Raw genomic sequence first — 65,265 nt, 5'->3', positions numbered from 1 at the left:
ATTAGCTAATCTGAAATCTTAGCACTGAGAGCAGCACATACATAATACACTGTCCTAGTGTTTTACCTTCCCCCCCATAACTCTTACTCAGCAATGTTGTACACTATGCTGTATCATGGTAAGATGAAATCTCTACCATTCCAGCAATAAAGTCATTAAAACAGCTTACTTACAGCGTACTTGTCCACTGTGAACCACCGCAAATAACAAAATAAACCTATAAACTGATGAAATGCTTAAAAAAAAGATTACAAGTGCAAGCAAGACAAATGATTCTTTGCTCAGGTTTACTTCTACATCCTATTCTTTGAAGATTTTCTCTAATCAATACTGCAAAGACGCTGCCCATTTATCCAGAATATTAATTGAAATGTTTCCCTAATTCTGCATATAACAGCAGCTTGATAATATTTCACAGAATGGAAAGCTCCAACCCACTGAACTAATACTAGAAAAAAGCTTTACATTTGAAAAGCCAATTTTAAGCGGTTACCTTATAAAAATAAAGCCATTCACAGGCAGATGTTGGATTTTTGTAAATAAGCAAAGTATACTTTTGTCACTGATCTTTACACAAAGTTTTACCAAAAATCTGATAAATACAGCCAATTAAGTGTTTTCTAAGAGATTTATATAATCAAAGGAAAGAAAAAATGTATCCAGTTTTTTAAAATTAAGATAAATACTATGACAACAGTTCTGGTGTAAGTTATTTAGCTAAGCTAGCATGCTCAATGACAGCAAGGAGGCAGAAGAAGAACAGAGGCAAAAAAAGAAGGAATGGATGAGAGCTTGTATGTGAAAAGAGATCCAAATATAGGCCTGAGGTGACAAGGATATGGGCCTGACGTGACAAGGATATGGGAAAGGAAGAAAAAAAGCCAACATTAACAGAGAAAAGAAAGGGCAAAGCAAAAAGGTAATACAAGAAACAAAATAAATGGAACCAATACTAATGCTTCTGGTACGGCGGCTATGAGTTAGGTACGTGATTAAGCAGCACAGCATTTTGCAATGGAGAAAAATATTTTCCTAGTGTTTTTACAGACAGAGCCATTATTAAAACACATTTCCAAAACTGGTGGTGTATTTTTTAAGCCAAGAACATATACTTCGTTGAACAGCCTTTTAAAGCCATACCCATTTATGGGCCCCAATTAAACAACAGCGATGAAAAAGAACACCACAATGTCCCTAATGGTTTAACAAACAGGTTTAACAGTGGTTTTAAGCAGCAAGGTATTTTAGGGCCAGCTATTAGTGGCCCTCACATAGTGGGCACTTAGACTGGCCCTGCTGACTTCAGATCTACACCGACTTTTAGACTTCTCTTTTTTGGAACATAGGATTGTAGGTAAAGACCCCGTATTTTGCCTGTAATCTAATTCTACAAGCATCCCAAACTCTCCTCCTCCTTGCTACAGGTCTGAAGTTCCTGACACGAAATTCTATTTCTTGGCAAAATTCTTACTGTCTTTATTCAATTTGTTACACAATGCTGATGTATGCATTGCATGATTTTTAAGAAATCTTGAGTGCCTTCTGCCCTCTCCACATTCTTGATTGTATCCCTTCCATGAAGAAACCTGACCTTTGATGTTCATTCGTTACAGCCCTTTATTACAGAAGAATGTTTTACCTCTGCTGTGCTTCCAAGCATTACATCCTGTTCTTCTTTCTTAAAGTGCCTGAACATTATAGTCTTAGATGTAACGGTCTAACACTTCAGAATTGTTAAGGGGGTCACAGTGAAATGGCAGTCAAACTGAAAGCCTATTAATTCTGTTAGATATCAGGAAACCTGCATTCAGCCAGCCTACAGCTGCACTCTGCATTTAGACTTTTCTTTTTAATTAATATTTTGAATAAAATTAACTATCTTTAAACTTGTCCCTATTCAATTTTTCCTGGTAAACTGCAGTGCACAATTATAGCCCCACTTTTGTTTTGTTAGTCAGTGTTCCTAGAATGCAAACACCACTATTAACTTGAAAGAGTCAGTGTCTCCTCTTTGGTGAAAGGGTAGGTTATTTATTGTATACTGAACTAATGTTTAAGCTTAGCAACTTTGTCTTAGCTCACTTTTTTTTTAAAAACATTACAGTAATTATTGCCTCTTTACATGTCCAGATATTGTTTTGGAAATTATCAGTTTAATAACTAAAGACTAAAATCGGGACAAATTTATGTTATGGCAAATGAGTCATGCTGTCCCCTCAAATTCAGTATATGGGCAGACAACAGAGATCCAGTCTATGGAAAAGGAATATGCAGCATCATTCTTCTATGACCCTTACTGTAAGGTCATAACAAAACCAGATAGAACACAGTAGAAACAAAGGTCAACACACTATAAAGTTTCAGCTGTCAGCATTTACTTCAGTTTCCCCCTTCTGTGAAAATCCTGAAGGAGAAGCAGATGACAACATGATCTCATTGGTGCTAGTTTTACATTGGATAACCAAACCACTTAGAATATTCTATTTCTAACAAGATTTTTTAGTACAGAGACACAGTAAATATTCAGGAGCATATTATGTACTCCAGCATGGATGACTATCTTTAACATGGTGCATAGCTATCCAGTGTCAACAGATACAGGGAGCTACATTTCCTATAAGTTCTACTGAAAAGTTCATCTTCACTTACACTCTAGTTCAAGGAATTGTATTTTAAACTGGACTGCTTTCAAAGATGCAACACTACTATAACTGTTCAATCTGTTAGTAACTAGTCTAATCTTTTACTTGCAGTAAATTTATGCAATTAATTGCACAAAGTTACTTGAAATACCTGTTTAAGTTTTCATTTTATATTTAGTCCAAAATATTTCCTATTACTTCACAAATACTACTCCAAATCAGAAAAAGTACTTGCAAAAGATACTTATCTATCAGTTATTTTCAACATCTCTAGCTTAGAAGGAAACACCTAATCAGATGTTTGACTATTGTGTAATTTAAAACACATTACTACGAAAAACAACCCCAAAACATCAGTGCATTTACTTGAAATAATTAACATGTATTGAGCAAATGAGTTTACTCCCCATATTCATGGTGTTTATTTAGAAAGGAGACTAAAAGTGGTAAGAAATTTTTCCTAAGAAATGGCTAATTTTCTTTTTCAAACTCAAAGTGCTATGTCTCAGCTTTTGTAGGAACGCTTGTTTTTTCTAGATGTCACCTGACAAGCTGGTGGCAGTCCTGTATTCCTCAAGCATTCTATCAGAGCTGTATCGTAAGAGCAGTGATAATTCTGAAGTAACTACATTCATGTCCACTGAAAGGTAACATTCCTACCATCAGTTCTTTAAGCCATGGTTTGCATGTCATAAAAGGCTTCCCTCACTGTTATGATTTATTCATTAAGGTAGAGTGTAAGTATGTAGCAGGATACCTTCAGTAACATGTAACCTCACATTTTAGCACCAAAAGAGATATCCATCCTACAGAATGCGAGCTTTGAATTTATAATCAGTATGTACGAGGCATAATGAAGTGTTACAAGTATCAAAAGTATAATATGAACTTGAATTTTACATTTAAAAGCTTGGGTTTTAGGCAGAAAAATATGATCTTCCATGTCATTTACCACAACTGTGTTATTTTTATAAATCATAATTATTTTCAAATTAACATCAAATTCACTGTTCAAAACAGCCAGAATTAGCATAAAAGAGGCTGACATACATATGTCTCAGGGGAAGTTGTAAAAGCATCACTAAAAAACCTATCTTCTAAGATTGTGATCTACTAAAGAGATCTTTTAACTTCCCCCCATGCACACATATATAAAAACACACACACAGAATTAAATACATATACACAGGAATTCCTATCAATTCCTGTTCCAAAGTCATAAGATATTCACTAGCTTTCTCCTTATTTACTCACGTTCTTACTATCAGACTAAAAAAAAAAAAATAAAAAAAAATCCAGTTTCAATCACTTCTCAAACAAGATTTTGAGAACATGAAGGAGGCAACTGTACATTTCATAAAAGTTTTTAAGAATTGGTCCCTGTAAACTGGAGGTAGTTTTGAAAAATGTTAGCTTGAATTAATTTACGAAACCAGAAGTAACATTAATATACAAAAAGATTTTAAAAAATGAAATACTCTCCTGTTAGGAAGATTGTTTCTGTATCATTTAATACATTCTTTTGAAGAAAACGTAGCTTTTTGTTTCTGGTTGTTACCACTCAGCTTTCCAGAGCAGGCCAAGACACATGCACTTGTTGATCTTCGTCACTGAAAGCGTGCTGATGCTTCCTGAAGTTGTAACATGGACTGAATGTGGCTTCCCAGCCATTTCCAAGGTCTTTTTCTACTAAAAATGGTTTTTAGAACTTCCTGTAAAGCGTATTAATGCTAAAATAGTGCTTCTGAAATTGCATTGTACAGAAACTGTCCCTCAATTTATCCAAAGAGAATTACACTTTACTCCTGAAAACCCAGGTGATAATCTAGATAAGAGAAAACATTAGCATGAGCTTTTCCACTTTCGGTTTTATCAGTATAAAATTTATAACTGGGTAACTTTTATACTGCATCACAGTCACATGGTCTCATACGTGCCAGAAAATACTTCTTTTGTAGATTTGAAGTGTAACAAAGAAAACTGTTGAACCTTAGTAATTTGTTTAAAATACAAAGATTAAAAAAAGCCCAAAGAAAAATCCCTCTCAATGAAGTTGCTGTTAAACTGACATTATTAAAAATACTAAACCCACTTTTTTTTCCTGCCCTATCCTAAGAGTAATTCATCAATTTATTCTTGCAAACAAGCATTCCACAGCAACGGGGGGGGGAGGGGGGGGAATTAAAAATCTCTCAGTATTTATAGCTATTATAAATGAAATTAAATTATGTATTATGTAACCCTGTAGCTACTTTTAGCAAACTTCCCACTGTTATTTTAAATTGTGTGCAACAGGAAAAAAGAGAAAAGAGATTTCTCATCTGCTTTTCTTGTTTTCCCTTCACAAAAAGGGTAACATTCTGATATGTATATAATGTGCCATATTCTAATAAAGTATATTTGGCTGGGAGTTCCCAGGGTGAAGTCTGTTGCCAGCAATGGACCCACTGGGAAGAGCAGACGCCTAGAAAATTAAATCAAATCCAAAGTGAAGTTTCGAATAACATCCAAAGCTCCTGTATCAAAGCCACATATATCCAACATGCCTCTGTCATCTGGATCTGCGATGGTAAAACCATTTGAGGTCATTCCACAAACAATCAGTTTAGCAGGAATACCCATTTTCTAGAGGAAGGACAAAAAGAAAAAAAAAAATCAGAACACACATATACAGTAACTGAAACATGCCAGAGGGCCAAATCTTACCATAACCAGAATTGCAGACTGCCTGTTAACACTGTACTTAACCTGCAGTAGATACATTTAAATAAATGGAAATAATTACAATGAGGTATATCAGCGCAACTTTCCTGCAATACTAAGATTCATAGATTATTTCAAATGCAAACATTGCATTTGCTATTCTGCAGTTCATTCTAAGAGAAAACTTTCAATGATAATTATCAAATCGTCTAATAGGAGTCAGAGTGTGTTTTTGTCTAAGGCAAGGATTTCCAAATGTTGGTTGAACAAATACAACAACTGTGGCCTGGACAATTCTGCTAAATGAGCTGAATTTGCAGGTTAGTAACCTGTAAGGTAAAGCAAAGCAAGTGGCATGAAGGCCAGAGTACAGGAACTCTTTGTTTAAAGAACAAATTTAGGAATAGGAGCTAATCTCAACTAAGAAAACTAAACACGGTGGGCAAGTTAAAGAATTTTGGTATTAATTTCAACTTGGTGGACATGATAGGAAGATTAATGTCCATACATACATGCTTGCCAAAAAGTACTTTTTGTAGTTTAAAAAATAGTTCCTTTAAAGCATAAAAGATTGTCTGCTGATTAAATAAGAGTTTTTAATAGCAATGTGCTTGGAGAAGGTATTTTTCTTAGTTCTATTTTAAAATTATGAAGCTGCAGAGCTTAGAGTAGCCCCTCTAAAACATAATGAGCTTTCTTCAAAAGATACTATCACCTCATCCTACTGACACCTCCCTTACAGGCTTATCTTCATTACTTCATTTAAACTTTGCGATATCTACTGCAGAGATCAAAGTTATATTTAATTCTGTGAGCCAGATTTCATTCTGTAAGAACTATAAAAAACTTATTCAATCAATTATAAATAGAATGCAGAAATGCATATATTCCCTGAATACCAAAAAAATTTTCATTGATATTGCAGTACACCAAGCAGGGCAGGATAATTACAAATCCCTTTAGCAATTCAGTGGTTTAAAGTATGCGTAATTAGTGCAATATGTGCACTAACTCTGCCTAACTGCAGAATACATCAGTTTTTAACAATATATAATTATTTACTGAAAAAAGCCACAATTAGTTCAGTCTCTAAAACATTTTTAGAAATGGTATTTATTTTGTACTGTATTCATCAATTATAAACAGTCAGAAGCATATTTACCTCTCTGTACTCTCTAAGAGCTGTTGCAGGATGAGTATTTCCAGCAAAGGTCTCGTTATCCGTAAATACAATGAAGACATCAGCAGCTGTCTGAGTTTTTTGAGCCCATATCATTGGAAGGGAACAATCAGTGGTACCCATTGGAATCTTAAACGGAAAAAAAATATATACATGGAACACATTAATACAGAAATTAATAAACGACAGAAAAATTACTTTTTATGTAAGCTTCATGTTTTATCACACACAGAGGCTTCTTTGTTAAACAATTCAGTTATTCATTTCATTTTAGTTTTGTCCAGAGGTTTTTTTAAATATTCTTTTCAAACTAACTCATTGTGACCTAACACTGCCATTCTAAATTGCAATGTTTAATATCCTGCAGTTGAAATAATGACATTTGCTGGACTTTCTCTAAATAAAAGGAGAAAAAAAATCCAGTGTTTTACTATACAGATACGGACTAAACACAGTACTAGAACTGATTACAAAGAAAATATAATGTAACTGCTGAGACTTCTAAACTCTGATGTTAGCAACAACTATTTCCTAAATTTTTTTTTTTTTTTTTTTTTTTTACATACTTCATACATTTTCACTAATACTTGAGGTAACGTCATATCAGCTGTCACTGGGCAAGGGACCATTTCATGTGAAAAGGCAACAATATGGGAATCCTTCTCAGTACGTGCTACAACCTGAGAAAGAGGAAGACAAAAATAATTTAGTTATATTACGCAGAATTTTTAAGGTCTGGATCAAGGCATTTCCTACTAAACACACAACATGACATATCCTTTTGTATTTAAGTCACCATGGCTCCTCATATGCACTAATGCTTTACTCTACGCTTTAAATATTCTGTAATATTACTACAAATAAACATAGCAAAAATCAGAGCTAAAGAACTGCTCTAATTACTGTAACTAAAGATACTTCCATATTTCTTCTCCCCCCTCTGACATAAAACACTGAACATTTTTAAACACCAACAGAAGTTAGACTCCTCTATAATATAAATACACAAGAAACTTTAGAATGCCAAACTGAGGGGAGAGTGATTGTGATACAAAGGCCATATTGGTAACTCAAATGCACACAAGAATTATCCCAAAATTTCTTAATCCAATCTGTATTATTCTATGAATGCTCCTGAAAAAAATTAAAATGTATTTTCAGCTAAGATAAGTGAAAAAGCAGCCTTGACCACTTTGATTTATACTGGAAACCAACTTCTTCAAATTGATCTTTCTGAATTTGGTTGCCAGTAGCTTTAAGCATCTGGTCTATCAGTGAGGCACAAGGTCACATCTTCTGTACCCAAAAAATATCATATGTTTCTGATTTCTAACCAGCTTTAGAGTGCCTTTGTATCAAAAGAGCAGTTCAAGCTGCAAATAGTTATAAATAAAAGAAGTTTAATGCCTCACCATACACATTGCTGCTGCAACTGTGCTAGCATTGAGCACGCTGCCCAAAACTTTTTGTGTCATTGATGCACTGACATCAACTGCAAGTAAGAAGCGTTTTCCTGTTGGTTCAACTGTCTAAAAGGAAAAAAGAAAAAAAACAAAATAGGTACACATAATTAAGATATTAATTTCTTCTTCCTTCTTCTGCTTTCAAGCCTAGAAGTGGGGCTTTTTTTTTTTACTCTTTCTGGGGTAACATTAGGACAATAATGTTGCCAAAAGCTGAATGTATCATGAAGTTTTAATTCTTTGTTTAATACAATCCCAATTCCTAAGATGTTTGTTATAAAGTTTCAAAATTGTTATCCACCCAAACTTTTCTTGGTCATTTTATAAGCTTTCGAAAACAGAAAATTATTAAAAAGCTTAATTGAAGAACTATATTACCTTGAAAGTTTTGTAAAACGAGGCATCTAAAGCTTCTAAAATATCTTCATCAGGACGCCACCAAAGCTTCCCTCTGCTTCCATGTCCAGCTTTATAGGTTTCTAATGCAACCAAAATATGGAATGGATGTATTTTACCCTACAGGCAAAAGAAATCAACAGTAAGTTTTTGAAAATCTGAACTCCAAAAAAAAAAAAAAAAAAAAAAAAGTAAGAAACTAAAACTAAAAATAAGATCCTACTACAAAAATCTGTTTTAGTATATTGTTACTTTAAATTTGTTAAATTTGAAGAGTTCATGCAGTCTTTACACAGCTGTTGTATGAAATGATACTTGTCGGTTACTGGTAATGGACCTCATTCCCTTTCCAGAACCCTCCAATGAATTCCAAATGTTATCTTATACCATCACCAGAATTTTGGTGAAATTTCACCGCTCTATCTGTGATTGTCCAGTGCTATTTTCTATCACAGGCTTACAGTAAGAGAAAGTCCCTCTCCTGCTGAGGGGAAAGGAGCTGAGCTAGGAAAAGAACAAACTTAAAACTAGTTTTGTATCAGATACAGTACAACTGGACAAAGAAACTATTTTCAGAATACAGTATTCATTTTCCTCTTACTATAAGAAGACAGTCCAAACTTCTTCTTCTTTTTTTGCTTTCCCTACATAAACCAAATCAGTGGCTGCTGCATGCTAAGTATCCTAAACCACATCTTTGCTTTACTGATTTATCAACATTTTGTTATCTTTTTCCTCAAAGGGAGTTTCAGTCATTAATCACTACCAGCAGCAAACCTCAGCACATCTGAATGCCTGTCCACTGTCCTTCTTCCATCAATGTATTGTACCACCATCTTTGCTCTTGCTTCTCCAGTGCCTCAGTAACTATGTATGATTAAAGAAGAAACCAGAGAAAGGGAAGAGCAGTGGGATGGGGAAAAAAAGGACCTACTGTTGTTGTTCTCAATTGGTCTTGAAGAAGTTAAGTGTCCTGATTTTAATCTCCCCAACTCACAAAACTAATAGAAAAAAACACTTGTCTTCTCTGTCTCCCATTAAATCCCTGAAAATTTTGTTCTCCCTTTGGGGAACCCTCTTTTCCTTCTTATTTTCTTACCTCTCTGATGGATAGTAAAGCAATCTGAAAGGAGAAAGTCTCCTTGTTCCATCTTCTTTTTCCTCTCAGCTGCTATGCTAGTTTCTTCATTCACTTCCTAGGACCCTACACAAGTGACTTCCACTCGCTTTTTAAGCTTGTATTGCTGATTCTCAATTACAAGACTCAGAAGCAATGGATGAACCCAACAGGCAAAGCTTGCCACAGCCCTAATTTAAGAAAAGATCCTAGCTGTCAAGATACTTAATTTGTAGAAAAGTTTCAGAAATGGGGGGGGGGGGGGGGGGGGGGGGGGGGGGGGGGGGGGGGGGGGGGGGGGGGGGAATCAAACGAGAAATGATAAATACAAGTTTTAAAATCAAGGTGCAGGTATTCCACTGCAGTTTTTTTAAAGAATAAACTACACATTTCCTCCAAAGAACATCCCTTTTATTTTGTAAAGAGGTTGCCTGAAGAAATGCAGTTTAGGAAGAGATTAAAAACCACAACGGCTGGCACTGATTATGAAAAAGTTCTTACCTTTTTTAGCAGTTTCTCATTTCTCAGTCTTTCACATACTATTGCCACTTCTGAACCTCGTGGTTCAAGCACTGAATTTGCTGTCAGCTTTCCTAAATTTCTCAACAATACAGAAATAGACATCTCCTTCAGCAATGCCTTCCAAACCTACAATCAAAGAAAGAAAAGGGAAAAAAAAGACGAGACTCCCAAACTACAAGAACTGACATCTGTACATTAAATAAGTGTATTTTAAAGTAAATGTACAAGTTATATGAAGATCTTAATTATTTTAAATTAACTACTCAGGTAAATAACTTGAAAAACAGCATAAGGGCTAATTTTTATGGAAATCTAGACTTAAGACTCTAAAAAGTGTTACCCTAAAGAGAATACAAAGCTAATGAAGTTTACCTACCTCTTTAGATTTCAGATGGTTTGTCAGGAGATGCTCTCTAACTAGACCATATTCCTCTATTAAATGAGTAACTTCCAATTCATCTTTTGTGCGTTTTACTTTCTCCACAGCCTCCAGATACTTCAAGAGTTTTTCAGTCTCAGCAGAAACTGCTTTGTCTTTATAAGCCTCTTGGACATCTTTCCACCCTTTGGTAATATATTTAGTGACTACAGCAATTCCTATTGAAAAGAAAAATATTTTCCAAGCAGGATTACCGTCTTTATACTGGCATTTATCATTCTAGCAAGCAAATGAGTTAGCAAGTTTCCTTCTCAGACCTGCCAACCAGCTATAAAAAAGGTCAGCCACACACAACTTAGAGCAGTCGTTTTAATTACTGTTGTCTTCTAAGGAGCCTAACATATCTGAAACCAACAGATCTTCCCAAATAACGAAAAAGTGTTATTTCATCATTTGTAAGCAAATAGGAACAAATTGATGGAATTGTATTATCTTATCTTCTCTTGACATAAGGAAGAAATAGAAGGAACAAACTCTGTTTACCTTGAAGATAAACAGGTCAATTTCTGATAAGACCACTCAGGTTTTTAAGGTGCAATTTACAGGATACCATTAGTAACAAATCCTCAGTCTACAATAGTACTTGGGTTTCCAAAATAGTTCCGCAGTAAATATAAAAGGTTTAAAACACAGTATTTTCAGGTAAATAAAAAATTATTACCTTCACTGGCAGGTTTGAGGTGGGACAACCTCAGAAGATCTTTATGAGACCAACCACTTCTTTGTTTATATTTTGTAACTGCTAAAGCAACAGCCATGCCATTCTTTCCATTGTACCAATCTGCAACAGCTTTCCTCAGCGCACGGCCCCACATGCCACATTTCATGCCCTCCTTCAGATCTTTTTTAAATTGGATGAAAGTAAAGAGATGGGTTGGTATGCAACACACCTCAGGAACAGCTTTAAATGCCGCTTGTTTCGTTTTTGCATCAGAACACTGTGAGCAAATTGCAAGAGCAAAAAGCAGGGGCTCCTGTTTTGCTGCTCTGCCTTCTTGACTAAATGTCTTTATTTCTTGAACAACTTCACAACCTCTACCCTCTTCAATCAGTCTTATTAAAGCTTCTGCATTTGCAAAGCCCAGCTTCTGCTCCTTGATGTAATAAGTACCACCTTCTGAACCAAAACACAAGAAACGTTGCAGTCGATTCATATCGGTGACATGCCACACATAACCACTTTCAGAGTTCGGCACCTGCTTTTCATTCAGGAGTTGCACTTGGTTTTCTTCGTCCTCCATTGTTTACACTTCCAAGAGGTCTGTTGAAAGAATAATAAAGTTTATGAAGAACTATTGTGAAAACTTGATGACTCTACTCTTTTATCACTTCTTAGCAAAGTAAATATATCTATACACTTGTAATTTTTCCTTCATAAATTTAATAAGAGTATACTCTAAGCGTGCAATAATACATATCAGTTAGGGGAAAAGAAACAAATAAAGTCTCTGAGTTCCAATGGTGACGAATTTATTTCCTTAAAACCAACTTAGAAACTACTTAACCCCAATAAGTGGCACACAGAAAACATGGCTGGTGTTATACCCTTTTGCCACTAATATATTAAATCACTTTCTTAGGTAGATTTTTGGATTGCATACTAAATTTCTCAAAACTCAGATCTTGCCCTACTCTATTTTGCTGAAGAACTGGTAATACTGACCAACTGAAGAAACATGATGCTGAAATAAAGAACTAAAATACTGAAAAACTGTTTACTCAGAAGACTTTGTGAGAGTTTAAATATGGTGGGTTTCAGTGAGGTTTAGACAACAGCTTTTTAACAACTGACAGTAGCTCAAGAAAAAATTATCTTTATTACAGGCTCAAATAGTCTGCTGTTTCAAGTGAGATCCAAGAAAACACACAGACATAACAACAAATTCTGTACTGCTTTACATTTGAGGTTAAGAAGCAAAAAACAGCACAAAAATTCACAATCTTTCAGGCCTTTATATTTACACACTCTTGAGTTGCAAGAGTGTTCAGGTGTAGTATTTGCAGGCAACAACACTGCTCTTACTTGGAGAATATCTAGCATGGTAAAATTCAAACCATAACATTTAAACTGAAATAAATGCAGGTGAAATGAAATCAGCAGGGTAAGGGGAAGAAAATTCATCATAATCACTATCTCCAGAACATTAATATGACAACAATAAATTCAGTTTTCTCAGTTCTCACCAAACAATAAAAAGACACTAAATAGCACCAAGAGGTCCTATTTAAAAAAAAAAAAAGCACCAATAATCCACTCCATCAAACTGCATATAGATCTTAAAATATGCACACGCTAAAGTCTGAGCACACACAAATGACATTTCAAAGAAATCCACTTAACAATTTTTAAGTATTGCAGATATCTACTTTTGACACGCTTGTTTGGATACTGAAGATAAAAGCCATTTTGCTTCATTTACCAGGATAAGCTAGCACAAATAAATGTCACTAATGTGGACAGTGATTTTTTTTCCCCAGTTTAGGTAAGCAACACACTGATTTACAAACAACTTCCCTACTTTCTCTTTGACACAGAATTTTCCTTTCTCTGCAAGCGACTAGAACTGTACCCTTCCTCCATTCTTGCCTATCTGCAGTGATGTGCTGTCTGCATCCAGAATTAAATAATAAATAATCATCAGTGTTCCTATGATTTCTATATGCTGCTAAAATCATAAAAATAGAAGCCATATGCTGACACCTGGTTTAAAAATGCAGGTTTCAGTTAAAAAATAACTAAGAAATATCTTTCATTGTATTATTCAGAGCACCAGTGCTCAGCTATTTTTCTTAGTGCTTAAATATTCTAACCATGTTTCCTGCCAAACCAATTTAAATACACATCATGGTTAAGCTGACTTTTTCACTGACATCTGAAGCATGCAAATACACTGAAAATAACAAGGGTGGATGAATACCATATTAGTACATTTTAATGTCTAAATACATTTTATTTCAATACATTTCAAATAGCTGGTTTCATTAAACAGAAGGTAATGTTTCACAATAAACATACAAAACCCAAACAAAAAATCCTGAAATCACAGTCAGCATCCTTTAGTTTATTTATAAGAAAAAAATGGTACGCTCTGTAAGAAACATTATCTTGAAGCAAAAATAAGAATGGGAAGCATAAAGAATTATGCATGAGTAATGAGATCTCCATATATATGAAATCTTGAGAATCTTGTTGCATCTTTCATACCCCTGCTATTACGAATATTACTACATTAAAATAAGACTAATGGGAAAACTCTTTTCAGTCACCTATGGATTACCAAGACTTAAAACTGAACTCGAAGGACGACGCCTCTGGTTAAACAAAACATCTATGATCTCACTTTGCTCTTTGTCTTAAGAAATACCAGCACTACTTTGAATATTTTAGAGTTTTTTTCCTACATTTTTCCATTTGCACAGGTTCCATCTGATATGTCCATTTTATTTCAATTCTCACTTGGAGAGTCTCACTTGTCCTCACACACTTAGTTTTATAGTCACCAATACAAATTAGCTACCATTGTCATCACCACCCTGAGAATGGGAACAAAACCTAAATGAAATAATTATAAGATTTCTAAAATTACAAATAATATTTATCTGGTTTGAAATCTAGATTTATTTATAAAATACTGTAACACAAGATCAGTATTTCCATCAAAGGTATCAGCCTGAAAGGCAAACAGTTCACTACTTCATTGTTACATGTGAATATGCAGTGTGATGTTAATTGTATTGTATTAAAGAAGTTTAGAGCTAATCATCAGAGAAAAAAGTTCTCCTGCTGCACTTCTCTATCACACTGTATAACAAACCTAACTTAGGCACGTTGATAATGGATAATTTTTATGTTTACTTTGGTATGGACTAGGTTTTTGTATGGACCCATAGCACTGAAAAGAGGTACGTGCAAGCATCCATAGTCTTCTGACACAAACCCATATTTTAAAAGATAGTTGCAAATGTACACTTCTAGTTTTTCTGAAGCTTAGCTCTTTAATTTGCCTTCTTAGGAATATACTATGAGCAACAAAACCAGATGCTGTTACAATTTCCACCTTTTGTAAAGCTTCATTTTCACTCAGCCCTCAAAGTCGTCTTCTCAGACAGAACACAGTATATTCACAATGGAATGAATTAACTGCGGTACTCATCCCATTAAAAATGCCTACGACAAGTCTTTTGAAACCTTTAATAAAGTTATTAATGCCTTCTGATAAGCAATCTAGGATACAAAACAGACTTATCTCAAATGCCTTATTGCTGCCTCAGGGATTTAAAAAAAACTTCAAACCAAGATAATCTTTTGGATCCTAATAAGAATTGTAAATTCTTTAAAATAAATTTATATTTAAAAAATTACCCTTGAAATCTGCAATAGCTGACGCAAACCATTAATTTCACTACTAAACAGCCACACTAGAAGTATCAAATTTAAACTTCACCAGGATCTACTGGAAAAGCACTTATTCAGTATTGAACTATTTAAATCATGTTGGCCATTTCTAACTGCTGTTTTATATTTCAACCTCACAAGCTCCCAAAGCTATTCCCTCCCTCTAACCTGACCTCAAGTCCCTCTCCTCTGCCCAGACCTCAAGCTTATTTTCTGCTTTAACACCTGTACAACACAGACAACTTTCACCCTCGCAGATGGATAAATGCAAATACACACTTAACATATGCTACACCATAACCCTACTCTTCATCTGCTGAGCTGCAGCAGTGAACTTGAACTTCAAACACTCATGGAGGATTTATCAATGATATTCTGGCTCCATAAGCATTTCCAATTTCTGAGCTACTTGAATGCAAACAGCAACGTGAAAAGCCTCGAAAGTCACAGACTAGATACTTTACAACAAAAATTGCTGAACTAAAATTCATGGTTGCTCACTATTATTAATGAAAGAGAAAAAAACACTAAGGGAATTTGTTTTATATTCGAAACACCATATAAATTAATCTATAAGTGAAATACGGCTTTGACTGGTCTGAAACAGCCTATACAGCACTTACATCTTGATTGTAAGTCAATATCTTTATGCTGCTGTACCATAACATGACGGAGTTTTGTAAGTTAACCTGTGTTATTTTCTATGACTTTTACAATTCACCCCTCGTGTTCCTAAGAAATAAAATGTCTTACAGTACAAGTTTCAGGTGCATATGAAAAAAAAAATACAAAAAGGACAAAGCTTTAACAGAACTACAGGTTCTAACTTAAGTTCTTAAATTTAACTGCTATGTTAACAATGATGAATCAAACTTCGTAGTGAAAACATATGGAATTAAACTTTGACCAAGTCAGATCTTTTATGAAAAAAATGCATTGACGTTTTAAAGACAACACTTCAAATTGTCTTCAAATACTTCAAAACCATATACACTTTGCTCTACAAGAAACTGCATTCTCCCACTCTGCTCTCAAAATTGTATAAGCATTACATACACTGAAGACTATAAAGAATTTCTTCTAGTTTATTGAGTAGAGAGACTATAACCATCACACTGAGCTACGGTTGTAACAAAATACACCTGCACTACAGCAGAGCTCTGACAACAACATAAGTCCTCGTACTTCAGAAAACAGGCATCCCTGTGTAAACAGGAACACTAGGAGAACATTTCCCAAATCACAAATGGCATGATCACCAGTATGATGATAGCACAGGAGATACCAGACTATATGAACCACATACTTGCTCAAAAAAATCTACTACAGAACTTGCTGAAAAGTCTATTAGCTTAAAAAATTTATTGACTGGAGGGAAAAGGTAGCTTAACTGACGTAGAACAAAATTATGTGGAAAAAGCATCTACAGTTGACACCCAAAAACCTGTGAGTTTAGCGGTCAGTTTCTACAAAGACAATAAATACAAGTGACGACGAAGCAGACGAGTAACCCCAAACGACACGCCCTTTAATCCCCTCACGGGGTTTCCAACGCCCAGGTGCCAAGCAGGCGGTGGCCATTTAGAGATGGCCTCTCCGGATTCCTTCAACATCCACGCCAACCCCGCCGGCGAGGCCGCCCGCTCCCCGCCGGGGCTGACACAGACGGGGAGCCCACACCCCCGCCGGGCCGCGGGCCACCCGGCCGGGGCCAGCCCGCTCCCCCCGCCCCCAGCGCTCCCCCGGGAGGCGCGACTTGCCTGCGAGGCCGCGGCCTGGGAGGGGCCGCGGGGCAGGGCCTGCCCGGGCCAGCGCGGCCTCCGACGCCGAGCAGTGGCGCAGCCCCAGGGAGCTGCGGCGGCTGCCGGGCCGCCGGGCGATGGGGAGGGGAGGGCAGCCGGGACGGCGGGCGGTGGCGGAGCCGGCTCCGGGCGCGGGGGACAGGCAGGGCGGGTCTCGCTCCGGCCGCCGGAGGCTCCGCGTCTCCCGCAGCCCAGCCCCGCCCCGCCCCGCCGGCGCCCTGACAGCATCCCCGGGACCCGGATGGGGCCGCGCCCACCGCCCACCGCGGCCGCACCCCAGTGCCCGGATGGAGCCGCGCCGCCGAGCCGGAACCGCTTCCTGCCGTGGCGCAGGGGGTTTCCTTCACCCGCCGCCCCTCCGCCGCCACAGGAGCGGAGCCGCAGTGCGGAGGCACGGCCCCTCCGCGGCCGGGGCGGTGCCGCCGCCGGCAGCGGGCGGCTGCCCCGGATCCAGTCCCCGCCGCCGCTTCCTGCTCCCGCCCCGCCTCACCATAGAGATGACAGGCGCGGCGTGGGCCGCGGGGCCTGCCGGGAAGGGAGCGGCGTGCCTCGGCCTGGCAGCTTAACCGGCCGGCGGCGGCGGCGCCGAGCCTGAGGGAGCGCGCGGGCTGCCGCCATGTCGGGAGGGAGCAGCGCCGGCGAGTGGTGCCTCATGGAGAGCGACCCGGGCGTATTCACGGAGCTCATCAAGGGCTTCGGTGAGGGAGAAGCGGGAGCGGAGCCGGGCGCTGGGGTCGCGCCGCTGGGCCGGCGGTGGGGCTCTGAGGCTGCGGCCCCGCCGGTGGCTGCGGCTGTTCCCGCGCGGGTGCAAGACCGGCCCGCCCGCCGCGTCCAGCGAGGCGCTGCCCGGTTCCCTGGCGAAGGGCGCGGGGCCCCGGTGGGCTGAGCCCGGGCGCGGCGTGGCTGCGGCCCGGGCGGGAAAGGGGACGCGGGGCAGGGCGGAGGGGAGGCTCGGGCCGAGGTCCGGCGCGCCTCGCCAGCCCGTGCCGGTGGAGCAAGCGCTGCCGCAGGGGTGCGGGAGTGTCGCGAAACGTGCTCCTGTGGAAGCTGGCAGCGTGGCGGTAAAGAGACGCGAGTGGGCACGAATGTGTCTCTTGTGACCTCTGCGCGGCTCTCCCGGGCTCGGGCCGCGCTCGCAGCGCCTAGCGCTTCCCGCTTTGCAGCGCCGTGCTTCCCAGCAGCCTGCACCTATTCACGGCAGGCAGCGGCCAGCCTCTCGGCTGAGCGGGGCTGTGAGGGCCCCGAGCCCCAGCCGCGGCGTCGGGCTGCCCCACCGGGGCCCAGGTGTTCCCGGTTTCACGGCGGTGGGTGCCCCGTCGCGGGTGTGCAGCGGAGCCCGTCCTATCGCCCAGCGCACATGTAGGCTTCTGCCGGAGAGCTTGATAACCGCACGCCGCGTAGGGGAGAATACCAGCATTTGCGAAGGGCTAGATACGTGTATGGGTCGTGTGCTAGCTGACTCGGTTACAGAGCCTCCAGGAGAGAGGACGTTACGGGAAAAGGCTGTGACCAAGCTGAGCTGTAGTGCTTGGCGGTAGGTTGGTTAGGCTGCAAGGGGTTGCTTTGGCTATTAGAATATTTTACGTTGAATTGCATTTAATATCTTTGACAATACTGTGATTATAGGATTATAACAACAGATAAGTTTACACAGGATTTTGGCCAAAGAAGCAAAATGATTTTATGCTAGGTTACATTGATTTGTAATTTCTGTCATGTCTTTTTCTCCCAAGTGCAGTCCAGGCATGCGTCTCCTTCTGTGTTTCTATTTAACTAATAAATTAATCTTCCACATAATAAGTATTTGAACTTTTTGGGCTCTGTCTCATGCAAACGTCTTGCTTGAGTGTATTGTTTACAGTATTTTCAGTCTACTACCATGGGTCTTTTTCTGGAGATAGATGTTTTAAGTTCTGCTTTGGACTAGTGGACAATGTCTTTAAAAACAGTATTATTTTCAGTTGAGCAAAGGACGTGAGGTGACCATAGATACGTTAATCTCCCCTGCTTCTTTTTTAAATGCAGCTGTGTTATAAAGACAACATCACTTTACACAGGAGAAATTCCTGAAATAATTTCTCTGGATCTGTCTTGTTTGGGTTTTTTAATGAAGATGCGTTAAAGCCTATAAATGGACTTTTCCATAACCTGGACATACAAGTTGTAAATGTTACCATAGTTCTTTCATGTCTCTGTCTTTACGGGCTGTGTCTCTTTTAAATGGGGTAATTGAAGAAATCTGTATCTTTCCTTGTTTCAGGTTGTAGAGGAGCACAAGTTGAAGAAATATGGAGTTTGGAACCAGAGAACTTTGAAAAACTGAAGTAAGGCACTTTTCTAATCTGCATGGGTTTTATTCACATTTGTCTGAAGTTGCTGAAAGAATGTGTACTAAACTCAGGTGGTTTTTTGGTGGCCTTTTTTTGTTTGACTTTTTGTTTTTTTGTGTTTTTTCCTTCATTTCCTGCAGAAGTTCATTAGGATTTTGATTTCATTGAATACCTGGCAATTAAATTACTTCTTATTAATGCCTTGGTACTTAATCTAGCTTTTCTGGTTTTGGAAAGAGATGCTAATAGCAGCTAGAATGTGAAAATAGATTTCTAATGATTTTGTCATTGGCTTGCATTGTATCCTTTGACAAATTCTTTGACAAACTTCTGTTCCTTGCTTTGTCTGCCTTCTTCCTCACATAACATGATATTGCATCTGTTGCCTTAAATAATTTACCGTACTTACGTACTTTTGTAACTCGTTTTTCCTGCAGAACCACTTCCGTATGTATGTGAAGACAAATAGTCTTGTTATAACTGACAATGACTGATATCATATGGAACAGTTCTGCCCTCATTAGGCAGTATTAATTCTTTTACCATTTTGTCTGTGATGCATTAAGTGTTACCCATGTTCACATACAAGATTTTAAGAGGAAAATGTCATCTAACCCAGACCATATTCTATTCCTGTGCGGATATCCTATGCTTGTATAATTAATCTTTCAGAAAATGTAGCAATTAGTACAGAAGATGTAGTTTTAGAATTTTTGTCTGACTGAAGATACTTGACAAGCGATGCCTGAACAGCAGAAATGTTCCTTGAGAAGTGGTTTATTTACTGCCCGTGCTATGTACTTCATATGATACTTCATCAGAACATTACCTGTTTTGTTTGTAAAGTAACAACTTTGCTTGCTTGTACTGTCAGATGTATGTCTTCCTAGTTGTGAGTGATGGCCAGCTTCCTTCCTTCCCATGCACATACAGTATTTTAACTGAAACACTAAGAGTTAAAGAATATAATAACATGTAGCATTTTTCAAATTCTCTCAGTGGACCCACTGTTTAAAAAGACATCTCAGACTTCTGGTCAGAGCTTAGGAAAAGTTTCTTATGTAGTATGGTAGTATGTTTACCTTTTGTAGATAAACCTTTTGTGGCATCTTTGTGGTGATGACCTTAAATTCAGGTTGATATAATGAATAAGTTTTTGCTTTAATGTAGCTGTAGATTTTGTAAGAATTGTTTCCTTTACCAATACGTTTTTGGTTTATGGGAATACTAAATACAGTGCAACATGCAGTAAAAGCTGTTTACTATGCAAGACATGCAGTCTGAAAAGCAAGATACAATTTTAGTAGAAAACTGGATTTCTCTTCTCAGAGAGATAACTCAAAGCATGAAGTTTCATGAGGGCTCCTCTTTGAATATTTTGTTTATGCCTACAAGGATTACCAAAACTTTAGTTCCAGCTCTTGTATATGATTGACAAATGTTTTGATAGCTCTTTATTGCTAACAAAATTCAAATGAGTGTTGTGCAACTGTAATAGGACCAGTTTTCCTGGTTACTGTAACTGACTTATGAAAATTACTGACTAAATCCTAATTCAGATTGGGATTGTTTAGCATATATGGAAAGAAGCCTGAAGTATGTTCTGCATAATTAAAAGACCACATCTGAAAATTTCAGTGCAAGTTCCCTATGTTTAGAAAGAAATAATTAACAGAGTTACTGTATCAGCATACAGTTAAATTATAGTAGAGATTTCTGGCTTTGATATTTTTCATCAGTACAGGTGACTTTTTTTTTTTTTCCTATCAATTTTATTTTGCAGGCCAGTACATGGGCTGATTTTCCTCTTCAAGTGGCAGCCTGGAGAGGAACCAGCAGGTTCCGTTGTTCAGGATTCCAGACTGGATACAATATTTTTTGCTAAACAGGTACGGCAAGTTCAGTATTTTTCTTAGATATGTCATGAAACATAGCTTTTAATACTGAAAAATAAGCTCTTTTTGTTAATACATACACAAAAATTAACATTTTACAAGGTGAAATAACTTTAACAAATTCTGTAAGAGTAGGAACTGTGTATTAAAAGATGATTAACAAAGCAAATCAAATTGATCTGTCAAGTCAGACAAAAATATCATCAGATATGGAAGAGTAGAGCTCTCATTTATTTGTCAGCCCTCTACTATAAGAGTAAGTAACTCTTGTGTGCAATAAAGAATTACTTGGTAAATGTTCTCAGCAGAGTGAGCAAATTATTTTTTTGAAACCACTTTCAACAAATTCTAGGAAGAAATGTTTATTTTGGTCCAGTTCTTATTTCTTGTGTTTCTCAAATGCTCTGCAGCCAGGGCAGTATAACTCTAGGATAATACTTTTCCTTAAGAGTTGGCAGACCATTTTGGCCTGGAAGTTTTAAGTATTTAAATCAGAAAATGAGTTTAATTTAGAAATTACAGAAAAATTGTTTTTGCTAATGTAATCCATTATGTTTTATTAAATACCGAGTAGTACTGAAATTTTGTGTTAGCTTTGACAGGCTGCTGTGCATATTGTTTGCAAGCAAGAAAAGCAAGAGAAAGTAACCAGAATGAAAGTAGGAGTGTTTAATAAATGTTTTTAGCTCTTTTTCAAGACCTGCTTCTCAAACAGTGATAAATGTAACAGTCCAAACAAGAAGCGTAACCCTACATGTGTTAATTACAAAGCATTCATATCAAAGGGTAAATTATTAGGCTTTCTATGAAGACTGACACATAGACTGGTTGTTGGTTTGGGTTTTTTTGTTTTACGTTGGGTATTTTTTCCCCCCACAAATACAGAAGTGTTTTGTATGTAAATTTCAGGATATAAAGAAGTCTCCACACACTTCTAGCTAAAAGTATAGAAATCTGGAAAACGATGGAAACATTAGGCTTATCTATAGCTCTCCTGCCTACTCTGTACAGGTGCTTCTGTTGTGCAGTTTATCATCTTTAATTTGTTTCTTTTATAATCACCTTACTGTTTCATGCTATTGTGGATGGCTTTATTCCTTGGTCTTTTTTAATACCGTTTTCTTCATTCTTCCCCTGCTGCAGTTCTTGAGTCCTGCCAAGCAGTGTCCACCATTCTTATGATACAATGATCAGCAGTAGCTTGCCAAACGTCTTTATAGGTTGATAGGTCTGATAGACACTGGTTTAGGTTGTGATTTCTACCTAATCAAACATACTGTTAGTGATCAGTAGGCTGTGGCTACAGAATAGCCTTGATGCAAAGAACCTCAGGGAAAATCCGTGATATAACTCTCAAAGGGTAGTTACGTGGCAGGAGGAAATTACTCTGATATGAATATAGGGAGGCTTTTTTAAGATGAAGGCAGATTTACCCTCATTCAAGGGATTTCATCTTTCTTGTTTCCTGTGAGTAGATTAGGTTCTCCCAGAATTGCTGTTCTTGTGGATGCTGAAAAGTTTCAAAGCATTTGTCTGCTTGCTCCACTTCATTTGCTTTTTTCCCCCCCGCTCTCCACTTCCCTTTTTGAAGCGTGACGCTATGTTTAATAGCAAGTAGCTAAGAGGAGCTTTGTTGAGCTTGAAGTTGGGATTGCAGAATATATGTCAGAAAATTTAAATAATGTTAGACTTGCTAACAAAAACAGAAAATTAAAGGCTAGCAATGAAAATCTTCTTTATTTCGTCGCTTTCTTTGAAGCATTCACATTTTACTGTTTTCTTAAGCCTGAAATCTCATTGTGGAGGTGTAGGAACTTTCTAGTCTTCTCCCTCCTTTACCTGCTGCCTTTAAGGAGGGTGTGCTGGAGTGACTCTAAGAATTCATTAATTTCAGCATGAAAAGCAATTTCTAGAAGTGTTCACTATTTTAAAATAGTAGTACCTAGTTATGCCACTTGATGGCGTGGGATATATGTTTCAAAAGTAACTTGCAAAGAGTTTAAAATGAGAATATCTTTTTCATGTTTTAGTATTGTCTGTTAGTCAAGTGCAGTAGCATAGCAAAATCAAAACATTTCTTGTAGACATATATATGCTTGTATTTCATGTCAGTTCAGTTTTGCCTGGACTGAGGTGTTATGACTGAACAACTAGTGAAATAGTCACAAAGAAATTAACATTAAAAGTCAACAGATAAATGAAAGAAACTGGTTTTGATATTTTGGGGGGATTTGTAATACCAGTTTAGCTCTGGTGACTTTCACGTTGGAAGAAGTTAGCCTTAGTTAGAGATCCAACTTGACAAGCTATGTTTTGAGGACTGATAGTGTTTTCTCAAGCAAATGACCAATCTGACGATTTGCTGCTGATGAGAGCAGGATGTCTTGGTCCTCCCAGCCTGTCTCCTTTTGACTTCATGGTTCTGTTCCTCTCTTGCAATGGCCCAGCTGCTCATTGAACTTCCATGAGCCAGTGCAGCTCATCAGCCAGCAGTTTTCTGTAGATTCTGTGCATATTTTCTGGGCTGGTCTCCTGCCACATTATGAGATGTATTTGTTCAGTGAGTCTCTACAGGCCAAAGCTGGTAAAAGGTAAGTGAGAGAGAACAGGAGTTTCTTTATAGTAGTGCTGAGGTTATTGCATTTCTTGAAACCGCAGTCTGTGAATCCTTCTGAGTCACCCAGGAGCACAAAGGAAGACAAGTATTAATATTAAATATTTCTATTGTAAAATAGCAGCTCCTCCCAGCTATCATGCAGCTGGGCTCATGTGCCTTTTTTATTTTCTCTATGCATGTTTTAAGTCCAATTCTATGGTGGCTTTGAGGATGGGATTTTGTTATCTTTCAAGAATCTTTTTCAGATGTCAAGACTTTTTTTTTCTTTCTTAATTACAGAAGTGATGAGTAATATAACGGTATGTTCATTTGTAGGCTGGAACCCCAGAACAAATAGATTTGTTTTCTGGGTTAGCAAAATCTTTATGACATTTAAGATTGTTGGTCTGTTGATCTGTATCTTCAAAACTGACATGACACTGGAGCCCCAAAAATCTCAAGAAGTCTTTCGCTCTCTTTCCTTTCCCATACATTTTCTTCTTTTAAATGTTACCATCTAAAGAGATCTGGTACAATCTGGTTTACTGCAGAGAAGTTTTAAAGTGTCATTCTGAATCCTGTATGAGCAAGACTAAGTAACTGTTAATATGTAACAACAATTTAGTATGGGAAATAACTGATACTATTACAGCATGGCTCCGTTTCTGTTCAATTTTAATTAAACGTTCCATCTTAAAAATTGCTTCATTTTGGGGGAGGAAACTTTAGTTAGATGTAAAAGGCTACAGCTCTCAAACTGTATCTACCAAAACATCTTTAAAAGTGCATTAGGGAACACAGTTTTGATAAGAAGCCTGTGATGCTCACATTTTACTCATACCCACTTTCATAGCGATGTTGTAGTTGAATTCCAAATGACAACTAGATCTTGTTCAAAGTTAAATCACGAGTATGTTGGGGGGGATTGATTTGTAAAGTCTGTCTAATATGCATGCATATTAAAGGATTATTTTTTTTTAATGGTCACTTTTATGTGCACTCATGTTAAATTTGGCCTCCCTGTTATGCCTAGGTATGATTTGGTCCTCTATTTGAGGCCACAGAACTCTGGATGATCTTACATACCCTTTGAGCTAGGATACCTAGGCACAATGAGGTGAGTTAAGGATACAATTTCAGCCTTAACTCTGAATTTCCTGATTTCTGTGTTGCTTAAGTAGGCCCTTGCTGTTATTTTTACAAACAGTGGCTACATGGTTGTACCACTCAATGTATTCAGCTATCTTCAGCACTGTTTCGAATAGCTGTATTCTGTGCTGATCACTGCAGAAGTGGAAGTGTCTCTTGGCAAAAAAGAATGCCATCGTTGCAGACTTATGTACTAAAATTTTTTAGTTTAACAGTATTGGTATCATGCCTTTGTTTTGTGCCATGTATTTATTTTATGCTGCATTGTGATGATAGAACATTACAATTGTGATGATAAAATATTAACTTCATTAACTGGGAATAAAATCTATAGACCTTCAGAAGGAGGATCTTCTAAATGATACTGTTAATAACAAAACATTGGTCTTTTAGTTATCTTTGTGCCACTAATGGAAGCGTATTATATGTATTTTTTTAACATTTCCAATACTTCAGTTGATTTCAGACTCAAAATTTCTGACATTTTCAGGTTTGGTAACATTAAGATAGACCAGGTATCCGTGTTAAAGCTGGACTTGGGATAACAGATAACTTATAAGAAGTAAAATGAACTTGCAACACATCTAATCAAAGTCAGAAAGAGATTTTCAGTAATTGAATATAACTATAGGAAGATCATATCTTTATTCCAAAGGAATATAATAATAAATAAATAAAATTAGACTGGGTTTTTAAACAAGAATAGGTTTTGGAACTTTGTTCTAATGCTGAATTTTTCACGTTGAGCTTTGTGAAGCCAACTGTTTTGTAACATTGGGATGCTTAGTAAGTGAACCCCAGAGATTTGCTGGTTATACTGCCAACTGCAGCACAGGATTGTCCACAGCTTTTTGAAAAACAAAATACGTAATCCATCAGATAGAGGATGCGAGTCAAGAACTTAGTGCTTCAGTCTTAATTTGATCCAGAAACTCGGATTGAATCCTTAGGGAAAGGTGCGTGCTTATGAAGTTACGCATCTTAATTGAAGAGTGTGCCAGAGTAGCCTATTCAAGTGGTTCCTTTGTTTGTTTTAAGCTAAGCTTCACTTGGTGATATGGCAATCTTCTCGGTTTTTTTGAGATCATCTCACTAATATGCATATATATCTGTGTATATATATTATTATTTTCTTTCAGATATTATTGTATACACCTTGTAGCTTTGCTAGCAAAATCTTTCAAATATGAGTATCTGCTTTAAGTTGGAGTCCTGAATATTGATCAATCAAATATCTCACCAGGACTTCCTGGACAGAAATATACAGGCAAATGTTGGGATTTCTGGACAAATACAGAAAATCCTCTTAAGTTTCCTCAAATCAAAATAAAAGTCTTTCTGGGACAACCTGCATATATTGTCATGCTGTCTGAATGCAGAAAATGTTTTCTGTCAACGCTGAGACACCTTAACTAAGAGATACCCATCTACCCTAATTTCCAGTGTATCCTGACTGATTTCTCTCTTAAAGGACTCAATAGCTTGTGTGTATAGCAGTGCTGGACTGGCTGCGTGCATTGATAGGATGCTGTGCCTGTGTGAAATAAACCTTGTACTCATCTACATTTGGTACTACAATCACCTCATCCTCACTCTGTGCTCTTCACCCTGCCCATGAACTACACTAGCTAGGTACCTCCTTCTTCCGTCTTGGTAGTTCTCTCATGTCATCTAGATCCAGGAACACATTGTCTTTTTATGCGTATCACCTGCACTTGCTTCTATTCCTCTGCTACAGGACTATTCTTGCTGCCTTTTCCTTTACCTCCTGCCTCTCACTTTCTGAAGAGTATTTGTAGTTCTATAATGTATTCCCATTTCAACCGCTGGGAGCCACTGGTCTAAGATCTGCATCTGTTGCATATTGTTTTCTAGCAGTAAGACAGGATTGTTTAGCTTGGTCCTTATATACTTAAACAGACTCCTCTCATACTGTAGTTGGAATACAAAAATACATTTATGCTGAAAGGCAAATATTTGATGAGACCACAAATTCCTTGCCAAGTTTAGTTTTTCCTCTGATTTTTGCTGTTGTTTAAAGCTCCTGTATCCAGCTGGTCCAACACAGTTTCTGTGTTGATCTTGCCTCTAGGCACAAAGTCTCTCTTAAGTTCCCTTCCCTTTTTTGAAGCCATTATTGGGTTAGCGGTCTGCCAAAGCAACTGATTGTTCCATCTTGATTTTTCAGTAAAAATAGTTACCGCTTAGTGCTGTCTCTCCATATAATGTCCTGTTTTAGTTATCATTTACCAAGTGCAGTTTGCTGTAGTGACCCTCCCTTTGTTGTAAGAGCACTGTTCTAATAGTTCTTCACCACAGGTGTCTCTACCTTCTTTCTCCTTTCTCTATCAGCTTAATTACAATGTTTGTAACCACTGCTTCACGTTAGCCCACTCTAATCCACTTAGGATCTTCCTGCTTTCATCCTATTACTACTTTTACAACTGTCTCTGATATCATTCTCTAGTCATATCTCAGAGCATCTTTAGTTCTTGGTTCCTTTTCCTGTGTTATAGTATTAATTCTCTCAAATTATGTCATTCTAGTAGTCTGTGGGTTTTAATTTTTCTGCTGCTGTTCATTATTTCACTGCCCTTGATGGATTTTCCTTCTATGTCCTTTATTTTGTAGTTGTGTGAACTCTAGCCTTTAGCTTGTGTACCTGCAGTTTGTTTGAGTTTCAGTTGCTGTAATCTGTTCTGCGTCTGTAGTTAACTCCCTTGATTACCATTTAAGTCAACTAGATTGTATTTTTCTTAAATTAAGTGCTTTATTATTTCTTTATCATCTGCACTATACAGACATAATCTGAACTGAGAACACTTTGAAGTATAGAAAATGAATATATGATGTGGCTTATAGTATTAACATAGTAGGTTTTCCTTTGTTAGGGACTAGTTGTGATTGTAAAACAGGTTGGTGGTTTTTTCTCTCTTTTTTTTTTTTTTTTTCTTTCTCCTTTCTTGTTGGAAGTGGTTTCGCATTCACAGCCCTGAACTAATTTTCATTTTTTTAATACAAAATCAACATCCTCTCTCCCAGTCCTAAGGTTTAAGTAGCATTTTCAATTGCAAAATAGTCTCATAGACTGAAGATACCTTATTTTTCCTAGCCTGTAGCTCACTGAGAAAAATCTGCTAATACGAAGTCTTTCTTGTGTTATGGCCTTACACCATTTGATTACTGTGCTTTTAATTAAATCTCAGATTATATTTAATAAACCTTGTAGTCTCTCTCTTTCGTTAAATACTGTATTTTAGTTTGGGTATTACTAAGCAACATTAAAGACATGGCTGTAATATGAAGGAGTTTGTTTATAGTTTCTAAAAGTGGAATATTTAATGCTTAAGTCTAAGGAACAGTGTCAAACAAACTAGTAACTTAAATGTTAGGTTGAAAAGGATAGGTATATTGTAAATGAAGAAACAAATGAAAAATCTAAGATTTCATATGGCTTATTATTCAGCAAACCATCTTTTAAAAAAATCTTTACATCTTGGAACACCTCTAAATTTTATTAGTTTGTCCCTAGGATATTTGAAATTTTTTGTCCAATGCAACCTTTTTATAAAAATTCTAGGTTCCGTAATGTGCTTTATTGCCCCAAATTAATATTTTTTCGAGCTCCTACTCCGGGTAGGAATTCTGATTATTTGAAGGACATTCTGTTTGGGAGAGTTGACTTTTTTTTGTTAAGACCATAGATATAATAACGTAATTTGGACAGCTTGCTTTGAATAGTACTTTGTTTTTTGACTGAGATCAGAGGGTTGCTGTATTTCTTCTATGTCCTTTATTAATCACTTTAGGGAGGTGGTGAGGCAGTAGAATGGCAGAGTTTCTAAGCAGAGGTGTGAAATAGTTTTATCAATGAATTGTATATGACAGCCATCCAGCGTTCATTTTATTAGTCTCCTAGAGCAAAAGCTTTTCTGTGGCTACTCAGACTAGATTTGCTGCCTGGTTTAGAGTGAAGCTCTAATGTAAATCAGCATAGAAAGTGTGTGTTTGTAATGAAAAATGTTGCCAGCTTAAATTAAAATTTCATCACCGATATTGAACAAATTCTCAACACTTTTTTTCCTAGGTAATTAATAATGCTTGTGCTACTCAAGCCATAGTAAGCGTGCTATTAAATTGTGCTCATCAAGATATCCATCTAGGAGAGACTTTGTCAGAATTTAAAGAATTTTCACAAAGTTTTGATGCTGCGGTAAGTGCCTACTGTTTTCTATATTTTAAGTATTATAGCGTTATATCTATGTTGGCTTACAATTTAATTTTGTTACTTACTTTCAGATGAAAGGTTTGGCACTAAGCAACTCAGAAGTGATTCGGCAAGTTCACAACAGTTTTGCTAGGTAACACATGTTTTAAATCTAGGCAAAATTTGAGCAAATTCTTTTTCATCTCAGATTTTTTAAAAATTTTCTTTGCAGACAACAGATGTTTGAATTTGATGCAAAGTCTTCAGCAAAAGAAGAAGATGCATTTCACTTTGTAAGCTATGTTCCTGTTAATGGACGGCTATATGAACTAGATGGCTTAAGGGAAGGACCAATTGATTTAGGTAATATAAAATATTTTTTCTGAACATCTTTCATTTTAGCAATAGCTTATTGCAACAAGTTGGTTGTATGTTATAGGATCAAACCAAGTTATTTATTAAAATAAAGCATATCTTTAAAGTTTTCTTAATGTGCTGTTCAGGCTTGTACTTCTTTGCAATCATTTATATTGTTTTATTTTTGTTGGTCTGAAGATGCAATTTTCTTCCTGCTTCCTCCACATTTCTGATTATCTCTCCTTTCATTCAGTAATCAAATGAACAGGCCATGCAATCCAGTGGGCTTCTAATACCTTAGAGTTTTGTTGCAAGAAGTTTACATAACCCGATTCTTGTGGGTGTTTGCTCTCCTTACCTGAGGAAATATGTTGTTGTTCTGAGCTGTCTCTAACAAAACCTGGTAAAACTATGTGATCTTTTTGGCTTTCCTTACCTATAGTGTGCAATTCCTTTTGCTAATATTTTTCCCTACATCTTCCTTTTTGTGGTATGGTCACCCAAGACAATTCCCATGTCGTGTTTTCAAAGCTTCCCCCCCCCCAGGTTGGTTATAAACTACCCATTTATTTTATTGTTTGTTTCTTCTGTGGGAGCATGTATACAGCTGACTCCATACACTTTTTATACATTATGTGGCTGGTGTTTACAGACTGCCCTCTTTCTTAGATAGCAAATACTTTCCCAATGGTTTAAAAAAGAATAGTTACTCTTAGCATAGTTTTATTCTGTAAGGCTTACTCCTGTTTGTGTCTCGTAATCTTTCTTAACTTGCGGTATGCATGCCATCTTGTGTCTTGAAAAGCTCTACAGTGCCTATCATGTGTCTGCACTTTCGAGTCTGATATAATCTCAATATGTTCTACACTCCATTTCCAGAGTGTTTTCCCAATTTTCTTGACAGTTGTATTTATTTTTAGGCTGAATAATGGCTTGCTACTAAATCTCGTCTTTAGTCTGGCTAGAGAGACTATACAGTCTGCAGACCTACCAGTAACATAATTTTTATGGTCACAAGATCGTGAGTCTCTTCATTTGCCTTAAGCTCTTGAAATTGTTAGAGGCATTATCAACTTCTGAAATCACCTTTAGTTATTCTCTTGTTTATCTTAAAATCAAGTTATCTATCATATATCCTTTTATATTTTTTCTGTGTCTGACTTTTTAACATTGTATTGCATCTACATAATATTAACTCTTTATTTTGTCTAAATGGAACAGCTGTAACTATCGATGGTTTTTTCTTTCGCTGTCTACTTTTATGTTGTCATACCAACTAATTTCTTTTGTGTCATAAAAATCTTATATAACATACTTTCCCCCCCCTTGTTTCTTGTTATCAACAAAATAAGCGTTAGATGCTTATGTCCTTAAAATTTAGTTTTGCTTCATTGCTTTGGCCAGTACATTATCTAAATATAGTTATTAAAAAATGTCTTCTACCCCCTAAAAAAATCACCTTAGTAATTTGAGACTGCATTTGCCAAGGAAAAACTTGTTACATACTCTGAAGTTGCTGCATAAGCCTGAATTATACAAGTCTTGAATTTGCAATAAATTTTGCAAAGAAGATTAGTTTTTTTTTCCTTTGTGTTTTTTCTAGGTGCATGCAATCAAGATGACTGGATAAGCGCTGTACGGCCCGTCATAGAGAAACGTATACAAAAGTAAATGGTCATGATGATTTTAAAATATAGCAACTTATATACGTTTAAAAATTCCTTATTCTTAATTTCCTTCAATTAAAGGCTTTCAACTGAATTTCTAAGGAATGACGCTTATGCATCATTTTTATGTGCATATCACTGTGTGATTTCAGAACCTATTGCCCAACATGAGCCAAATGTGATGATAGATAAGTCTCAAATACGCTGTGTTCCTGTATGATTAATCAAAGTAGGTATCTGTGTAGTGAAGAGAGATCCTACTAGTACTCTGAAAAAGGAAGAGCAAGATTATTAACTCTGGTAGATAGCTGTGGGTCTTTGCGAGTGAAAACTAAGAGTGCCATTACCATGGATAAAGTTGGGGTGTGCGCTTATAATTAAAAATACCAGATAATAACTGTGTCTATACAGCTGGTATTTACAGAGAACAAGTTTTCCTTAGGTATGTGGCTTGTTTTAGAAATTTAAGCTAGAAAAACATACTGTAGAATTTTTTTCCTACTTCTTAGCTCTGACCCCAAATGTGTTAGAAATAAAGTTGATTTTATGCCATTTTTAGAAAATAATTTTCAAAGTCTTTTACTTGAACACTTTTTTTGATAAGCAAAACATTACTACCAAATCGCATTTGGAGAATTTAAACTCTGAAAGGCCTGCCCTAGTCTGATCGCTGAATGTACTTTTCCAATTGTATGAAGAAGTCTCCAATGTTTTCTAACAAGTAACAGTAACAAGAAAGTAAAAACTACTGTGCGCAGCAGTCTTGTGCAAGTTTTGTTGTCAACTATATCATGTTTTGTTTTCTTTTTTGAACAGTTTCAATATGTATTTTTTGTGACCACAGACAGGAATAGTAATATCTTGGGAGAGGGGGTTGTTAGGCGTTACATATTGGATAGTGCTCATCTGAGGTCTGATTTTATTTCGTGGCAAGATTGGATCTGTAGCACAACTTAATTTAATAGATTGATTCAGATTTTTTCCACAAAATGCATTCCCTTATAATGAAATCATGGAGGAGGTTTTTGAGTTGTCATGTTAATCATTAATTTTGAAAGTGGTGGTTTTTTGAGGGTTTTTTGTGTTCCTCATTTAGATACAGTGAAGGTGAGATAAGATTTAACTTGATGGCTATTGTATCTGACAGAAAGATGATATATGAGCAGAGGATTGCAGAATTACAGCAGCAACTTGCAGAGGTAGGCCATGGTATTTAAGTTACTGGAGTTGTTCTCTGATAATAATTCTGTGTCTTTGCTTTGTTATTCACCTCCTTCTTTCCTTGCTCCAAATGGAGTATCACTGAAAAAAGCAGAGAAGGATTACTGCATATCTGTCCAGCACAGTGCAGTGCTGTGTGGATGCGCTGATGCAGCTCTGGTTAGTTCTGAGTGAGCTAATTTGAACGCTCGGTACAGTATGACCATGTCATTGTGGCACTGTGTCTTGACTAATTTTCTGTGATAGTAGAACTACTCTTGTCCTAGTACCTCAGCTAATCTGCTTACAACTAATTGTGGAAATTCCTTGAATGTTCCTATAACTGTAAGCAAAACTGAATCTTTCTGTGATAGAAATACTCTTAAGACAAGACTTATTTTAATTAAAAAAAAAAAAATGCAGTAGTGTCATCCATTTAACTTTTTCTGTTTTGTGGAAGGAGGAGCCTATGGATACAGATCAAAGTAGTAATATGTTAAGTTCCATACAATCAGAAGTTGCAAAATACCAGATGTTAATTGAAGAAGAGAACCAAAAATTAAAAAGATACAAGGTATGTAGCTTTTGCTTTTCTGATGAAACTGTTGGAAAAGTTGTAAGAAAAAGCCAGCTTTTATATCTATGGGAGGCTGTTGCAATTAATCTGAAGGAGTTGGTAGGGTACTAGAAAGACAATGTTATGTAGATTCATGTTGCATTCCTGAATTTACAGGTTAATTACCAGTTTGCTTGCTTTTAGCATAAGGCTTACAAGTCAGTTTGTAAGGGTTTCTGTAGCTCCCTTTGTTTTGCCACTTCTTTGTATCTTTCTCGCTTTAAAATACTGTTTAAGCACAGTGAGTTCTAGAACTACAAAGAAATTGCTCTGTGTGCCCCAGAAGGCTGATCAGCCTTTTCTTGCTATAGTTGATAATTACACTACTATATATAACAGTGGCCTCTTAAGTAGGATTTTTTTGTTTGTTTTTACTAGAAGGACTTTGACATGTTAGTTGTAACTCTTTTTTTTCTACAGAGTGTTCATATAAGCTCTTCCAGCTCTCATTGTCAGCAATGAAGAATGTTGATGTGTCAGTTGATAATGAAGGCTAATCAGACATTCTGTGAACTTTGTGTATAGGTTCATTCTGTGTTTGCACATACATCAGCTAATCTGACATATAGGTACTTGCATAGCTTTTAGTGAAGAAGCTCTCCTAGGGTACCTGAATTGTTCTTTTGTTATAGTTTACCTGCTGTCTTTTCCTCTGTGGGAGGCAGCGGAGACACAATTGGCCTGTTCTGCGTTTTCCTAAATAAGTACCTTATGTGTGTGCACTGAAAGAGTATCATTCTTTGAAATGACATGGTATTAATGAAAATGAGATATGTGAAAGTTTCTCTGAGATCATCATGTGCAACTTTTTTGATAATTCCCTAATATTTTTAAAGGAATGTTTTGGGGGGGGGGGGGAGCTAGGTAACCAAAATTTTTTTTTTTTAATCCCTTAACCTATTTTTTGGGGGGTATAGAAAGTGGCTAGATTAAAAATAAGTTTTAAAATAGAAGTTGTATATATCAAAGGATAAAGAAATGAAAGAAATGTTTTCACTAGATTTTGTGTTTTTTCACTAAAAATGAAAGAAATATTTTCACTGGTTTCTAGAAGGTACAGACCAAGACTTCAATAATTCTAATGATAATTTCAAGTATATTTCTACAGTACGTCTTAAGTTGTAAAGTGTTATTGTTATCTGTCTTTAAAGCAGTGTCACTACATTCTGTTCCACAGCATCAGAATGCAATTCAAGAAACTATTTAAAAAAAAAAAAACAAAAAAAAAAAAACCCACCAAAACAAACCCAAAGCATGTGCTTTACCAAGCATGAGAGTAAGCAAACAAATGAAATTGGGGGGCAGAAAACCTTAAAGTTCCTAATTGTATGTGGAAATATTGTGGAAATTGCTTAAAAGTCCACATTTTTTCATGTTAGGGTATCTGCTTGGGGTCTATGGAGGTCATTCCTCTCAGTTGAAAAACCAATCAATCTCCTGCCTTTCTGGAGGATTGAGCCATTGCAGAAGCTGTGAAGTGTTTAGTATAACAAAAATAGTTATGCTTTTGCATTACAGAAATGTTTAAGTCTTCAGCCTAGGCTGAGGCCACAACTTCGCAAGGGACTGTAAAAATACATAGGTTGAACTGCAATTTAAGTTGAGGGGAAAAAAAGTGAATAGTTTAGATAACAGTACTTGTCAGTGTTATAGCAGTGGCTAAACCATATAACCTACTTAATCATTGAGGGTTTTTCAGCTAGTATGACAAAAAAATATAAAGAGAATTTGTGCCTTAAGCAGTAAATTCATCTGGCATGTACTTTCTCACGGTGTGCTCAGAATTTTATTGCTTCGACTTTGATTTTTAGCTGGCTGAATTTCAAAAAAGAACTCCAGCTCTTGGGGGGGGACGGGACAGACACATAACAACGAGAATGGGAAAAATCCATGTTTAGCCATATAATAATTCTGTTAATGCTTTTAATTTATTTTTAGATCGAAAATATTAGAAGAAAACATAACTACCTGCCTTTCATTATGGAATTATTAAAGACTCTAGCAGAGCACCAACAGTTGATACCATTAGTAGAAAAAGTGAGTATTTCCTAGCTGACTTTTAAGAAACAGTATATTACTATAATTCTTCATACCTTCTACTTAAAATTGCAGTCAAATATCTTGGCATAAATGGCATGGGTTTATTAAACTGCTACACTCAGATATATTGCTAGTTTACCTAGTCCCTTGCAGCTCTCAAGAGGCACAATTCCAATGGAGATTGGAGATTGTGGGACCAACCAACTTTGCACTGTTACGCAAAGGCAAACTGTATCTCCCCTTTGATAACCTAAACAAATTTTTTTAATGGTGATATAGGAAGAGGCAATTCAATATCAGCTAAACCATCACATTACAGGGCGTAAGATGCTATGGTACAAGAGACACGATTTGGGCTTTTCTACATGGAAAATTAAAAGTCCTATTAAAATTTTGATGTGTAGCTCCAGTTAGTATGTGGTAGAGTTCTTCATAGTACCTCGATATCCCTTTTTGAACTGAAGATTATTTAAATGTATACATACACAGACGTGTATGTACAAGACTGATCCCTTTTGCCAACCTGGACTCTTTAATGCTCAGTTTTGTTGATTTATCTAGCTATGAACACTAGATGGCAACCTTTGCACAGAGGTTCTGGTACTTCTGGGTAGCTTGAAAGTTGTTTTCTTCATTTTCTCTATTATACTGATTTACTGGCTCATTGTTTTCACCTTTTTAAGGTGTGTAGCTGTTAACATTGATTTAGTATTAAGGTTTGTATTAAGGTTAGTTTTATTAAAGCATGTCTGTCACTTTGGCAAGGTTATTAAACTGTATGGCTAGTTAAGTACTTGAATTGTAATAAGATCAGTGCTGGCTTGCATATCTACTCATGTGCCATAGACAGTATCCCTAATTTTGAACTCACACTGAAGAAGGATCTCTATTATAATAAAAAAAGAGCTAAATATTATTTAATGAGTACATTCTTTAGCTGAATTTACTTAGGAAAATATGTTTGCAGGCCAGTAGTTTAAGACAGTAACTTTTGGATTCAGTTTTTCATCTTTTCCTTTGTTGGGTAACTTGTGGAGTTTTAATCCAGTTTCATGTTAATAGGAGTTATTTATAACACCATCAAGCTTCTCTTACAAGTAAATTTCCAGTGGACCCAAGTGGCTGGTGATAACAGATCTTAATTCTAAATCACTGAATTAGATCCAGTTCTGTTCAATAATAAGTGGTAACAAGCAGCAGTCTGATTCAGAATGAACAGATGACAGAAATGAACATTGACAGAAAGATGGCTAGTATTGCATCTGAATTGTCCCCTTTTCTTGTCTAATCTTTTTTCACTAAATTCATAAGGAAGAAAATGCTAGTTCCCTGTCAATTTGAGCTATCTATCAATTGATACAAGTTATATGAGAATCTGTTTGTAAATATCTTGATAGGAACTCTTGTGGGTTTTTTCCACTCTGCTCTTTTGAAAGATCTAAAAAGCTAATATTTTGGTTGCTTCAGAGTTTAATTTGTGATAATCAGTATATCTGAATACAGTGTTTTCTTGTGACATAAAATGTTTTCATTAGGAAGAGTTATTTCTACGTTAAATGAAAGGAATATGGAGGTATGAAAAATGAAGGTTAAATTACGTTTTAAAAATAGTGGTTTTTTTCACCTCTTCTTTTCCCTTATGGAAGTTACTTAATCTTATATTTTCTTTCGCATTACATATTTAAACCTATATGTATTCTTAAAAGGCTTTATGTATGAACCTAGTAAAATAGTAGTAGGATACTTCTGAAGGGCCTAAATTTACATTTAAAATGTCTCTTTCTACAGCATATTTTGTTGAATGTTCAGAAATGTAATGAGTAGTCATTCAAAGTTCCAAAAAGATCTTTGTCTTATCAGAGCTTACCATCATCTCCTTGTTTTCTAGGCAAAAGAAAAACAGAATGCCAAGAAAGTTCAGGAGGCCAAGTGAAGATGACTTTGCAAAATACATACAATTATGTGCTTCTGAAACTATTTTCGTGACAACAAATAAAACTTTTCATAAACTTTAAATTTTGTCCAGTGCACGTTTGACAATTGTAACAGTTTGTCTTGTACTGTATGCACGGGTCTGATTTTCTTCCTTCCCCTGCGTCTTGTGCATGTAGTACTGCTAAGTAATGTTTAGGTTCTCTTGGTCAAATTCAGTATTTAACAGTCTATCTGATTTCTGGAAGCTTGGGAAGTGGACCTAAAAATGTGCAAGGAAAATGTACCCATTTTGTCCCACTTGAATATAGGATAATGATACAAATGCCAGAGTTTAAGTATAAGCATGAGCTTTCTTTGCTCATCCCTACTAACAATTATAATACTATCCAATTGTTCAGTGACATACCCTGTGTCTTTGTTTTTATGGAGTATGTGTCTAATTTTTTTACAAAATTGAAAAGTATGAATTTAGCTGTAGCAACATTTGCAAAGACCGATGTATAATCTCAAAAGATCTGCATTGCTTTAGTAGAAAAGATAATAAATATTCCCATTTTTATTTTGGCAAACTTTCTTCTGTGGTATTTTATTATTGGATAAGATGATTAGGATATGTATTGGAGGTCATCAGCCTTGTGACTTTGAGTATATGCGTTCTAAATTTGGGTTAGAAAGAAGGCACACTATTGTTTTGGGAAGTTAATATTCTTAGATATAAGGTAGTACTGTTCTAGAGTATGTTAAATTTAAGTCTTTAAAACAATGCTTTTTAATTGACCTTGGGAGGTAACTTAATATAAGAAAAAACATGTATGGAAGATTCTTGTTGATAACAACATTGTAATGGAAGATGCTTGAACTGTCTTCCATGGACCAGAGGGAATGTGTGGGGAATGAAGCTCACATGGTATCCTAACTTCTTAGTGCTGCTCGTATGTGAACTATGAATAGGCAAATCGTTTTGGTAAGGATAGTAACAGGCCATTGTAACAATACATAGTATTTGAATTACTGAAACACTGTTAGTGTATATAAATTCGTTTGGAAAACTTCCAGTTTCTTCCTAAAACACTCAGACAAGAAATAGAAAGAAAAACAAGCAAAAGGACTTGGATTGTTTGGAAGACATTTAAAACCAGTAAAAGATGTTTGTTTCGCTTACTTTGCCTGTAGGCATACTTCAGTGAACTGTGAGGTCCTTTGGTCTCGTAGGCTTGTATGAGGAGAATATACTATATTTAGAGAATTTTTTGAAACCCCAATATGAAACAAATTCTGTTATCTGTTGGTGCTTCATATATATTGCATATATATTGACAGGATAAAATTTTGGCCGAAGAAGTAAAACATATGCTGTGCTCTCCTACTGCTGAAAGGATCCACTCGAGTCATTGCTGTGGCTGGAAGGGTAAGATCTGTTTCAGAAAAGAACATGAGATCCATGTCTGTGTTTTGTACAAAATTGATCAGGTTGCTGAGAACATAAACTGTGTGTGAGAGTTCCCTACTTCAGTAATTCATTGCAGCAGTATTGTTTAGGGGAAGGGAAAGGCTATTCCTCTGTAAGAGGCATTTCTGATCTTAAAATTATACTCTAAACTCCATTTCAACCTGTTGAAAAGATTTGTCTGTCTTTTTAAGTGGTAGGCTGATGATTTCTGCTGCACCCTGACATTCTTGGAGAATTTTGATACTCTCTACAATAAAATTTTGCTATTCCATAATAGATGTCAACTTAAATTCAACTGAAGTCATTCCACTCTCCTTTTATTTACATGCTTGGGCATGTACAAAAGGAAAAGGAATTTTGCTAAAGCAGCAAATTATTTTTGCATTTGTCAACAAATTTTAATAGTAATTTGTTTTAGAAATTAGAATAACATATTGCAAGCAAACTTTCTGCATTTGTGGAATAAAAAAAGGATGGATGTAAAGATCAAATTTTAACAAAATGTGTTAGTCTGTGTGAGTGAAAAATGTTTTTTTTAAAAGGGTATTTAATGCAGAACAACTCAAAAGTAGTGTACTTTGTTATATTATAGAATCTTTTTTTCCTAATCAAAACCCATATGCTAATTTTTGACCATTTTCACCAAGTTTGTAAAACTATTTTTCATAATGTGTGTCTTGGTTTTAAAGGCAATTATTTGTATGTTGCCTGCTTCTAGGACAGTGTCACATGAATGTAAAGCTGTATATGAAGTTGATGAATTACCAAATTAAAGGTGCCGAAAAAATCAAAATTGAGATTTGGGCCTTAATCCATCTTACAGTTTTAAGATACTGTATTTTGCTGTATATAGAATGGTGAAAACTTTGTGTTCTGATTTATTTCAAGGGCTACTGCTTTCTGCTGATATAAACATATGGTGTGGCGTAGCTGTCAGAACTGAAATTTGGGTATAATGAGAATAAACAATAAGTTCAGTTTCTGTGAAGAATTCTGCCATACAGCTGCTGTTTCCTGTTGCCCAAAAGAGGTCAGTGTGTCTCCCATTTGTTAAAAGTTTGTTAACATAAAATCCTAACATAAAAGTTCAGTGTGATCTCACAGTGTTGTTCTCTGGCTGCCAGTCTTAACATAGTACGTAAAACTTTAATGATCCTGCTGTAGGCCAATTTCTTCCTTCACAGGGTAACATTTCATGTTTTGTACGTGAATTATTTTAAAATAAAAATTTGTTATACAGATACAAATATAAAATACAAGTTTGCATGTTCAACAGTGTTTTGATTTATGAGTGAATAGCTGCCCAAAGACACAAAAATGCAGTAGTCTGGTTTTTGGCTAAGAGGGTGAGAAGAAAGAAGACAGACATACCACTAGACTCACTAAGTGTTTGCTTCAGAATCCGGTCCCGTGTCCCCCCCCGCAATGTATTACTCCAAATAAATTTTATTTTGGTCACAGAAAAGTCAGATAGAATGAACTTGCACCCTAAGAGTTTGTTACCCCTGAGCAGAGCAAAGTATTAGAGGAAGGTTTGGATCCAGATGGTTGTGGTACTGGTGACACAGTCTTTTGCTCTGTGAAAGGAGACGGTGACATTTTGAAAAATAAAAATTGGCAGGCATATACAAGGCCAGTGTTTTCGTATCTTTAGACTAGGTGTTTATACTTGTTTACATCTGTTCATGAAAATAACCTGTTACTGGCAGTTCTTCTATTTGAATTGCAACATCTAAGACTTCTACAGAAATAATTCTTTACTGGCTGTTTCATTTAGCAGTGCAAATGAGCTAATTTATCTGGGTTTTCTTTAAAGTTCATGACATTGCTTTTAATAAATGGGTATTGCAGGGAAAGTGGTCATGCTATCTGTACATATGCATATCAGCTTCTTAAATGTCAGATCGACTAGCAGATTTATTTATTCTCATGATGCTGTAGAGGTAAAAAATGGAGGATATGAAGTCTACGGGTACCTTTGTACAATTTTTCTGAATGTAATCAATAAAAACAGGGTCACTCCAGAAAGTGAATGCTTAATGACTTTCATCTCTTAGAGATGAAAGGGAAATATGACTTAAGTCGACTGTTATGATAGAGAAATTTTTATTTATCCATGAAAAGAAAGAGGAAAATTACTTCTTTTTTTTTCCCAACACAAAGAAATACAAAGAGAGAACTGTTTAAAAAAAAAAAAAAAAAAAAGAAAATGTTGTATTCACTCATTTGTACAAAATTCTCCTTTGGAATGTCTTTTCTGGAGTGTTTCCTGAAATTGACTTTAAATTTGAAAATTTCAACAAATCTTTAATGATATTTGAAATTTGTCAGTTTCACTGACAAATTCTTAAGATACATTTTAAGATAATGTTCATAAATCCTCTCTATGCTTCCTCAAAACTCTTCCTGTAGGAAGCTACCCTTCTTTCCCTCCCACAACTTACGCTGTGTGTGTTACCTTACTACCTTGTGGGGTAATATTGAAGGTCATTGATTAGTTAACAATGGATTTATCCTTGAGTTTCCAGGATTAAAGTGCTACAAGTCCTTATCTTTGCGAGACTTTTGGTCCTAGTGACTTAGTTAAATCTGCAGTGTTGGTACACTCTTAAGAGTGAATGAGCAACAGATAAAATAAGTTTTTAATTTATTTTAGTTGCAATAGTGGTGTATATTCCAAAGATCTGACCTTTGGGCAGTGAGGTTGTGAACGCTACATAAATGGAGACTAAAAGGACGAAAATAATAAGGAAAGGGTGACTAGATAGTGTGCATTTATTTCAACCGTATGGGACTAAGCGAAGTAATTTTTTTATCCCTAAGAAGCAGTTCTCTGCAACACTGGTTGTGAACTGAGATATTCTCTCTTGTTCCCTGACCGAGTAATACAATTGGCACAAAAACCAAAATACCAAATCACCTATTGCTTTCAGGTTATACTCGCTTGCCAGAAAACAAAAATCCTGTCTTTTTAGCCAGTGTTACAGGACTTATTGGTGTGATGAATAACAGTATTTACCTGTCCAAGACAGGGCATGTGTTAGCGTGCATGTCGTGTTTGTCAGACTTCAGGAGTGATCTTACAGCGTGGGCTGAGCTTTTTATGTCCTTTATCCCAACATCGTATCAGTAAATCAAAGTTTCATGTTAACTCTTATGTGGTTTCTGTGATTAGACCTGATGAATGTAAAGAAATGAAATAATTCTTGCACATCCCTCAAACTACTCCTGTGATGTCTGAAATCTTTTCAGTTTATCCTGCAGCTTCCTTAAAAGTTGGCTTACTACTGGGTTTGATGGGAAACAATTCTACATTCTAGGCATTTCCAAAGCCTTGTGTGGTACCTGCCTAACCAGGTAGGTACTAAACCTTTCACGTTTCATCTTAAACTCAGTCACGTTGTATATTTCTATTGGTACGTAAGTGGCTGATCAATCTCTTCCTAAGTTAAAGCATGTTTTAGTATGGCAGCAGTAGTATCCAACCTTATTGGATTTGTAAGGCAGCTATATGGAACATCCTGGCTTCCGATGAACATCAAACACAGAATGTTTTAGTTGTCTTCAGAGTTGGAAGTACTTCTTCAATCCTGTTGTGAGAAAGCTGGAACTCTTCATTCCATTACTCAATGAAAACAGTACTTACTTAATCAGCCTGAATAGCTTGAAGGCAAGGAGATCTCTGGAAGAACTGGAGTTGATGCTGAAGCATGTACTGTCAGACTGTTTTTGAATCTTGTATATGGAGTAGTCCCTTCAAAATTAGTGGGTGTAAGGAGGATGGATAAGCCTCATCAAACTGACAATGCAGTTACTCCTAGAGTAAAATAAATGTGCCCAACAAAGAATAGTTGTTGGAACCTTGATCAACTTCTTTATTTGTTTTCAACCTCAAAAGCGTAATAGGCAAGTTCAGTGAAGAATTGTCAAATTTATAGCCTGTGTTCACTAAATACCTTTGTGAAAGAATGCTGGTGTTCCTGCAAAAGCATTTTAACATGATTTGCTACTCTGACAGGCTGTATCCAACATAAATCCTTACAGAGTGCTCAGAAAAGTTTGAATAATTGTAGCAACAGAAGTTTTACTAATAGTGGAAGTATGTTACAGATACTAGTTTTTGTAGAAGAGGAGCAAAAAAGTTATTTATGTTAAAAAAACAAAAGTCAGTCAAAATTAGATCGTTAAGGATGTATGGGCCTGATCACTTTGTGCCTTGCTAGTGAAACTTCTTTCTCTTTATGCATTTCTGAGATGGGAACTATGTGGGATTATAACATACAGATTTTCTCTAAGGCCCTGAGAATTCTCATGAAATAAAATATAAATAGAAATGCATCTTTAGGGAAACGGCTATGGAGGAAATAGTTATGTTTATATGTTATAGTTATCTTTTTTGGTGAACACCTGATAGGGATGTTTAAATCAGTCATCTGTATGCAGTGGAGTTTTTTTTTTTCATTTAATGTATTTTTATCCCTTAAGGTCAAAAATAGCAACATAGCTCATAGTAAGTTCTGCTAGCATTCTCAATCTTTTGTGTTCAAGAAATCTCCTATTTAGTGGAAGTGGTGATAATGCAGAGTTGTTCCCACAGTTACAATTACAAGGTTAAATGGAATTGAGGTAGGTTTCTCTGTTATGTGTAATAGCTGCAAATGTTGCAAAAAACAGTTTAGCCATGGAGCCTTTTTGTCTGATCTGGATAATCTAAGATCTAATAGAGTTTGTTATATTGATGGCACTTTCCAAGTCTAGTTAAATGTTTTGCCATGATAAGCAAGTATTTTCCATATTTTGTACAGTTTGTTTATGCTTTAGAGATTATGTTAATATTTGACTTCTTTATTTAACTATACACATTGCTAATTGCTAGGGTTACGTCTGACAATAACTAAGCAATCATTTGCAACTTTATCAGTATCTGATATTTACAGTTCAGTGAATGAAAAATGAAGTGTGCTTTTAAGAATACTTTTATTAATTTCTGCTAATGTTATTGATAGCAGTCTGGTACCAAGATAATTGCTGTATCCCAATTTAAACAAGAAAACATGAAATAACTGAGATATTTCTCATAAAAATAATTTTTGACTTGAACATCCAGTAGCACCTCTTATTTGAAACACTTTGTGCGAATGTGCACACAAGTGTGTGTATGAATTACCATTTCTTCACAGCAAATGCTGAAAAATGGTTTTTATAGTAACAAGTCAGATTTCCTTGTCCTTAATGGACAATATTGAACTACATAAGACCAAACAGTTTGTGGTTCAATGTTCCCTATCAAGTCTATTAAGACATTATTAAGCTATTGTGCTTTTACAGTTGGTGGAAAAGCAAAGAGAAAGTCTTGAGGAAATAAAACACGTGCATAATTCTGCTGATAGTGTTTAAAGTAACCTTCTGAACAGTCTGGACACATTTGACTTGACTCATCATGGTTACTATGTGGTGTGCTTCAAAAAATAAAATGGCATCATGGCTCACGAATTTTGTTTCTCAATAGAAAAATTGTTTTCCAAGAGTAGAAGAGAATATTATGAGCTTTTTCTTGTACCACATCTTTCTCATTCCACTTTTTATTTTTCCAGTAATGCTTTGGTCATTTCTCAATCACTTAAAAATCTACAGAGCATTTCTGGAAGTTTTGCGCTTGATATTTATTTTGAAGTCTAAATGTAGTAGCACTAAGAGGTGATCTAAACATGACTACAGATTCCTAGATTACTGTTGAAAGTGCAGTTTGGTTTTAAGGGGAAAAAGAAGGGATTTAAAAGTGAAGCTTCTTCAGATGTTTTCATTTATTTTTCCCCTGTTCCATCTTTTAAATGTCACCCTGACCTCCAGCTCCATATCCCCACTCACATCATATGAGAGCAGGGATTTGCTGTCTAAAGTGATGAAGCATCATCGAGTATGTGTTTTTAGGAACTGTATATGTCTGTGAGTGATATTTATTTTATCAGAAAGGCGTAACTAGCCAAACAGACTGTGACTTTAATCCTGGAAATGCTCTAGTGATGGAGGGAAAAGAGAATGTAGGTTGTTACAATAGCCCTGGGCATGACGAAAGCATTTATGTTCATATGTCGCATCTTTTAACTTGAAGCTGCAGTGTGGGAAGAAGTGGTATCTTTACAGTAACTCCTGTCTTTCTCCAAACCATTGTTTTCTCAGTTCAGAGAATATTTATACTGTCAAAAGTTACCAGCACAAGATGATGTATCAGTTTTCCCTTTGACTTTTTTTCCCCCCTCGTGTAAACTCATTTCCAGCTCTCTGGTAAAAAGTAAAAGGAGAGCGAGGGATGTACTGAGTTTTCTGTATCTGTCTCACTGCCTTACCTGCTTGATTACATGAAGGAAAAAAAAATCATTAGAGTTAAATGTTGATATATGGAAGTGAGACAGCCATTACTGTCCCACCCGACAGGGACTGGTAGAGACTGTTACTTCACATTGCCTACATACTAGCGAGAAAACAACTTCTTGCCTGCCTGACAGATGATAGAGAGAGCTTGTCTTAGGGGAGTTTTCACACTATGCTGAGAAATGGAGAGATAAGGACAGTAGGATTATGCTGTCCCGGATACCTGAGACTCATTATCCACAACTCATCTGTATGTTTCTGTACAGTATTACATGTGCCATGGAAAAAACACTGGGGGAGAGGAGGTCTGTGCAGCTTCTTCTCTGACGCGTCATCCAGTTTAGTAAGCCTATAAAAGGAAACAAACCTAACGACTGAATGCACTGACTTCACTTGTCCAGGTTCTTTTCTGTGTATTCACAAGTCAGAAGAAAGACAGGTTTTGCCAATGCGGCCTTACTGACCAGGGGTTAGTCCTCTGTAGTGCTTGCTATTCTTCAGATGACAGGTAGTGGTTACCTAAGGATGTTGTGAGACGCTTGAAAATTTTCATTACACTCTAAAGAAAAGATCTCTTCCACTACCTGCGCAGCTTGAAGGGTCAAGTATTTATTGCTAAGATCTTGAAACTGTCTGTGCGCTTATAATCCATACTTTGCAAGAACTCATTTTACAGTAACTACAGGACTGACTTTGGTCCCCTTTAAGACAATTTGGATTCTGTTCAGTGATTAAGACTTTTTGAAGTTCAACAGTCATATCTTGAAGAATGAAGTTGCTTATTAGTTCTAAGAGAAAATAAATGAGAATACGTGCACATGCAGTGATGAGTACGGGAACTTAGATGCCCCCATACGAAAACAGAGAAATTCCTGTTTCTGGAAAGTTGAATTATTCTTACTGAAACTGTCTCCCGTTTGTGGAAACAGCTGGTACACCAGATGCCGGTACGGCAGACTTGCCGCACGTACTTAGGCTGTGGAGTAGTTTTGCTAGATCTCATAATCTTTAGCTTCATAACTTGGTATCTTGGCCAAAGAATCTTGAGAAATGTCTCTCACTCTCTCTGCCTCAGAGTTTGCCTTGGAAAAAAAGAAGAAACATCAAAAAGTTGTATAGCATTTCTTGGCTCTGGCAAAGGAGAGTGAGGGAGATTTGGAATAAGGTGGTAGAACCAAATTGGGAATAATAATGGGAAAGGCTGAGAAAGAATAGATATAGAAATCATTAGTTGTTTCTTTTTTTGTTTTCTTTTCCCAGAAGGGGAAAAAGTTGGATGAAAGGTACTTCCTTCGGCGATCAGGAGATGATTAGTAATTACATGACAATGTAAGTGTAAAGTTGCAAGTGAAGTCTTTGGATGTAGGATGTTTTGGGGTGAAGGATGCTTGCTGCTCTTTAGAGCTGCTAGGGTGACCCTTCAATTCAATACATGGCACGCTGAAATAACCATGTAGGCTTTTCACATGTGTGTATGCATTTATATGAGATCTTGTGTCTGAATTTCCTGATATATTTTTGAGGCAAATAATTGGCTTAGACAATCTTTTTGTTCATAGTAAACAGAAGATCTATGCAATAAATTTGACTGATTTGTAATAATATTTACAAATGCTAATCCCTGTGATACGGAGTCATTTTTCTTAGAGTACAGGAATCCTGAGTGTGTCTTTTGGATGTAGTTAGACCTATTCTCGTTCCACTGTGCTGTTTCTTTGAGTAGCTTTTCAATATATACACCCTCTTAGTACTTTATTTTGCATTTTTCTGCAATATTGAATGTCTTATAACATGGGTTCGAGTCTAGGGAACGTTGAACCTGGCCTTTAGCTTTGACTCTTAAAAATTCATTCTTTAGTTTTACATCAAACAGTTCCCTATCTGAAGTATGCTGTTAAGTGAATGACTTGCAGTTTGTTTGAGGAAGTTAATTCTGTTGGCATTTGCTGCAATTATGTCTGTTAAGTTCATGATGTTAGGTAATGAAGAATCTAAACCTCTTAGTATGTTTGAAACATGTGAGAGTCAGACACAATAAAAACATCAGTGAATTTCATAAGCAGCAAGAAATCTAGCCTGAGGAAGTAGCAATAGATAATGCTGTGGTATGTGATTCATGTTCCACTAAACCTGATTCACTTCTTGTGACTCATAATAAATCATTGATTAAACACAAAATGATCTTCTTCCCATTGCAAAAAGCATAGAGGTGTCCAATAAAAATAACAAGGAGATTTGGTTCTGCCTGCGGAATCTGTTCAGTAGTTGCTTAACTGAAGGTATTCCAGTTCATGAAAGTTCCCATAAGAATTTCATTATAAATTCCTGGTCAGAATGAATGTTTAATACTTCAGATACCAGAAATGTCATCCACAAGTTTGATCAATTAAAGCAAGGGAGAGTACTGAAGCAAATAATTGAGAGCAGTTTAAAAGAATGATATGATGAGTGCAACTGAATTTCAATTTACTTGTAGTGTGACAAATTCTTTCTTTTCCCTCTCAAAACTTTTAAGATTATAGGAAGCATTCTGGATAAGAAATGTTATGCACATGCAAACTTTATAACCAAAGTTACTTGAAAACTGAATCTTACAACTGAGAAGAAAAAAGTCGAAGGAACAAAGTTTGAGTGTAGAATTATAGTCTTTGGTTTACGCTTTAACTTAAGAAGGCTATATTTTCACTTTGAGATCATTTAACTATATACATTTAAATTAATGCATTTGATTTGCTGTTGTTGCAGAACAAACATGGAAAATAACATGACAAATGAAGAGGGAAAGTACTGTTATGTTCCATGCCTGAAGGAAACTTCCCCCCTTCCTCCCACCCCACCCCCATATTTCTGTTTTAATGGTAGACTTGAAGTTGTGAAGATTCCTGAACCTCTTGCACTTAATGCATGATCCAGAATAAAGCCTCCGGCTGTTTTGGCTTGAAAAAATACCTTGCCAGAGCCACAAGTGCATCCTTCCCCTTCCTCCCTGCTCCCATTGCTACATTTAAGGTCCCTGCATTGCAGCCATGCCCATGCCTGGCTGTGTACCCTGTTAATCCAGACCCAGCACTGACCCACAGATTTGAGTTTCTGGCTTGACTTCAGACCAGCCTTATTGCCGTGGACTTCCCTGGTGATCGCTGCTTGTGCCTGACCCTGGTTACTGTCTGCAGATCTGATCCTGACCTTTACCTGCTGGTTCAACTTCTAGGCTTGACCTTGGACCTTCTTCATATCCTGGCTGAAGACCCGGACTGTGCCTGAGCCTGGCCCCCATCACTGGACCTGCTCTGCACACCTTTGCCAGGTACGGTGGGACTGCGCTGCTGTCGGCGAGGGCACTGCCCTGCCTGCCTCCCTGTTAGCCCAGCTCCCAGCTCATCCTCCCAGGTAGAGCAGTCTGCCCTCGCTGCTACCTGACTGTGTACTGCTCTGTACCGAGCATTGATCAGACTACAACAGCCTACTGCATTGACCTGGATCAAACTAAAACATACTGAATACCATCAGAATCACAGCTATGTCCAGGACTTGGTGGTTTTTAAATCAAATTTTAAAAAAGATAAAATCTGTGCTTATCAAATAAGGTCTCAAAGAATCTTCAGGTATTTATGGGGTTTATATGCATAATTATATTAGCATTGCTTTCTGACAGCACTGTCCTCTGATTCTTAGCTTAGTATTTTGATTCCTGCTTCTGTGTTAGCTATTTTTCATAGCAATCACAGTCATTCTGGCTCTCTGGAGCTTAATGTGCTTCTAGATTTCAATTTTTCTCTTCTTCCTTCACTTGGTGCCATACTTCCAGCGCTTCAGCTCGATGAGATTCAGTGACTCAAGAGAGACCGTTCAGTGCTTGCACTGTACTGCAGATGTTGCTTTTTCTGGTTTCTGCCTTCTTCCTAGCTAGCAATCCCAAGATGTAGTAGCGTATCCTTAATGTGAAAGCAATCCTCAGTAACTTTTATAAAGGAACTGTCCCAATGACAAAACATTCAAGTCAAATTTCTAATAGTTTCATGGTAGTAGTATGTTACATAGATGTCCCTTCTTTGTGTGTCTCCCTTACATGCTCAAACCCCTTCAATATGTGGGAAAGTCTAATTCCATGTTTTTCTTTCTTACTTTGTCAGTTAACAAATGGATATGGACTGCCACTGATGTTTTGTGTTATGTTTATAAAATATTTTATAAACATGTAACTTTACAGTAAAATAGAAATACAAAAGTCAAAGCCAGAAGAGAATGTTTGGCTGACCGTTTCAGAAATATTTTTTTTATTTATTCAATATAGGACACTGTAATCTATGGTTGGCTTTGGAGGCCTGGCCCCTAACAGTGTTTGTGTGAGGGAAAGGGGGGGGGGGGGGGGGGGGGGGGGGGGGGGGGGGGGGGGGGGGGGGGGGGGGGGGGGAATTGTTGTTTTCCCTGGAAATGATGCAGCAGTATCCAAATTCTGTGCAGCTGGAATTTTGGTTCAGTGCTTTGAAGTGGGATGAGACACTTCCAGTAGATTGTTATCCTTTCTATATTTCATGAATCACTCAAAACTGCATGCTGTGCCATCTGCTAACAGTTTGAAGCCACCAAAAAACCCATTAACAGTATTGTCTGGGTTACTTAACAAAAGTCTGACTAAGTGTGCCTAGAGCTTGACATAGACGCAGGATACCAAAAATGGTAAAAGTTGTGACCACCCGAGAGGAAGCCAGGTGTAATTGAAAGGGCTTAGTGCGCTGCAGAAATTGGACGCTCTCCTGTCTTGAGGAAATGTTAGCAATGCTTGTATACAAGATGACGCTGGAATTGAAACTACTTGGAGAGTTTATGGAAAACTGAAAACAAAGAGCTGAAAAATGGAGTTCAATACCAACAAGGAGTACTCAGACTGGAAAAACAAGAAAAGTGGCCTTTTCTATCACACAGGCAACTGTTTGGCACCTTCTGCAGAAGTGGAAGGTACTTAAAAAGAAATAATGAGAAGGGCAAGAATTTATTTAATGCAAGAGTTACTTGTTTTTCATGTTAGATGGAGCTGTATTGCAGTAATATTCATGTAGTATTTGCATGAGGATAGTTGCATCATACGTTCTGCCATAGTTCTTTCCAAAACAAATGAGTACAACTAGATATACAAGAGATAAGCAAGTTAGTACCATCAAAGAAAATGTACTGAAGCTTTTGTTCTCAGAAATCTGGGGCAGGAATTGGAAAGTTTGTAATGAAGGTGAAAGAAACATTTGAAAATATGCTTTGGTTAGATGGGAGAGCAAGAGAAGTGAAGAACCCTGTTTCTTTGTGTTGTAAGGAAATAAGAATTGTTCATTATTCTTATAACTCTCGCACCAATTTTCGTTAACACTAATGTCTCAGAAATGATTATTTTTTATTGAGGAGATCTGGATGGCTTCTTTTCTGCTATGCAATACAGAGTTTTGAACTTTCTTTTCTGTCTGTATTCATGCATTACTGTAGGTGGCAGCTGGAGATCTACACGAGAATGCAAAGCCATTCATGCATCCTTTCTGTTGATGATAGCTTCTCTTTTTCTGCAGAGCTAAATTCAGTGACTTCTATCTACCACGTGGTTTATTGCATACACAAACACAATGTACAGGAAATAAAGTTTATCGTTCTCAACTGCTGTAAAATCTTAATGACTGTGCTCACAGCAGACACAGTGGGTACATTGTATGCTTCAGGTTCTATTTTAGATAGCCTGAATTTACAGTCGTCATATCTTGGTAAATATAATCCCTTGCTATATGGCAAAAGGCTAGCTCTAAAGATAGTAATCTTCACTGTGATGAAGCCAAAGTCCAGATCTTTGTTCTGATATAAAGGCTTACTTTGTCCATATAAAATCCTTCATTTTGAAATCACATATTTATATACTTCTTCCCCCCCAAATAAAAATATTTAATAGATAAATCAGACAGTATATCAGATGCATCAGCCATTCCACTGGTGAGAAAAACTGATGCGGACTAACAGTTTTTTAAAGACGAGCCATGTTAATTGGTTATGGTTTATATGTTTCAGTTAGTTTTGGACTTAGGTCTTATACACATGTAAGGAAGCTTTTAATTATCCTTCTCTTTCTTGTGATGATGTCATGATCAACAGTGGAGCTTAAGAGCTTCATGACTTTTTTAGATGTTGTCACAATCTATTTGAAACTTTAGTGTAAGAAGAATTTTTTCCCAGCATTTGACTGCTTCCCAGTTCTGCAAATATTTATGTGCATATGAAGAGTCCTACTAAAGTCAGATTTCTTACATAAATAATTCATGTAGACATGTAGGAAGGCTTATGCCTGCATATATAATTTATGTACTTGATTAGTTCACTGTCTTTGAGTAACTACTTGCTGTATTTCTAAACAGTTTTCAAATATGAGATCCTAGTGTCTAACTGCAGCGGATAAGAAATACCTCCAATGTTTTCTTTCACGCTGTAAGTAAAACTAAGTTCAGAACAGCTCTGAGAGATTGATGAATTAAAAATGGGATGTTTAATTTAGGCTGGGCTTTAGTCCATATTGTTCTTAGTCCATTATTTATAAGAGGTTTTATGCTTCACTGTTCTCTTGTGTATTTACAAACTTGGCAAACACTCAGTGTTTGAGGTCACCATTTCTTTCTGCTAAACCATGTATTGAACAATTAAAGTAAAAAATCTTCTACGTACTGTTCCTGTTCTTAATTTTTACCTAAACTTATCTTTATTCTTTATTACTCTTGTAATTGCTTTCCTGACCTTTTTTCTTTTGCAACATGGTCAAGCAAAATATATCAATTTCACGAGTTCATGATAGAAGGAGGTTGAAGAAAAACAGAAAGCTCCGTAATATTTATAGATGGAAAGACTACTTTGAAATTACAAAATATTAAACTAGTCTGCTTTGCATGAAGTACTAATTAATTAATCCAGTTGTAAGCTTTTGTATTTTTATCTCTGAGGATAAAGCATACAGTAATGGATTTTTAAACTTGAAAACCCCATTTCTTTGACTACTATGTAGAAGTGGGAGACAAAGGTAATTTTTTCAGTGATAGTTTGATCTCTTTGTCCAGCTTCCTCAATGGACTTTGGAAATGTTGGAAGTATTAAGGCATATTTTTACTTTTAAGTGTGTGATGCACCACATATGTGGTTAGTACATACAGAGTACATACATACACTAATTAGGTTTGTATTTGCTTTGCTGTTAAAACTACCTCAGGATTTTCCAAATAGTCCAACTCTTCTTGTATCTCAAGCATACAATGTGTAAGACCAAGTCGAGGTTGGATGTGCCTTTCTTTGGGAGCTACAGTTAGTGTTGATAGATGCCAGCTAGTTTTACTGACGTGATTCTTTTTCTGTTTTAGACCACATCACAGGCTTAATGATGTCTGACATGTCCAGAAAGGCTTTTGACACTGATGGGAGAGGAACTAGTCAGCTGGGATATGTTATTTTCCAAAGATAATGCATGTCAGGAACTTGGGAGGATGAGCTTGCTGCAGAGATGAGACTCTCCTTTCTGCCTAAGCCAGACAGGGGGAGCACCAAGTCTGGATATACTCCAGCAGTGGAGCCACTTCTGGTTTACAAGTGCCTTCAGAATACCCTGTCCTCAATGAATATTTTGTCCTAAACTCTGAGAAAACAGAGCTGATAGCAAGAGATCCTCTCTAGCTGTTTGCCTTTCATGTTTTCAGGCTGTATCTACATAGCCTAAATTGGCTACAGTATGACTGTAATTTATTATGGTTAATTGGAGTAAAAATGCAGAAAATGCAGCCAGCAGAGGCTGATGTAGAAAGCTCTTTGCTACTTACAGAGTGGACAGTGTTTCTGGGTTTTTACTGTATTCTTATTTTCTGACTTTATCTAGAGTAAGGTACATCTGCCCCTACTGTTATGCTACACCCAGTGGCCTCGCTGTGGGAAAAGGAGAGGATTTCTGCCTTCTTCCTTGGGGAATGCCTTAACCACGAGGGCATTATGGAGCAGGTAAGCACTATCACTGCTCTTTTCCTCTGTGTGTCTTTAAAAGAAAAGTGTGAATCCTGTTCTTCCTTGGAAAGGAAGGTTGTGGGAACGTGTTCATCAGGTGTGCGCTGGACTCTGCACGCGACGTCACCCTCACGTTCTCCTGAGCTTAGTGTCCTGTGCTGGCAGAGGAGGGAGGAGGAGGATTTACAGTGGCATTACATTGGGTGTTTGCTATAGGCCACTTGTAGGAGTCTCCATCTTCCTGGCTGTTTTGGACACTAAGTTCCCCCTCAGTGTTGTAGTAGTGAACAGCACTTTACTGGAGTTTAGAGACCATCTGACTAAAAGATACAGACTTAAATCCTCAGATTCTTTAATGGAGTTGGATGCCAAGAGTTTCTGTGAAAATCATTGCCCTCAGCCACTTAGGATATCTTCTTTGGCAACATATATTTTATATGATACGCTACTTTTGGAACTGCATCTCTGTATTAACAGCAGTGAGGAGAATCAATGTGCACAGTATGTCATCAAATGAATGGATGTGCATAATGCAGGGACTACGCTCAATTATTGCTCAGTCTCTGCTGGCTTCTTGGCTTGATATTTTCATACCCAGTCGCTATAAAGCACTGCTGTAGCATGTTGGATTTGTCTGTTCTGTGCTGACTCCTTTAGCAGGAGGTCTGAGTAGGCTAGATGAGGCTAGAACAGTGTTTATAATTTACAGAGTCTTAACATGATTTGGCTTTAAGCATACAAAGAAAAATTAGCTTTTTAATACAATTCTAGTAAATCATAATAAGCGAGTCGCTGGCAATAGTCTTTCTGGTGTAGAGAAGTCTTAAGTCTTATCTTAACTAAGAGTGTACATTAAATTAATCACAAGCTCCTAGAAGTTAATATTAACTCAATTAGACTGAAATCACCATTATACTATATTTTGGAAATTCATTAAATAAGGAAGTTAGCGCTTATGTTCAGTTGCGTCAGTTCTCTTATGATCCATTTTGTTTGCATCTTCATCTTTCGTCAAGTCCTTGGCACTTACTAATAAAGAGAGCAGTCATGCCTATAGTTAAAACACTGTATGTTGCTAACAGGACTGAAAAAAAAACCTGTAGCAGCATCCCATTTTACCTCAAGACTTGCAACTAATGACTTTCTGGTTTTGTCTGGGTATTTTTAATGCAATTTTCTCTGCATGTTTTTTTTTTTTTTTTTTATTTGGAGGATTATATATGACCTTCACGAGCAGGCATGTTGCACTTTATGTTCTTAAGTAATCATGTTAGTGTCTTTACATAGATAGGAGGAAGTTGGCCTAAAATTGTCAATATCAGTATCTCAGTGAGCATTTTGATGAAATATTTTTTTTTGTCAACAACCTTTTATTTGAGTTCAAAATGCTACACGAATGATGATATGATTTTGATATGTTATCACTTACGAAAGGTTCTTCTCCCCACAAAAAAAAAGAAAAAAAAGAAAAAAAAAATAAGAATTGTGTGTAGTCTCCTAGCAAGGTAAGATATCCACCATCACAGAAAAACAGTCTTGCTTGTCAATCATTGCATTAAGTTTCTCAACATCCATTCTGGTTTTGGGCACTTGTATGTCCAACAAACATGAACAACTGTCATTATTTTATAGCTCTTTTGAACAGAATAACATCTTAGTGAAATTTCAAGTGCAATATCCTATTTGTATTGGTACGCATAGCGCACAGGGTATTTCATTATAGTTTTGTGTGCAAAATTCCTTTTGTAAAGTTTGGCTGTGGAGATGGAGAACTGCAAAGGTTTCAGACGCCATTCATGGACTTCATGCTAAGATGTACCCTAGAGCTGTTGACTAATAGGAAACAAAGTTTAGCCATGAGAGCCTGAGGTACGGATGTTGTTGCTGAAATGGAGGTTCTTGCTCACTTAATCCTTAGTGCGTCTGCCAAAAAACTGTTATGATAACTTCTGATTTTTATTGCATTTCGGCAGAAGAGTTTTATCCGAGTCATGAATCTATAAAACATTTTGATTTGGAAGTATCAGTTAGCCCCTTTCTGTAAAGAGGATTCTGGAAAAACATATTTTTTAAAGTTTAATTTGAATAGGTGCATTCAAAAGGAATCCTTAGACTCTAGCTGATAGTGTAGTGGAACCTCTGAAAGGCTCCAGTTATGGCATAATAGATATGGTAAAAAAGATACAGTATAAAGCAAAAAAGGTTGACAATAGAGTGCAAGAATCTCAGATGGCACTAGCTAGCTTATCGCCTCTACAATCAGTAATGTGAAATCAGTTTGCAGCAGCACTAGTTCCCATGTATTTATGTAATTGTGAGAATAAAATCTAACGAAGCTCCTGAAAGCAAAATGTTTTAGCACTTGTTGTTGGGTTTTGTTTCCTCCCCTGCCGTTTTGGGTCAACAAATTCAGACAGGAGAAAAGCAGAAGCAGTTCTGATATGAATGAGTATTGCATATTTAGTTTTGATCATTAAAAAAAAAAAATCCTGGAAGTTAAATCTTTTAATTATGGTATAAAGATGTCAGAAGGAAGAAACAACCAAAAGAACAAGGGATCTCTTTGTGCCTCTTTCTTCCCAAACCTTGTCTAAAAACCTGAAGGTGCTACTTGCAGTATTGCCAAGTTACCCTTCTTCAAAGGGATGCTCAGGATTTATAGTATTAGTTCCCTAGAAACCTAGGCTGTGTCTGATTTTTTTATTATTTTTTTAATGCTGGCTTCATTCAGTTACTGAGGATCTTTTCTATTTATACAGCACATGTTAGATAAAGAAACTATATGCTTATATTAGGCATAGCTCCCATTCTGTTACAACTTGATTACTTCTTTTTTTAAGTACTGCTAGAGCAGAACTTCAAAAGCAGTCAGTGTCTTATTCTTGTTCTTCTAATGAGTTGTTGTTAGAAACTGCATCTAACTCAAAAATATCCATCCTCAGCCTGCCCTTTCAGAGCTGTCCGTAACAGGACATGGTTTTGTCAGTTCCTCATTTTAAAAGGAAATGTCTCCTGTTAAATCTCTTGCATGAGACTCACCACACCATGAACTGAAGCAAATGTTTGTCTCATATTTCATAACATGGGCTGGCTGGTGGGAGAAAGTAAACCTGAGCAAAGGGAGAAGATGTATGTGTCTTGCAAAAGTAACTGTAACCTATTTTTATCAGGGTCCGACCTTTCTCCTACAGTCAGAAGGATGTAAACCCGTATAAATAGGGCCTGCACAGATTCTGACATAGATACATTACTTACAACGTGGATATCAGAACTTTTGTGCCTTGCTCCAAAATTGACTCTACTGCATTTCACAGAACTGAGTAAATTGACTGAATTCAACTCCTGAAAAATTGGGTAGAGCATCTTTTTATGCATGAGGGCAGGAAACATTTTTATGAATTGCTACCTTTGCCTTTCAGGTGGCTGCAGTATTGCACCTAGGGCATCTCTGGGAAATGTAAATCTTGCTGTTGGCAGAGGTGGTGTGTTGGCTGCTCAGCAGCAAACCATGTGAGAATGAGTCCTAGCATAAATCATAATGGCAGCTCTGATTATGTAGGGGATGAAGTTAATGAGCGGTGTTTTGTCCTTGACATCAGTTTCTGGATTTCCCTTGTTGCATCAGATGTCCAGTCTTTCAAATGCAGACCTCCGGGCTGGGTTTTGCGGCATGGGGCTTCCATGGCCCCTGCTGACGGCGGGGAGGTGAGCAGTTTCTCGGTTTTCTTGGACAGCTTGATCAGCTTTTCAGTGTGCTTTCTGACACAGCTCAAATGTACTGCGTTGTGGGTGTCTCTACTTCTATCCTGAGACTTCTCTCAGGAAATAGCTAAGCTAATTTTAGAAGCAAAAACAGTTGAAAGAGGTCCACTGCAAATGCAGCCAGAGTATCTCCCGTCTAATCAGTTATGAAATCTGATTGATGCTAAAGCTTTTTCTTAGCAGAATGTTTATTAATCTTGAAGGGGGTGGGGAGAAAAACAACACGAGATCTTTTACAAGGCAGACATAAATGAACAGAAGCTCTTTAAAAATGAACTTGTGAGAACTGGGAGATTGATGCAATACATCACAGGGACAGAAAGGCCAGACGACAGCTTTCCGAGTACATGTTGGCATAAAATCAGATAGAGGGAAAAGAAACTATGGTACTTTTTGCCTGACATGACCTGAGGAAAAATACTGGCTGTTGTGCAGCTCTTGCATGCTTCTCGGGCATGTCATGTTCTGTAGTGATTAAAATACAACTTCTGGTGACAGCAGGAACCCAAATGCCCTTCTGAATTGTGTGCAAAGTGCAACAGTTGTTCTTTCAGCCCAGGTCATGTTTCAGTGTATGTTTTAGTAACAGCTTTTTATTGCATTTGACTCCTATATCGTTGCTCTGAATGAAAACACAGGAAATACAAAATCTTATAGCAATATTCTGTTTATAAGGGGAAAGGTAACCTGTTGTCAGGGTCTATGAATGTTGTATGGATTCACATTGTGCCAGGAAGGCAGGGAGGACAAAAATGAAATTACTCATATCTTTAAATGTTTCCTCTAAACTCTTTTACTGCCTTTTTTAAGTTGGGTTGCAGAATGAACAGCTGCAGGAGAATACTTTTTGCACCATGAGTAGCACTAGTGCTGTTTCCATAGCAGGACTACTGTTGAGGGCTCCTCTCTTCTTCTGCTGACTAGAAGAGCCTGGGAGATGAAGACAGTGCTAAAGAGGGTGTACAGGCTTCTTCACTTGTGTTCTGTCATGTGTCTCATCCATTTTCTGGTGTCTGCTTCTGAATAGATCTTTACCATGTTCCAGTTCACACGGGGTGGGGTTTTTTTGCACATACTGAGGATTTTGTCTTATTTGAGTCTTACATAACTATTACTAGACTTGAAAATGTTACTGAGCTGCAGGCATGAGAAACAGACTTTAACCTAAACAGAGTAGGTTTGAAACTAAAAGGTTTGAGCCTGGCTTTAAACACTCACAAATTTTTGGTGGCATATTATAGCCCAAGTTACAAGGTGCCACATTATTTGGAACTGTACATACATTTCTCCTCTGATTGCTACATGCGAAACAACCAATTCCTTCTCATTTTCAGTAAGATGATGCTTCCTGGTCTTCCTTGTAATCAGCTTCAGAAAAAGGATATTTTGTCACAAACCTAGTGCCATTCTGGAACATTTTGTTACAACTGATTGTGCCTCAAATGTCGTCTTTGGGAAGACTTTATCTCTTTAGTCTGGGCCAAAATGAACACTGATGAGCTATTTCTTGTGTGATTGAAGTTCTCGGAGCACAACTGATAACAGCAGTAACAGTCATGTGACGTACGGCTTGTTATAACTCTCTGCTGTAGAGGGTTCTACCAAGCTGTTGCCACAAACTTTAGTGGGAACAGATGAGTCTGTGCTGAAAGCTTTTGACAAATTCTACCCAGAGTATTTTTTGAGAACTGTAGGACCTTTTTGAGGATATATGTAAAGACCCAGCATGAGGCATGGGAGTGAGAGCCCTAAGGCAAGGAAACTGTTCCACTATTCATGTTCTTAAAATTACTTTGGTGCTCAAGTCACTTCTGAGCCAAAAACAATCAGATGTTAGTCCTCAGCAAACTTGTGAATGTCAGAATTATTTCGGGGAATTGGGATCCTTCATCATAACCACATGTTTTGCCAAGATATGATGTGTGGCCCCAATTCAAAGAAACTGCAAGTACTACAATTTATGAAAGTTACTATTCCCTTGCTATGCCTAAACTTCAAAGAAAAACAGTTTCTTAATAGTTTGTATGATGCTATAAATAATATATTTTTTTTATTGCATACTGAGAAAAGAATAGCATTTCATGAGTCATACTTATTGTGGGGTCTGCGGACGAAGCTTTCAAGGCCTGATGTGTTCCCACAATGTGCAAAAGCCTTAAGGTTCAACAGTCTTGCTTCTTCCAACAGTAAATTAAAGACAGATTCTTAAAATACTCTTACATGGATAGCTGAACCTACTTCAAGAGACACCTTGGTAACTAAGTTGCTATCAGATGTGAGCAAAGGAAAGGAACTATATACAAAGTCTCATTACGGGTCAGATGAAGAAAAATCTTTGTCCAGAAATTTCTTGGGTTTGCTCGGTGTCATCAGTCAGTGTGTTGGAGGTACTGTGTTTACTGCATGCTTTAATGCGTAACTGCCAGGACTGGTTTTGTTTTGGGTTTTTTTTTTTTTAATTATTTACTTGAAATGAAGCCTACTTAAAAGAAGTGACACTTGGCCATAATTTATTGCAAGTGGCACAAGTCCTGTTCTGTTACACCTCTCTAATCCTGTTGAGGACCATGGCAACAAAGAGAAGAATTTGACCCTCGTTATTGTAGTTTAAAACTTTGATCCAAATTGCAAGATAAGCTGTCTCTGTACCATTTTGATCAAAGATTTTAATGTTTCTCTTGTATGAGAATTACTGAATGTGGAAATTCCAATTAGATTGTATCTTTTGTAAAATGACAAAAACAAAACCTGAAAAGACAGCGCTTTTCCAGGTGTGCAATTCCTTGCCTACATAAATATCTTCAAATAAGTACCTTTCTGAGTAACCTGAAACAGCACTTGACCCTTCCGGTGCTGCAGGCGTTTTGCTCTCCTGTGTAAGTATCAAAAGACGTGAAGTTCAGTGGATGCTTCTAGATGTTTAACCGGGTCTGGCTTAGCTTGAAGTTTAGTGGCAGTATTGTTCATTTTGTCTGAACAACAGCTGAAATAATAAACCACACTCCATGATTTGACACAGTTTTATCTTCAATACCGATCTGACAGGAGAGAGAAGCGATCAGAGCTGCAGTGAGGACAGGATCGCCAAGGGCTGCTGGAAGTGATTGAGTAAAGTTCTTTGAAGAAATTCACTGCATCTTCAGATATTTCATCCAGAAACTTCTATCCATTTTGCAGTGGATCTGAGGAAAGCATATGATACACTGAACCACACTGAATGATCTTCTGACTGACCAAATCTATTCCATACTATTGTCAAAGAGCCCAGTAAATACATGTGGGAATCATTTCCATTTGTGTGTAAAAGCGAATATAACTGACCTTGTAATACATTTCTGCAGACAGTCACGTCTATGAACTTTGCATCCACAGAGATTGCATTCAGATTGCCTCAAATGCTTTGCCCAAGCTCAGCAGACTGAAATGAATCTCTAAGTTTAACTTTTTTTCACCCTTTCAATAATGAAGTTCTCTTGAAAAGCTTGGGTTTGTTGATTTGCCCCCTACTTCAGAGCAGAAGTCTCTTCTCCCCATTATACTTCTGTTTTCTGCTTTGCTAACATGTGATAATCTCTTGTTCCTTTCAATTTGGAGACTAGAGAGAATGATGCTGTATTACTGTGGAGTATTTTTTTAATTTGTTTTTAATCAGACTGTTACGGGATGGGGTGAAAGTACTATAAAACTATTAATCGATCCTATATGATACATTCAATAAGGGAATGTAAGATTTAAGATTTCTAGAGGAGAGCACTGAGATGACGGATCGTGCTACCAATCTTCTAGTAACTATCAAAACACGGTCAACACTATGTGAGAATAGATTGCTGCAGATGATAGGAACTGCAGTTTTTCAGGTTGCAAATTATATACTACTCCAAGGACACTTTGATTTACGTGAAAATGTGATTTTTATAAATCCTGCACATGGTTGGAGGTAAGAAACATTTGCATTGATTCAATTATTGTAGAATTTTCCTGTTGAGTTGTCATATTGCACTGGGCTGTGTGGGTAGCATGTTTGGGTCAGCGCAGGGTTCGGTGGTTTGCAAGCAGCAGCCAGGCGTGAGTACTCTGCTGTCGCCCGCTGTGCCGAGAGGGAGCTCAGCGCCTGCAGAGGGAGCAGCTCTTGCACCCTCTCCCTCTCTGCTCGCCTGTTCGCAGAATTTGCCACGTTTTTTGTAGAACTCTTTGAAATATCTTCCTGTTATGGTTTTTTTTTTTACTGTCTCCTAAGTATGATTTTGCTCTATGTACTTGATAAATGCAAATAAACTATAGGGAAATACTTGACTGCATGGGAAATTTGCTTTTAGGGTTGGTGGTTTTTTGTTTAATTGTACTGTCAAGTCCATGAAACAGCAAGATACTCAAGCATGGACCTCCAATGTTCAGCTTGTTCACAAGTAGTAAGTGACTGCTTCCTTGGTATCTCACCTAACACGCACATGTCAATATTTATGGGGGGGTTCAGTATGTCATGGGGTACTAATAGCATTTCCATGCAAGGGATCATGATTTTCCACCATCAAGAAATCAAAAGCTTTTTATTGTTGTGGGGTAGAAGATACTAGCAGCAACTAAAAACAATGCTAGAACAAGTAAACAAAGGTTGACTTTGTATTTCTTTCACAGGCATTCATCCAAACCAAACCATTTCTGGTTCAGCCTGAAAAAACAGGTTGGAATAGCTGGAAGCAGTCACAGAGATGCTACTTCAGGACAAGATGAAGTAACGAGTAAGTCAGTTTTCTGTATCTGTCCTTCCCTAAGAGACCAACTCAGCTCTTTGGGAACCACTGTGAAAATTCGGATTAACCTCAGTAGGAGATGAATGTAAATATTAGCATGCCTTGAGTAACACCAACCTTATCCCTGTGGATCAGCTCCCTCTGTGTTTTCCCTAGCTAGTGTCCCAGTGTATCCAGTGCAAATTTAGCTTCAATAACAATAATTAGGTAGAGGAAGCTGGGTCTCATGACTATACCACTGGTCTATGAGTCTAGGACTCTATTCTTTTTGGCTTAGGAGAGCGGATCTCCACAGCTTTGCAAACTTCTGCGTTTTCAATCTTGCTACCAAAATTCTTCCCAATAGTCTCAATTGGACAGACATACCTTACAGCTCTAAAGGTAACCAGCTTAAACCAATCAAATTCCATCTTGGAATTTTTTTAGGAGTTTCTGTTTGTCCTAACCATCTCCTTCTGAGATGTTCTTTCAGGATCTCACTGTTGTACCAGTCAGGTACTTTTCTCTTGACTCCAAATGCAGCCTGTTCCCAGGCCACAGATGTTCTTTTGATCTTAACTGGAAGAAATCTGTGCAGAAAGTGCTCACTGTTTCTTCTCAATATTTCTTCCAATGGGTGTTAGCGCTCCTTCCTGAAAACATGCGTCTCATTTCTAACTTAAATATGCCTAACTTTTGTTTCTTGTTTGGCTTTTTATAGTAAACAAGCAAGCCTTTCCCTCAAAGGGCTGATTTTGGCCTCTTTATTCATGTCCAACTGGTAACTTGTGTTCCTGTGCTTTACACCAAATCCTTAGACTTGTGCAGAAAACCTGAAAAAAGTTAACACTTTTCCTGTGTAGTATCTGTGCAGAACAATCTTCTGTGATCCATAAAGGGAAAATAAGGATTTTCTAATTTATCTATTAAATTCATGTGAATGTTATTCAAACATAAAATACATACAGTGGTGGGACATACTGAAATCTTGAATTGTCAAGGTTAAAACTAGTAGACGTTAAATGATTGACAATTTCTCAATACTATCTACTAAATAAGTCTGGAGGATTAGTGATGATCTCTTTGCTAAAGTTCTCTGCTACACTGTAGGATATTTATTGATTAACTTGTTTATTGGAGATTATTGGTCAGTGGTTATTTTAAGATGGGGCTGCTGAGACTGTCAGCTCTGCTGACCTGCAACAGCTTTAGCACTTTTGAAGTTAAGACTTTAGAAATGGAAGCTCTGGATTCTCTTAAAGATTAATAACTAAAACCTGTATATATTTCTGGGGGACAAAACAGGGACTGTTTGTTTTTCACTGAAACTAGCGTAAATGTCATGGGTTTGTACAAAATGCAATTTTTTGTTTGTCTTGGTCACATAACATACCAGCTGATGATAAAGAAAGTAGGAAAAAAAACCACTATAGTTTTCAGATCTCATATTATTTACATTAAATCAGTGTGAAAGTTAATCCTGTAGCAAGGGATCATATTACAAAAGTCTTTACTCAGAGAAAATGCTGTTTCTGACCGGACTTTGTATGATGAGATCAAATAGACCTTTCAGTTGGTTGAGGTATTTTTATCTCTTGCCTGGAGGAGAGTGGAGGGAGGGGGAGAAGCAAAGGAGAACTAAGACAAGAATTTGTCAGTATATTTAAATAGATCAGTCATAGAAATCACATGTGTATCAAACGCATCTGGTCTTGGTGTTTTAGTTTGAAGATCAGGATAAAATATTGAATCACTGGGGTCAGAAAAGAGCAAAGGCAAGGGAAGCCAAATCCATTGTCAGAAAGTATGTTTCCAAATATAGAATAGTTTAATTGTCTTTCCTTGTTAGGCCTGTTTTCTAGGACTTAAAAATAGTTGCGAACACTCTTTAATCAAGACTTGCAAACTATGATCTGGCAGTGACCTGTGTTGAGCATCCCGCAGGTCTGTGCTGTCCGGGTGGTCACAGTGGGGACAGATTTACGAGTTTTCCTGAATGCCTCCTGGACAGCTGGGAGGCCACCCTTCTTTTTGGCATATAAATGAATGCCAGTTGTGGTAGTGACAGAACTTAAGGTTGGGCCATGCCCTTTGCCTTTGGACAGCTACCTCCAGTGAAAAACAGAGAGGTGGGATTTCTCTCACCCACTTTTAGATGTATAGGTGCTGTTACTGAGCCGCTTGCCTAGCACTGCACTAACTTAGCGCAGAGAAATAGGTTCATGTGGACTGTCATTCGCCTGCTCTATTTTAAACATCTTTTCATTTGAAGCAGAGTAAACAACTTTGAAATGTCCATTTCTCTTCACTAATCTTAAAAGAAAGCTAGGGAGCGAGTCCAAACATAGAATTTTTTATTTAGGAGTATGAAGTTGGGCAAAACCCCCTCCCACTCAAAAGAGGTGGTTGATAGAGCCTCCTTTCTGCTTATTCTATTCATCAGGGCCCAGGTAGGGATGTTAATTTTGCAGCACTTAGTCAAGATCCAAAAGAGGCCCTTGTGTCCTCTGGGGACCTGCTGAAGCAGCAGGTAAATCAAATTCTTTCACCCCAGGCACTTCTTCGGGGTCCCGCACTCAGTGGGGGACAGAAGGCCAGAGTGCAAACGGGCATCTACTCCCTTTACCTCCTCTCTCCCCTCATGTCTAATATAAGGGGAATTACCACAATATATCCACCTTGCTTCACTAAAATATTTCAAACTGATGTTTACCAAACTCTCAGATTTAGACCATGCTGGTCTAAAAGGTGTATGTCCCGTCCTCCACCCCTCTGTGGGAAAAGAGGGATTTGGGGGAGAAAACTGCCGAGTGATTCACAAGCGTTTTTAAGAGTTGCTAGTTGATCCAAAAGAATTCTGCCTACCCCTTTAAATTACTATATTCACATATGTGATTATTTTTCAGTGCTCCTCCTTATTTATACTATCCTTAAACTTTTTTTTAAAGTTTAAAATGAACTGTTGTTTCTCCAACTGTTTAAAAATAAAGAAATAATTTCTTGCTACAGGCATTAGCCTACTTATGTAAATGGGCCAAATCTTAATAGAATGTCTATCTGTATCATTTCACTAATTTCAGTGAGAAAGAACTCATTAGAACTGGTAACTGCACTGGAACTATGCTGATTAAAAGCAGCTGATGACCCAAGAACAGTAGAAATGTCATTATACATGTTGGTAATGCCCTCTGAAATAGAATAAGAAAATTATTGAGAGAACTTCTGGAGGGAGGAAAATATTGCATTATCTCTGCATATTGTATGGTCTTCAGAAATGACTCTGAAGCAAGAATGACTCATTTTGGAAAACAGAGAATGTAATGAAATATCCATGAAAGGTCTGAAAACTGGATGATTACAGTGACTACTATAAATAGATTTCCATACGCTGAATAGGGCATTTCAGTGAAATATCCAGGTGCTGACTCGGGCAAGTCATTAAATGTGTTGGGAGGTGGGGTTGCCTGAGCTTGCACTAGTGGAATAATTAAGAATTCTTAAGTCACAACAAGTATTACAGTGTGGTCCTTATTTTGGTTACCATTGCCCCTCCTGCATCTCTCGTCTTTCTCACGTTGCCTTGTTTGTAACTTTTCCTTGTGCATTGCAGGGTAATAGTAAATGCCTGCAACAGTTGTACCTTGATGCTTGATTAAAGTACATGAGAATGGGGTGGGGTGGAGGGGGAGAAATCTATGCAGTCAGAGGAATGCTTTTATAATCTGATACTTTTTTTCTTCTTGAGAATATTTTAATGACTATGAAATGAATTCTGTTCCTAAATGGTCAACGTCTTATTAGACTCCGGACTGGTTCTTCTCAAAGACGAGCTGGTTGTGGAGCTCATCAGTCATTTCTAACAACATCAAGGCAACCAGAGTTGTAGAAAGTAATGGCTATAGGTATTTCTTCTTCTTTGGCTTGGGATTGAAGTTAAACTACTTTTTTTTTTCTTTTTTTTTCTTCAAATATTGTTGTATTTGAGATCTCCCTCTATTGTACAATCATTTTGAAAACTGTCTTAACTAAGTTAGTTCTTCAGCATTTTTGTCTCATCAGTCTCACTAGAAATGCTCAATTACAAGTTCTCTGATCTTACACTGTGGCTTTGTGCCAATAGCCCTGATACTAGGTAAAGCTTTTCTGCAGCCCCGCTCTTTCTCACTCTGACATACAGTGAGAGGGACACTCATAGACACTGATGAGGAAAAAAGTAGTGTGTCACTCACATAAGTATTAGTTACTGCACAAAAAACTTTATGGGACTGTAAAGTTTCATTTCTTTCTTCTCCCTC

At 37.2% G+C, this 65,265-nt stretch overlaps 2 protein-coding genes across 4 annotated transcripts; one reads left to right on the top strand and one right to left on the bottom strand.

Moving 5' to 3' along the window:
- Window positions 1-5,036: 5,036 nt before the first annotated feature.
- Window positions 5,037-16,706, bottom strand: RO60 (Ro60, Y RNA binding protein). 2 transcript variants are annotated; one of them, XM_050900896.1, is made up of 9 exons: window positions 16,619-16,706; window positions 11,124-11,723; window positions 10,400-10,620; window positions 10,003-10,149; window positions 8,367-8,504; window positions 7,938-8,054; window positions 7,092-7,205; window positions 6,508-6,654; window positions 5,037-5,267 (listed from the first exon to the last, which is right to left on the bottom strand). In XM_050900896.1, the coding sequence occupies exons 2-9, from the start codon at window positions 11,701-11,703 to the stop codon at window positions 5,115-5,117; spliced, it is 1,617 nt and encodes a 538-aa protein (XP_050756853.1). In that variant the 5' UTR covers window positions 11,704-11,723; window positions 16,619-16,706; the 3' UTR covers window positions 5,037-5,114. The 2 variants fall into 2 exon arrangements, with proteins under 2 accessions (XP_050756853.1, XP_050756854.1); XM_050900897.1 differs by lacking the exon at window positions 5,037-5,267 and having other exon boundaries at window positions 6,552-6,654; window positions 7,099-7,205.
- A 387-nt stretch (window positions 16,707-17,093) lies between these two features.
- On the top strand, window positions 17,094-37,258 carry UCHL5 (ubiquitin C-terminal hydrolase L5). 2 transcript variants are annotated; one of them, XM_050901229.1, is made up of 11 exons: window positions 17,094-17,358; window positions 18,921-18,984; window positions 20,774-20,879; window positions 28,718-28,843; window positions 28,930-28,991; window positions 29,070-29,200; window positions 30,798-30,861; window positions 31,958-32,060; window positions 32,525-32,635; window positions 34,616-34,714; window positions 36,606-37,258. In XM_050901229.1, exons 1-11 carry the CDS (start codon window positions 17,277-17,279, stop codon window positions 36,648-36,650), a joined length of 993 nt encoding a protein of 330 aa, XP_050757186.1. In that variant the 5' UTR covers window positions 17,094-17,276; the 3' UTR covers window positions 36,651-37,258. The 2 variants fall into 2 exon arrangements, with proteins under 2 accessions (XP_050757186.1, XP_050757185.1); XM_050901228.1 differs by having other exon boundaries at window positions 32,522-32,635; window positions 36,606-37,256.
- The last annotated feature ends 28,007 nt before the right edge of the window (window positions 37,259-65,265 follow it).

Source organism: Gymnogyps californianus, chromosome 8, assembly GCF_018139145.2.
Source record: "Gymnogyps californianus isolate 813 chromosome 8, ASM1813914v2, whole genome shotgun sequence".
NCBI lineage: Eukaryota > Metazoa > Chordata > Aves > Accipitriformes > Cathartidae > Gymnogyps > Gymnogyps californianus.
Note: the sequence above shows the minus strand (reverse complement) of the source record. Positions and strands in the feature narration are given on the sequence as shown.

Excerpts from the sequence above, each read along its gene's own strand:
- RO60 (XM_050900896.1), bottom strand. The coding sequence starts at position 11,703 with ATGGAGGACGAAGAAAACCAAGTGCAACTCCTGAATGAAAAGCAGGTG. Across the intron at positions 8,505-10,002 it reads ATGAGAAACTGCTAAAAAAG|GGTAAAATACATCCATTCCA; the intron begins GTAAGAACTTTT and ends TTTTGCCTGTAG. Across the intron at positions 8,055-8,366 it reads CGTTTTACAAAACTTTCAAG|ACAGTTGAACCAACAGGAAA; the intron begins GTAATATAGTTC and ends TTTTCCTTTTAG.
- UCHL5 (XM_050901228.1), top strand. The coding sequence starts at position 17,277 with ATGTCGGGAGGGAGCAGCGCCGGCGAGTGGTGCCTCATGGAGAGCGAC. Across the intron at positions 28,992-29,069 it reads GTTCACAACAGTTTTGCTAG|ACAACAGATGTTTGAATTTG; the intron begins GTAACACATGTT and ends TTTTCTTTGCAG. Across the intron at positions 34,715-36,605 it reads TGATACCATTAGTAGAAAAA|GCAAAAGAAAAACAGAATGC; the intron begins GTGAGTATTTCC and ends CTTGTTTTCTAG.